Below are 51,488 nucleotides of genomic sequence, written 5' to 3'. Positions count from 1 at the left end.
GTATCTCATGTATTCAAATTTACAGAAACAGAGAAGATTGGCCATTGTATGGTACTTGGGTGAGGATGAAACGGGGTGTTGTTTTTCAGTGAGGATCAATTTTCCTTTTTACTGATGAAAAAGTACTAGAGGTTTGTTTTACAACAATGAGAATATATATACCACTACTGAATGGTACATGGGCTATTAATTCATGATGGTAAATTTAATATTATGTGTTTTTTAAATAAAAAAAATAAGAGAAAATTTTGGGGTTAAGTACCCTGAGGCTTTTGAGAACTTACTGCCTCCACGGGGGATATTCTGGACATGATAAGCATAAAGTGTGTGTGGATTGTGGGTTCATTTCCTGATTTCAACCATCTTTTTATGCTTTAGGCAGTTGGTCTTGGGGTCTCTGAGCCCCTCAAGAGCCCACAATGGCTGAGGAGACTCAAAGTTTCAATGACTCTCAGTAGGTGAGGGGCCCAGGTAAGAAGGGAAAGGTCTGGCAGGTACAGGAAGACCCGCCGAAGGGATAAAGGAGGTACGAGTGTGGAGGGGCGTACAGATCAAAGACTCAGAAAGGATGAAGGCTCTAAGGTGTAAAGTACAAGACAAATGAGAAGAGGGGTGATGAGGAGGGAGACACCATAGATGAGCAGTGGTGGGGACTTCCCAAGCCAGCTTCCCCGTGCAGCCATTGAAGCTCTCCTTGTGTTTAAGAAACTTTTGCCTTTTCTAAAGATGTTAAACTGAGTGAGGGCCCTAATGTTGAAACATGTAGCCTGTGGCAGAAGAGGAGGAAGGAGGAGAGTTACCCATGGCTTTAATAGGTGGTTGAGACAAAGAGATCAATTTTAAGGGGCACAAGCAATGTGTCACTTGCACAACTCTCTCCCATGAACAAGCTTCTGGTTAGAGCTGCAATAAGCCCTCTCAGAGCCTCTGAGAGCTCTAAGTCACAGAAAGGAAACCAGGCAACCGTTGTTGGAAAATCAACCACCCTTACCTCTAGGAGAGCCAGGTGGTGCACTTAGGACTGTCTGCATTCTGTATTGAAGTGTACCATTGGGATTCACATAAAGAGACAGAATTTTTTAAAAAAATTATTCTGTTAAAATACACATAATGTATATTTACTGTCTTAACCAATATAAAATACAGTTCAATGATATTAAATGCATTCACATTGTTGTGCAACCATCACTACCATCCATCCCCATAACTCTCTCATCTTATAAAACTGAAACACTACCTATTAAACAAACAAAAAAATCCCCATTTCCCCTCCTCCAGACCCTGACATCCACTATCACACCTTGTATCTTTAGGATTTTGAGTAACTTAAGTACCTCACATAATTGGAATTATAAAGTGTTTGTCCTTTTGTGCCTGTTTTCCCCCCCCTTAGTGTAACATCATTAAGGTTTGTCCATGTTGTAGCACATTACACAGTTTCCTTTTTTAAAGGCTGAGTAGGACCCTTTGTATGGATAGACCACACTTTGCTTATCCACTTATCCATTGATTGACACAAGTGTTGCATTCATGTTTTAGCTATTGTGAATAAACGTTCTATGAACATGGGTATACAAATACTTATTTGAGACCATGCCATCAGTTACTTTGAGAATCTGTCCAGAAGTGGAATTGCTTGACTGTGCAGTGATGCTGTGTTTGACTCTTTGAGGAACTGCCACCCTGTTCTCCAGAGCAACTGTTCCATTTTGCTTTCCCACCAACCGTGCACGAGCATCCGACCTCTCCTCGTTGATGCCGACACTTGCTGTTCTCTGGGTTTGGGTAGTGGCCATCCTAGTGGATGTGAGATTGAATCTCATTGTATTTTAAATCTCCTTAACTGAAGTATAACCAACTTACAATATTAGTTTCAGGTGGGCAACATAGTGACTTGATATTTATATATATTACAAAGTGATCTCCACAACAGGACTAGTTACCCTCTGTCTCCATACAAAGTTATTGCAATATTAATGACTACCTTCTCTATGCTGTTTGCTACATCCTAGTGACTTATTTATTTTATAACTGAAAGTTTTCATCCTTTAATCTTCTTTACCTATTTTTACCATCCTCCCACACACATCATTCTGGTAACAACCAGTTTATTTGTCTGTTTGTTTGTTTATGGCAGGGGTAGGGAAGGAGAGAGAGAGGGAGAGAAAGAGGCATTGGGTGCCTTTTGTACACATCTTGCCCTGAGGAGGGAGGACCAAACCCGTGGCCCAGGCATGTTCTCTGACTGGAAATCTAATGGGTGACCTTTTGTTTTGTGGGGCTCTGCCCAACTCAGCCCCACTGGACAGGGCACCAGTTTCTTTTTTTAAATCTGTAAACCTATTTTCGTTTGTTTTGTTTGTTCATTTGTCTTGCTCTTTGGATTCCACATATAGTAACATCATATAGTATTTATCTTTCTGTCAGACTTATTTCACCTAATATAATACCCTCCAGGACCATCTATTTTGTCACAAATGTCAATATTTCATTCACTTTTATGGCTGAGTAAACTTTTAGGGTTTGTTTATATATATACATATGTATTTCATTTACTTTTATGGTCGAATAAACTTTTATGGTTTTTTTATATATACATATGTATTTACATTGTATAGACATGTGTATTTACATTCTATACCACAAGTACTTCATTCATTCATCTATTGATGAACACCTAGGTTGCTCCCATATTTTGGCTATTGTTAACAATGGTGCAATGTACAGAGAAGTGCGTATTTCCTTTTGATTTAGTGTTTACATGGTCTTTGAATAAATAACCACAAGTGGAATTAATGGGTCATATGTTAGTTGTGCTTTTAATTTTTTGAGGAATCTCATTGTCATCTTGACTAGCATTTTCCTAAGAGACATGACTTCTTGTCACAGTTCCTGAACCTGACACATGGCCCTGGTCCTGGACTCCCACGCTGGACTCACCCGCCCTGGGCGTGTGGAACGGACCCTCCCTTCTCTTGGGAACCTCTGCAGCCCGTGTCTCAGTGAGCTCCAGCATCACCACCTGCCAGTGGTCTGAGTGCCCCACTCCAGCAGTGCTGTCCTTGTAGGTACATGTGTGCATGGGCAAAGGGTGGTCACAATTGTCAGAAGTTACAGAGGAAGGCACACATGCATGGGTCAAGGGGGACTGAGGAAAGGAAAAGGGTGTGAGGGGAACAAATACTCCCTGGGAAACCTCTGGGGCTGGCCAGGAAATCTGCTTCCTCATTCAAAACCAAGCATATAAATATCAAACTCTACCCCAACAATAAAAGCCCTGTCACTTTAAAACAAGACAGGAAGACCCTGTCCTTGTGTCCTTTTGTCCTCTTGGAGCCTCTGCACCTTGCAGCTGTAAGAGGAGAGCACTACATGCCCCTGAGGGTGAAAAGTCTTTAAGACTGGATGAATTAGGGCATGATGACTCATACGCAATTACTGAATCTTACCACATTTAACATCAAACCTATTTGGTGCAAAAAGGAGGTTCTAAATGGCAAGTTTGGATTAGTGTTTGGAACACCACACTACACTGTAGAGAGATCCTTTAATGTCTGAAGAAGGAAAACCATGGAAGCATCTCTGAGGCCTGGAAACATAAGCTGTTTTTCATTTTGACCCCAGTCCTTGGGGATGTTCCCCTTTTGTCAGTTTATGGGGCTGCTCACGCTCTAAGAATGTTGGTCCCTGGACCTTCCTCCATCCCTCTCCCCCTCCCAGCACCCAGGTTTCTTTTCAGCGGCTCAGGGGCCACAGTCAGTTTGCAAACTTGAAATCACAGCCACAGGCTGAGCTGGTGATGAGGGTGGAGAGTTTGCTGCTCTAACACTGCAGGCCACGCTTCAGTACCCCAACTCCAGCCCCTGCTTTGAGAGCCACCTTCCTGGCTCACCAGGTCTGAGCTGGGCACCAGAATTTTGCCCTCACTTGCACCTGTGGTCCCTACAACCCAGTCCTGCCCTGACACCCTTAGTCATAGTCTATCCGGGGTAGGCGTGCTGTCCTGGAACCTCCCTAGGTCTGACACCCCCACCCCCTAGTCTGTTCTTAGCGGAAGCGGAGTCTGTGAAGCCCTCGGCTCCACCCTTTGCCTCCACCTTTCCAGACACCCTGAAGCTGTCTTCCCTCTACTCCTAGTTTCCACTGGATTCTATCCCCTCTCGCCCTGTCCCTTGTCCTGCATAGGTCTGCTCTTCTGACGTCACCCCCTCACCCGTGGGACTCTGTGCCTTTGGAGGGTGTCGTTTGCTTCTCCTTTGTGCTCCTCCCCTGGGAACGAACCCTCCATCCCCTACAGGCAACCCCACCACCTGTGCCCACTTTCACCCCATCCAAGGGACTGCCCTCCCAGGTACTCAAGGGACTTCTGTTCGTGCCCGAGGCCTTGAGTGCTCCTCCAGGGGCACTGAGGGTTCCTCAGAGGACCCACTTGCTCTGGGTGGGTTCTGAGACCCCCGCCCCTGTCCTTGAACTAAGCCAGATACTCTCTTTGCCTCAGAATCTTTATTTTACCTACAGCTAGCAGCTCAGGCCATATCTATTACAAACAAAAATACTGTTGTGCATCTACCATAAAAAGAAGCTTTGATAAGCAGTTTATGCCTCGATGCGGAAACATTTAGGAACATATACCTTTTCTTTAATTGCGGACACCATTCCAGATGCGTCCCACTTTCCCACCTCCGCCCCCCTCCACTCAGTCCTCACCCTCACTGGCCTTCGCCACGTTGTTGTCCGTGCCTCCGGGCCTCGCATGCATGTGCATGTTCTTTGGCTCTTCTCTTTCAATCTTGCTGAAGTTTGTTCTATGTATCCATGCTTCTAGTTTTATTTTGTTCTTCAGTTTATTTTGTTCATTTGATTCCACATATGAGTGAGATCTTATGGTATTTGTCTTTTTCTGAATGGCTTATTTCACTTGGCATTATATTCTCCAGGTTTATTCATGTTGTCACCAAGGGTAAGAGTTCCTTCTTTTTTATAGCCATGTAGTATTTAATTGTGTAAATGTAAAACAACTTTTTTATTCACTCCTCTACTTAGGAGGACACTTAGGCTGTTTCCAGTACTTGGCTATTGTAAATAATGCTGCTATATATATAGGGCGGCATATATTCTTTCTAATTGGTGTTTTGGAATCCTTAAGATTATTCCCAGAAGTGGGATCACTGGGTCAAAGAGCATTTCCATTTTTAGTGTTTTTGAGGAAACTCCATGCTGTTTTCCGCAGCGGCTGCCCTGGCCTGCACTCCCACCAGCAGTGCACAAGGGATCCCTTTTCTCCACACCCTCGCCAGCACTTGTTGGTTAATTTATTGATGGGAGCCATTCTGTTAGGTGAGAGGTGTGAAATCACCCCACACCTTTATGATCAATTAATATTTGACAAAGGAGGTGAGAGCATACGATGGAGTAAAAACAGTCTCTTTAATAAATGGTGTTGGGGAAATTGGACATATACGTGCAAGAAAATGAAACCACCAACTTACACCGTATACAAGAACAAACTTAAAATGGGTTAAAGACTGAAGTGTAAGCCACAAACCCATAAAAATCCTAGAGCAAAACATAGGCAGTAAAATCTCAGACATCTTGTGTTGCAATATTTTTGCTGATTTATATCCTAGGACAAGGGAAACAAAGGAAAAAGTAAACAAATGGGACTACATCAAACTAAAATGCTTCTCCACAGCTAGAGAAACCATCAACAAAATGAAAAGGGAAGCCACTTTATGGGAGAACGTATTTTCCAGTGCTCCATCTGATAAGAGGTCATTTCTGAAATATAAAAAGAGCTTACAGCCCTGACTGGTGTGGCTCACTTGGTTAGGCTTGGTCTCCGGTTTCATCCCTGTCAGGGAGCATGCCTGGGTTGGGTGCTCACAAGAGGCAATTGATCAATGTTTCTCACATAGATGTTTCTCTCCCTCTCTTCCCTTCTCTCTAAAAATGAATAAATAACAATTTGCGACAGCATGGATAGAGAGCATTATGCTAAGCAAAATAAGCCAGGGTGCGAAAGACAAATATCATACGATCTCATTTCCGCTATAAGCGGAACCTAACCAACAAAACAAAGATGCAAGGAAAATAAGACCAGCAACACTGAAAGGAAAAGAAACCAACAGAGACAAGAGGGAAGGAGGGAGATGTGGGCAGGGGAAAAGGAAGGGAAGGGGCAAGTCAAGGAACATATAGCAAGGACTCATGGACAAAACCAAAGTGGGGAAGGATTGAGGGAGGGAGAGGGGGCAGGGGGCAGGGAAAAGTCATGGGGGGAAGGCAGAAACAAATGCATTTGGAAAAATTAATTAATTAATTAATTAATTAATTAATTAAAGGACCCAACCTAACAATGAAAAAAAATTTTTTTAAAGAACTTACAGAACTCAACACCAAAAAGACAGACAATCCAATTCAAAAAGTGGACAAAGGACCTATAAGTAGACACTTATCTAAAGAGGGCATACAGATGGCCAATAGACATGAAAAATGAACGAATACTTTTTGATGTGTTATTGGCATTTGTATGTTTCCCCTGTGTGCACGGCCTTCACTGGATGAAAATCAAGGCGTCTGCAGGTCGTGCGCCCTCCTGAGGCTGCGGAGAGAAGCGTCTCCTTGACTCCAGCGTAGGAGGCAGTTTTCCTTTTCTGCGCCTTGGGCAGCATCATTCAGCCTTTTTCCCCCCTGCTTTCGTGCTCATGTCTCTTCTTGCTCTGGCCTCTCCCAGTGTTCTTATAAGAACTCTGTGATTTTATTCAGAATAATTCAGGACATCCTCCAGACTTCAAGAGGCTTCACTTTACCACATCTGCAAAGTCCCTTTTGTCATGTAAAGGACCAATCACAGATTCCAGGATAAGACTCCAGCTACCTTCAGTAGCCATTACTCAGCCTACCAAGTACAAAAAGAACTTCAAAATGTTCAGATTCATACTTAAAAGATTTTCCAAACAACATTCTCTCCAAAGCCTGTGTACTTGATCAGTCAAGCGTTGTCTGCTTATCTGCATCTCTTTGTGCAGCCCCCACACTATGAGAGGGTCCCCTTACCTCTCACCTTCTGGACATTTGTCACATCTGCCAGTCTGGCTGGAGGGTGGTGCTGCGGATGGTTCTTGGTGCTGCGTGACGTGACACAGACACACTGGCCAGGAGCACCACTGTCCTGTACGAGTCTCCTGACTTCCTGACTTCTTCCGGGGCTGCCCCTCAGGGATGGAGTCATAGCAGGGACTAGGGGAAGAAGACACACAGGTTGTATTTCACAAGCATTCGATTGTTTCACATCCAAATACAATCCATGGAAGTTTATAATAAATATCAAGGTTTTATTTCTCACACATGAGAGGAGGATACTTAACAGACTACTGACATGGTCAAATGAACAGTCAATGAGTCAATGCTTTTCTTTTTTTCTTTTTTTAATGAAATAGGTTTTTAAGAAGATTTTATTTATTTATTTTTAGACAGAGGGAAAAGGAGGGAGAAAGAGGGAGAGAAACATCAATGTGTGGTTGCCTCTCATGTGCCCCTTGTTGGGGACCTGGCCCTTAACCAAGGCATGTGCCCTGACTGGGAATCAAACCAGCAACCCTTTGGTTCACAGGCCAGTGCTCAATCCACTGAGCCACACCAGCCAGGGCAAGTCAATGCTTTTCTAACCAGATGTCTACTTGCTAATTGAGAGGTTGCCTGCATTAGTAGTGAGCAAGAGAGCTCCCGTTCTATAAAACCAGTTGATCATAAAATATTTTAAAATAATATCATCTCTCTTTTTATTTTTAGGTGATATGTTGCAAACCATTAGCAATGACCAGTAGCAGTGGTTTAATTACTGCTTATAAACTGAGCAAAATGTATGCACAACCAGATCATCCTGAAATGTTTAAAAGACAAAATCACATTGGAAATAAATAGGGCTAATTGTCATATAACATTATGAATGTACTTAATGCCCATGAACTATGCACTTAAAAGTGGTTATAATGGCATATTTTATTTATGTGTATTTTACAATTAAAAAAATTTAAAAAATAGAGTTAATAAAAGGAAAATGACACCCCCCCCCCCACTGCAGTGGTCTGAAAACTGCAACTTAATAGAGAGTAAAAGATTCAAAATAAGTTGGCACTGGTAGTATTGTATGCATTTTGGTGAGTTGAGAAGACAACCTCTAAACCCCAATCTGTAAATTTAGTGTAGTTAGGAAAACTGAAGTACATAAATAATGGAAATAACCATGAATTCAGGGAAATTTCACTTCTGGCTTCAAAGGAAGAGTTTGTGGCCAGGACTGTCCATGAAGGGGCTTCTGAGTGCTGGCCATGGACTACTTCACATCTTAGATTGTTACCCAGATGTTAGCTTGGTTATGTCTTGTTAATTTCATGTGTACGTGGTATGAATTTTCTTATGCTTTCAGAATAAACTATCCTGTAGAGTAACATTCATGGTTTTATTTCATAATCATCTTGGCTTTAACCATAATAGCTTTATCTTTAATATGAACAATATTTTTACAAAAATATACCGATCCATTTCTGATAAGACATTATTTCCATTTTTAATTAATAAAGTTACTATTAAAATAAGATTATATGACTTTGTTCAAACAATAAAATAATCATGTCTATTTAAAAAATTCAATATCCAGATTTTTAGGAGTAATGAGCTCTCTTTATAGAAAATAAAATGATCATGTCTCATTAACTGTACAGACATTGCCCTTTGAAAATTGTAGTATGCTTTTAAATGTGTAATGATCTTTGCCTTTCAAAATATACAGATCACATCTTATAAACAGTCAGTGATCCTGCCTTTAATAGATGTGCCTTTTCATGAGGAAGTGGAAAATCTTGTAGCAATGGCAACGAGAGGAAGAAGACCACACGTGCCCCCTTGCGTGTATCACAGAGTCACGGTGTTCAGTAAAAGAAGCAACACTGATCCATCGCCTAATCCACGGAGCGTGTGTAGGTAAGTACAGAGATGACAGAATAGCCCCACCGAGGTCTGTGCCTTGTGAAGTGACAGCCCCAGTCAGAGCCTGTTCTCACTCTGAGAACAGAGTGGGTCTCCCAGGGTCATTCCAGAGACGCAGTGAAGAGAAGGCATAAAAGGTCAGAAGGGCAGACCCTCCTTAGTGTCTGCCGTGTCCCTTCTCCAGAGAACTTCACCCAAAATTTTGAGTCTTTGGCACCTTGTGCAAAAATTGACCACTTATCATCACGATTGGAGTTTGTTGTTTTGGGTCCCTGATCATGTCAGACATGCAGCAATTTTAAGTTTGGGGACTTCTGTTACAGAGCAATACATATCAGGAAGGAGGCCCACCCTTATATGATTCCTACGTGTTGAAAGGGCTGGAATTATGCACATTATACAGACAGTGAAACTGAAGGGAATGCACTTACTTCTAACATGCAATTATTCACAAGTACCTTAATTTCGATTTTTGAACAATGATCACACATTCTGCACAGGCTGACAGTGGTGGTAGGGGACATAGAAGTGAACCTGGCAGTCATTGGCCTCATGGATCTAATGTTCTAGTGAAGAGACACAACCACGAAATAAACAAGCAGTATTTCAGATTGTGATAAGTCCTCTAAAGGGCAATAAAGTGGAATGAAAAAGATAGAGAGTGGGTGGATTGGAAGGGTCTTTCTATTTCATATAAGATGGTCAAAACGCCTCCATGCCAATGTGACTTTTGAGTGAGAAGAGGGAGGAAAGGGTCACCTAGGTCTCTGCAGAAATATTACTCCAGGAAGAGGAAACAGCCAGTGCAAGGCCCTGGGGCAGGAGGGTGTTTGCCATGTTTAAGGGTGATGTTGAGCATCTTTTCATATGTCTATTGGCTATCTGTAAGTCCTCTTTGGAGAAGTGTCTATTCAGGACCTTTGCCCATTTTTTAATTGGGATGGGTTTTTTTTTGTTTTTTTTTTTTTTGGTGTTGAGCTTTGGGGATGAAAGTGATGGTCCCAGGAGGACACAAGGAGAGTAAGAAAAACCAAGCTCCTACCTGACTGAGGCCATGGCCCTCCTGGTTACCCTGTGTGGTGCCGCCCTCTGGTGGCTGCATTACATATTGCAGCTCCAGATGGCATCCGACCTTATTCCAGAAAGCCCAGCAACCCAAGGTCAATCCTAAGGCCAGAACCAGCTACACAAATTTCAGGCAAGACCAAATGAAAGCGAATGGCTCCACGTTGAAAACTATGTAAGAATTTAAAGGTGGCCTCAGCAGAGCATTCACCCTAACACAGGCTCTTCCAAGTGACTGCAACTGCACAGATTGCTAGCCTGTGAAGCCAGCCCTGACTCACAGGACCAATGGATGAGTTCATCCTCCATGTGAATTGCACGTCAACTCAAGCCATGAAGAACCCACAGAAACGGCAATCCCTGAGTGTCTTAAATCCCCCATTGGAGGGTTCTTTTTCTTTAAAAATTTCACAGTTGGGGCTCTGACAATTATTGGGTAGGTATTTTGCTCTGATCAAATCCCTGACAAAATCTAAGATGATTTTAGCATCAAAAAGAATAAATGAAAATGCACTGATTATATTTTTAAAAACATAAGTACCTTATAAAAAAGACACCAGAAGCCACAGCCTACACGTTCACCATTAGAGGTGACGGTACCAACTCCCTACCCGGAAAGTCATGGCTTCCAGAAGTGTCCAGCCTGGTCCTGTTTTCCCAACAGGGACCAGAGTCCTTGGGTGAGGGAAGCACCTCTGCACAGGAGGCGCCTGCACCTGAATGCAGGACAGAGCAGAGAGTCAGGGACAGTCCCTGTGCACAGACAGACTCAAAGAGCCCAGGTCGGGCAGAGGGTGAGTGAGGCAGCCGTGGAGCTGGGGACGTGACACCCACAGGCGCTTAGCTGTCCCGTCAGGTTCCCACGGGAACGGAGGGGCTAGGAAGTTACTCCTGGGAGACCGAGTTGTCTGTTCGTACTAGGAGATGGTCTCCTTTTTCTTGGGGAAGACAGTGCATTAGATTCTAATGGCTGCTCTAATAAATTTCCACAAATGGAAAGGCTTAAAATAACAGAAATTTATTCTCTGGCATCTGGGAAATCAGAAATCCAGATCAAAGTACGGGCAAGACCTCATTTTCTCCTCAGCCTCTAGGAGAGATTCCGTTCCTTTCTCTCCATCCTGGGTGGCTGCCGGCCCTGTTTAGTGTGTGGCTGCATCAGTCGCCCCTCTGTCCCCATCTTCACGTGGCCTTCTCTTCTCTGTGTGTCGTCTCGTCTTCTGTTTTGTCAAAGGAACATAGCATTGGATTCAGGACTCATGCAGGTAGCCCAGTATAATCTCATCGCAAAATCTTTAACTTACATTGCAAAGAACCTATTCCAAAATTAGGTCACATTCACAAGTTCCAGGGGTTCGTATGTGAACATATATTGAGGGAACACCCACTCAGCCCTCTACAGGCAGCCTGATTCTGTGGTCCAGTCCATGCTGGGATTTGAGTGATTCTAGGGCTTCACTTGTCAGGTTCCACTAAAATCTGCAATGAGTCACTAATTTGGGCTTTGTCTGCAGTTTACAGAAGTGGGAGACATGGAGGGAAAAGAAAGAGATGCCAGGAGGAAACTTCCAGACAGTCCCAGACAGGATCCCCACAGACCACCAGCCCAGGCCCTACAGAGAGTCAGGGCTGTAGAAAAAAGAGGGCTTTCTAGATTAATATCACATGCACTGATGCACTGTGGGACCCTTGCTTAGAACATGGCTACAAATATGTCAAAAATATATTTGGGGACAAGCAAAAAATTGAAAATAGATAAATCAGACCTCATCAAAATGTTGTGCCTCAAAGGAACTCCTTAAAGAAGTGAAAGAACAACACACAGAATGGTCAAAAAATCTATTGACCACATTTGTGATAAGGGACTTGTATCAAGAATATATGGTAAATAACATGCAAAACTAGTAATAAAAATATCTCAATTTAAATACCTAAGAAGAATGTGTATAGATAGATGTCCAAAGAAGACATACTCATGATAAATAAGCACATGAAAAACATTCTAGATCATTAGTCATAACTGAAATGCAAGTAAAAATAACAAGATCCCATCTCAAACCCTGTGAATTGGCCAGGATGACAGACAGATGGAGGAAATCCTCACTCACTTCTTGTAGGAGCAGCTTGGATAGTGTTCTGGCCGCTCCTCGGACTGCTCAGCAGGTTGCCATGCGATCCAGCAACTCCCCCTGCAGGGCATATGCCCAAGAGAAAAGGAAACACATTTCCCACCAAAATGTGTACATAGCAGCCAAAACTATGTTATTCATAACAGCCAAAAAGTGAAGAAAACCCAAATATCTATCAACTATTTTTTTTTTTAAAAAAACCACTGTGGTATGGTGTATGTTATTTGATCATGTAAAGGAATGGAAAACTGCCCTGGTTGGGTTGCTCAGTTGGTTGGAGTATCATCCTGTATGTCTAAAGTCGGGTTTGATTTCCAATCAGGGCACATACCTAGGTTGTGGTTTCGATCCCCAGTCTAGGTGTGTACAGGAACCAACAGACAGATGATTCTCTCTCACATTGACATTTCTCTCTCTCTCTCTCGCTCTCTCCCCCCTAAAATCATGGATATATCTTTGGGTAAAATTTTAAAAGAGGAATTAAAACATGGATGTTACAACATGGATGAACCTTGAAAACATTATGCTTAATGTCAGAGGCCAGATACAAAATACCACATTTTGTGTGATTCCATTTATATGAAATGTCCTGGAGCAGGAAACCCATAGAGACAGGAATCAGATTGGCTTTTCAGGGGTTCAGTTAGAGGGACATTGGAGTCTGGCTGCTTTGTGATTTTACAGGTGGAAGGGTACAAAAATTTCTTGAAACTAGATAGAAGTTGTGGTTTAGACATTGTGTATTTAGTACATTCCAGTGAATTTTATACTTTAAAAAACTCCATTTTATGTTATGTGAATTTTACATCAATAGGAAGAAATGCAAGCAAAACAGACAGGGTTCCCTATAAATCCCTTATACCTCAGGAGTTGTACCACACCCCTGTGCAGTTTCATGAGAGGCAGGACTCCCGCCTTGTCAGAGATGCACTCAGGGCCTTAGTGCTGAGGGACCAGCCCACTGATGGCATTTCCACCTTCACCCTTGACTTTGGCCGAGCATAAGATCCAGGGTGAGAACTGTCACTCCTGTAGCCTTTAAGTCTCTGCTCACCTGCCATTCAACCAAGGGTGTACTACAGCTTCTGATTTACCTTGGAAGCTGGGCATACGCATGTGGCTTCCAAGTAGCCCTTTGTACCATCAGCCTCTCAGACCCATGTCTTAATTGGCCCAGGAATGACACCGGGTTGAGATGCTTCAAGTCTCAGGCACTGCTGATCCTCATAACCACCTTGAGAGCTGAGGTGTCACACTCTCCTACATACAAAAAAGGGAGAGGAGAAGTTACTGTCTCAAAATAGACAGTCGATAACTGTTTCTTCAAGACTTAAATTAAAGCGTAAGAATTGCCTCCAACTAGTTCTTCTGCCCAAAGCAAGAAGATGGAAAAAAACAGCATTAGACAAAGAGCTACCATCGGGGGGACAAGAGGCAGTGAGGAGGCAGAAGTGACTCAGAAGTCTTGATGGAGAGGGACGGAGAGAAGGTGCTGGTGCTTCAGAAACTGGGAAGCCAGAGAGAAGTGTTAGGGAGGAACAAAACCACATACCCAGGCCGGGAGGGAGGTGCTGGTTCCCTCTGCGAGTCAACTGGAAGTTGCAAACAGCTCCCCAAACCTCCTCTTCCTCTTGGGGTCATCAGACTTGTGTCAGGGCCTTGGCTTCTCCAGTCGCCCAAGGCAGAGGGCAGGAGAACCCCCAATTCTTCACTCTCTTCCCCCTCAGACACAGTGCACAAACCGCACAGTTCTGACCCTGAGCCCTTCTTCCTGTGACCCAGTTCATCTCCTCAGTCAAGCTCAGCTGAAGACTCATGACCCCTTGTGGACGTGACCCCATAAGCCTCCTTTCTGGCCAGCCTCCTCCAGTCCCTCATCCCCGTTGAGGCTTTTCATTCTCATAGACCTGAACTTACCTCTCTCTGACCGTCCCCTGCACAAAGCCCTTCCACAGGTCTCTACCTCACTCCAGCAACATCCAAGCATCTTCGCCTGATCCTCCATGTTGTTGAACGTCAGGCTGAGCTGAAGTCTCCATCCCAGGCAGAGCCAACTCCTGCCCACAAACCAGTCACATCCCAGTGACCCACCTGCCCGCCCAGACTCTCACGGCCTGAGCTATGACCACATGGTGCCCACACACGGGCGCCCCCGAGCCCGCCTGCTCAGGGCCGACTCCTCCGCATACCTCCTAGACCGTGGCAACAACAGAGCTGTCCTGCTGCTTCTCACACAGCTGAGCACGTAGCTTTGTCGTAGGGATCATGTGACAGTTCATAAGAATTCCCACAAACTACTGAGGATACAGTTCAGCTCACCACCTGGTGGCCTGTGATGCTGGAGTTGTATCACTGCTTATCATCCATAAAGTCTTTCTACAGTGTATTATCTACAGAGCAGTATCCTCTCAAAACAGTAACCTGTTCACACATTCCTTCACAGAAAAGTTTTCCATTACCTTAAAGATAAAGCCCACAAGCACCTGCAGGGAGCAAAGGCCCTGTGTGGCCAGGGCACAGCGCAGCCTGGTGCCTGACAGTTCTTGGTACAATTGCCCTCTTCCTGGGCGAGGGTGCTGCCCTCTCACCCTCCTCGTGCTGACCCCTAGCATGTCCTGGTCCCTCCCTCACCAGCAGGTCTCCACACTCCATGATGAAGGTTGCTAGATGTCCACCTCTGCCCTGTTTTTCTCCTTCTCTTCAGCTTAACAAAACTACAGCCTAATGTCACCAACCAGAACTGCAGGTGTCCCGGGAAGGAATCGTTCACCTCCCCAGTGAATCTCTCCCTTGGGCAGGGTAACAGCTCAGGAAACATCAGTTGGTTGCTGGGATGCTGAGAGGATGGAAGAAATTTTGCATTTGCAGAGTCTCAGGAAAAGGAAGTGTGAACTGCCCGCGGTCACCCAAGTTCCACAAGAGGCAGAGTCAGAACTGGCATGGAAACTGGGCTGCTCCTAAGTCCTGCCCTGCGTCCTCTACCCTCACATACTGGGACCAGGGTCACCCTCTGGACTTGGATTTCACATGAGGTGGGGTCTGCTGAGACTCAGGTGTGGTCTGAAAGGTCTCAGAACCTGCTGTCCTTTCCGCCATCCTTCAGGGATGGAACATTACACCTGATGAGGAAACTGCAACTTGTCACACGGAGCCTGGACCTTGTCGCACCCTGTGTGTCTGTTTTTGCCACTGGGCTCTGTGGTCTTCATACGTCATCGGCACCACTGGGAACCATGGGAGGCAGCAGCACCACACCGACTCCCACTGCTCTTCTCCTCCTTTGCAAGTTTTGGGGAAAAGGAAAGGGTGGCGCCCCCTCATGTCCCAGGTCCAAGACCCAGGAGGCTCAGTGGGGGCAGAAATTCTAGGGAGAGGAGATTTTTGCTCAGTCCCAGATCTGACCCCAGCACTCAGGGCCCCAGACCAGGCGTGGAGCACTTGTGGGCAGGTGGGGGGATAGCTCGCACAGAGAACTCTCAGCTAAGGCCTCTCAGGGCCCATGGCACAGGGCACAAGCAAGCAGCTCCTTCCCTAGACCTTCTGCTTCAGCCAGAAAACATCCCTGGGCAGCTGGGAGGCCCACAGTGGGTCTGGGCTGTGGTAACAAGCCTGGGAGGAGCCTTGGAGTGACAGCTGGGGAAACTGAGGGGACAGAACACCCCTGACACTTCAGGTCTTACTCCTTTCCAGGGGTCCTCCTCAAACCTTCCCTCTGGGCTGAACACGATGGAGGCCTTATGACAATCTGGTGTCAGGGGTCTCTGCCAGCAGATGCCTGCAGGCTGCGGAAAGAGACAGCCTATGCTCCCTGGGCCACAGGGACACACAGGACTCCAGAAACAGGACCAGGTTCCCCACTGAATCCATGAGCTCCCACACTGTGGGGAGATGGCCTTGCAGCTGGTCAGAGCGGAGTGATGCCCTGCTGCTGGCGGTGACAGGGAAGGGGGTAAAACCGAGTCCTCTTCTTATAGGCAGAAGGAGCAGAGTGTGACTTGAGGGGGACCTCTTCCTTCACAGTCCACACCTGGGGAATGTGGGGTGATTGTCCCCTTTAACACAGGTCCTCTTTCTTCCTCAGGAATGTGCAGAGCATTCTCCCTCAGTCCACCCAAGTCCTGTGGTGGCCTCAGGAGAGAACGTGTCCCTCTGTGTAGCCCAGTGGTCACAATAGGCACTTCTCATCTGCTGAAGGAGGGAGGAGCTGACGCGCCCAGCACGTGGACCCAGGACCTGTGACAGGAGGTGGTTGGCCCAGGCCATCCTCCTTGTGGGCCCTGTGAGCATCGCTGATGGGGGCCTATAGATGCTCCTGTTCTTCCAGCTCCTTCTCCTGTGTGGTCACATCCCAGTGACCCTCTGCATCTCAAGGTCTCATGTGAGCCGACTCATCTCCAGCTCAGCCCCAGCTCTTTCCTGGGCCTAAATGACTGACTGAGGCAGTGTGCCCAGTAGAGCCTGGGGTGATCAGTGACACTGGCCTCCTGGGACCTGGATCACAAGTAGGGGATTTTGGGAGGGACCAGTGAGAACACTCACTGCAGCTCAGTGGGCAATGTGGGGTCCAGGCAAGGCTGGGTGTGTGTGAAGGTACAGAAGATGGTGAAAAACCAACCTTTGAGGAAAAGAGATTGTAGGTGACATGAAAAGCCAGACCAGCTGTGTTTCATTGGCCCTGGAGGTTGGAGGCAGCCACACTGTCCTCCCCTGGAAGTGCAGGCAGCTCTCCAGGGGTGTAGGGTAGTGAATGTGGGCTGGAGGATGGCCTCTCCTCCTCTGGGCCATGAGCACACCTGGGCTGAGGGATGTTTCATGCTCCTCCATTAAGAAGATCATCCCTGAAGACTTTTAATCTGCTAAGAGAATTACCACTTCACATCCGTAAGCAGAGTGCAGGCCCAACTCTGCAGCTTAAGCAAGGGTCAGACATCTGAAGCAATCTGCTGAAATCTTGATACTCAAGAACAAGCCCTATCCATGACCCCATCCAACTGCACCTGTTCCAGCCTCAAGGTTCTTTGGTTCTGGGAGACAGAAAAATCAGCTATAGCACAACCTGACTGCACCTGCACAAAAACACATGAGATGTGGTTGGCAGAGTGACCCTCAGTCAACCAGCTGGAGGGAAGGACCCACCGAATAACAACCAAAAAACAATTAAAACCCAATTACTTCCAGAGGGCAAACATAAACATCATAAAAGGCATCCAAAAGGCACCAAGTTCAGGAGAGCAAGGGGACTGCACCACTGAATCTCACAGGTGTCCTACCATAGACGTTCACACCACAAAGTCAGGAAGTCAAGACAGACCAATATAAGAAGCAGAAGCAAAAAAGAAGAGCCTCACAAATAATAGGAAGACAAAGGAACACCCTGTAAACAAAGAGAAAGGAGGAATCCCCACAAAGAGAACTAAATTAAATAGAGGCAAGTAAACTATCAGATATTGAGTTTAAAACAATAGTTCTAAGGAAGCTCAATGAGCTCAGTGAGCTCAGAGAGAATTACCAAAAACTACAGGGAAGCTACGAGGAACTTACTGCAAACTATATCAGCATGAAAAATAACATAGAAACTATCAATAAGGGGCAAGAAGAAATGAAGAATACAATTTCTGAATTGAAGAATACAGTAGAAGGAATCAATAGGAGGCTAGATGAAGCAGAGGATCAAATCAGTGCGCTGGAGGACAAGGTAGAAAAAAGCTCCCAGAAAGAGCAAGAACATGAAAAAAGACTCAAAAAAAAAAAAAAAAGAAGAGGTATTTAGGGAAATCCAGAAAGAGAACAGGAGCAAGGGATAGAGAACTTGGTAGAAAACCCAGGGCTTTGAAAAAGTAATTGTGGGAAACTTCCCTAGCTGGAGGATAGAAAAAGTGACACAGGTCCCGGAAGCACAGAGGGTCTCATTCAAGAGGAACCCAATGAGGTCCATTCCAAGACACATCATAGTTAAAATGGCAAATATCAAAGACAAACAGAGAATCCTAAAGGCAGCAGGAAAGAAAGAGGTAGTAACATACAAGGGAGGTGTGATACAGCTAGCAGCTGACTTTTCAACAGAAACACTACAAGCCAGAAGGGAGTGGCAAAAAATATTCCAAGTTATGAAAAGCAAAGGCCTGCGACCAAGACTGCTCTACCCAGCAAGGCTCTCAATTAAAATGGAAGGTGAAATAAGGAGTTTCCCAGAGAAAAGAAGGCTAAAAGAATCCACCTCCACCAAACCAGTAATGCAAAATATGCTAATGGGGCTGCTTTAAGAAGATGAAGAAAAAGAGTGAGAACAGGGGATCACAGGTACAAAGGAAAAAAATGAATAAGTACCTATCAATAATAACTCTAAATGTAAATGGATTAAATGCCCCAATCAAAAGACACAGGATAGCTGAACACATAAGAAAACATGACCCACATATATGTTACCTACAATAGACCAACCTCCAAACGAAGGACCTACTTACAAGGACTGAAAATAAAGGGATAGAAAAAAATATTCCAAGCAAATGGACATGGGGAGAAAAATCCAAGTAACAATACTTATATCAGACAAAATACATTTCAAAATAAAGGCCATAAAAAGAGACCCATCAAGTAAGATTCCATCAAGAGGACCTAAACATTGTAAACCTATATGCACCCAACATAGGAGCACCCAAATATATAAGGAAAATCTTGGAGGACTTCAAGAAAGATATGGACAGCAACACACTGATAGTAGGGGATTTTAACACCCCACTGTCAAAAATGGATAGATCTTCCAAACAAAACATCAACAAGGATATTGTGGAACTGAATGATGCATTAGATCAAATGAACTTAACTGACATATATAGAATGTTTCATCCCAAAGAAGCCAAATACACACTCTTTTTAAATGCACATGGAACATTTTCAAAGATAGACCACATGATAGGACACAAAACAAGCCTCAACAAATTCAGGAATATTGAAATCATAACAAGCATTCTCTCAGACCACAAGGGCTTGAAACTAGAAACCAACTTCAAGGAAAAAAACTCAAAAACATTCAAACTCATGGAGACTGAATAGCATGCTATTAAACAATGAATGGGTCAATAATGAGATCAAAGAAGAAATAAAAAAATTTCTGGAAACAAATGAAAATGAACACACAACAGTCCAAAACCTATGAGGCACAGCAAAGGCAGTCCTGAGAGGGAAGTTCATAGCAACACAGGCCTACCTAAAAAAGACAGAAACATTTCAAATAAACAACCTAACCCTCCAGCTTCAAGAACTGGAGAAACAACAACAAACAAAGTCCAGAATGAGTAGAAGGAAGGAAATAATCAAGATCAGAACAGAATTGAATGACATAGAGACTAAAAGAAAAATTCAAAGGATCAACAAATCCAGGATCTGGTTCCTTGAAAAGATAAACAAAGTCAACAAGCCTTTAAGCAGACTCATCAATAAAAAAGGGAGAGAATCCAAATAAATAATATCAGAAATGAAAGAGGAGAAATAACAACGGATACCACAGAAATACAAAGGACTGCAAGAAATTACTATTAACTATTATAAGCCAAGAAATATGAAAACCTCGATGAAATGGGACAAATTTCTAGAAAAATATAACCTTCCAACAGTGAATGAAGAAGAAGCAGAAAGCCTGAACAGGCTCATAACAGCTGGTGAAATCGAAGCAATAAAGACAAAACTCCCGGCACACAAAAGCCCTGAACTGGACAGTTTCACAGGAGAATTTTACAAAACATTTAAGGAAGAGCTAACCCCTTTCCTTCTCAGACTATTCCAAAAAATTCAAGAAGAAGGAATACACCCAAACTCTTTTTAGGCCAGCATCATCCTAATCTCCAAACCAGAAAAAGACACAAGAAAGAACGAAAACCACAGGCCAATATTGCTGATGAACATAGACGCCAAAATCCTCAACAAAGTATTGGCAAAATGCATCCAGCAACACATTTAAAAGATCATCCACCACGATCAGGTGGGATTCATCCCAGGGATGCAGAGATGGTTCAATATTTGCAAATCAATAAACGTAATACATCACATAAATAAAAGGAACAACAAAACCCACATGATCCTATCAATAGATGCAGAAAAAGGATTTGATAAGGTACAGCACCCATTTATGATAAATAAAAACCCACTCAGCAAAGTGGGAATAAAGGGGGCATATCTCAATGTAATAAAGGCCATATGTGAAAAACCTGCATCCAATATCATACTCAATGGGCAAAAACTAAAAGCTTTCCCACTAAGATCAGGAAAAAGACAAGGATGTCTGCTTTCACCACTTCTATTCAACATAGTTCTAGTACTATGTAGAAGTCCTAGCCAGAATGATCAGATAAGAAAAAGAAATAAAAGGCATCCAAATTGGAAAGGAGGATGTAAAACTATCATTGTTTGTAGATGACATGGTAATGTACATAGAAAATCCCATAACCTCTACCAAAAAACTATTTGACCTAATAAATGAACTTAGCAAAACAGCAGGATACCCAATCAATATTCAGAAATCAAAGGAATTTTTGCACACCAACAATGAAATAGCAGAATCAGAAATCAGGGGAAAAAATCCCATTTGCTATAGCAACAAGAAAAATAAAGTACTTAGGAATAAACTTAACCAAAGAGGTAAAAGACCTTTATGCAGAAAACTATACAACACTGAAGAAAGAAATTAAGGAAGGCTCAAATAAATGGAAGCACATACCATGTTCATGGATTGGAAGAATTAACATCATCAAAATGTCCATACTACCCAAAGCAATTTATAAATCCAATGCAATCCCTATTAAAATACCAATGATGGATTTCACAGAAATAGAACAGACATTTCAAAAATTTATATGGAACCATAAACAACCCAAAATAGCTGCAGTAATTTTGAGAAAGAAGAACAAAGTAGGAGGGATCACAATACCTGACATCACACTATATTACAAGTCCACTGTAATCAAAACAGTCTGGTACTGGCGTAGGAACAGGCACACAAATCAGTTGAACAGAATAGATAACCCAGAGATAAACCCATGACTCTATGGTCAATTAATATTTGACAAAGGGAGCAGAAGCATAAAATGGAGTCAAAATAGCCTCTTCAACAAATGGTGTTGGGAGAGCTGGACAGCTACATGCAAAATAATGAAATTTGATCACCAGCTGACACCATACACAAAAATAAACTCAAGATGGATGAAAGACTTAAATATAAGTCGCAACACCATAAAAGTCCTAGACGAGAACATAGGCAGGAAATTCTCAGGTATTCCACAGAGCAATATTTTCACCAATATGTCCCCTAGAGCGAGGGACATAAAGGAAATAATAAACAAATTGGACCTCATCAAAAAAAGAAGCTTCTGCATGGCTAAAGAAAACATCAGCAAAATGAAAAGGGAACCAACTGTATGGGAAAATATATTTGCCAATGATACTTTGGGCAGGGGTTTGATCTCCAAAATACATAAAGAACTCACACAACTCCACTCCAGGAAGACAAAAAATCCAATTAAAAAATGGGCAAAGGACCTGAACAGACACTTCTCCAAGGAGGACACACACAGGACCCAGAGATATATGAAAGGATGCTCAGCATCCCTAGCCATCAGAGAAATGCAAATTAAAACCACAATGAGATACCACTTCACACCAGTCAGAATGGCCATCATAAACCAATCAACTGACAACGGGTGCTGGTGAGGTTAAGGAGAAAAGGGAACCCTAGTGCACTGTTGGTGGGAATGCAGACTGGTGCAGCCGCTGTGGAAAACAGCTTGGAATTTCCTCGAAAAGCTAAAAATGGAACTGCCTTTTGACCCAGTGATTCCACTGCTGGGATTATACCCTAAGAATCCCAAAACACCAATTAAAAAGAACCTGTGCACCTCAATGTTCATAGCAGCACAATTCACAATAGCCAAGTGCTGGAAGCAACCTAAGTGTCCATCAGTAAATGAGTGGATCAAAAAGCTATGGTACATTTACACAATGGAATACTACACAGCAGAAAGAAAGAGAAAGAAGGAAAGAAAGAAGGAAAGAAAAAAAGAAAGAAAGAAAGAAAGAAAGAAAGGAAGGAAGGAAGGAAGGAAGGAAGGAAGGAAGGAAGGAAGGAAGGAAGGAAGGAAGAGCTACTACCCTTCATGACAGCATGGATGGAACTGAGAGCATTATGCTAAGTGAAATAAGCCAGGTGGTGAAAGACAAATACCATATGTTCTCACCTGTAAGTGGAACCTAATCAACAAAAAAAACAAGCAAGAAAAATATAACCAACAACATTAAAAGAAAAAACAAACCAACAGTAAAGAGGAGGTAATGAGGAAAAGAAAGGGAAGGGTCAAGTCAAGGAACATGTATAAAGGACCCATGAACAAAGACAAAGTTGATAAGGATTGAGGGTGGGAGGTGGGGGTGGTTGGGTAGGGGAATGTGGTGGCAGGAAAATGGAGACAAATATTTTTGAACAATAAAAAAATACAAATAAAAAAATATTCTCTCCCTTTAGATAGTTTTTCAATTGATCCCTCTGATGTACTGATAAAATTATAATAGCTATGAGTCAAAGGTAATTTCACTTATTTCTATTTGTATACCTGTTTTTCTCACTCCAAATTCCACATGATAAAATGATGGAGTAAAATATTCCAGAGCTTCATCTCTGGAAAACAGTTTAATTTATACCCAAAATTATTTCAAGGTAAATCCATTAAGATATCTATATTTTATATCAAAAACTCTATCAACCTTTTTGTTTCAATACATTTTTCTGTTTCATTAAAGTTTTATTAAGAAGCCTTTCTGCCCTGGCTGGTGTGCTTCAGTGGATTCTACAAACCAAAGGGTCGCCAATTCCATTCCCAGTCAGGGCACAATCCTGGGTTGTGGGCCAGTTCCCCAGTAGGAGGCGCGTGAGAGGCAACCACACATTGATGTTTCTTTCTTTCTCCTTCCCTTCCCCTCTGTCTAAAAATAAAATAAATAAAATCTTTTTTTAAGAAATGCTTTCTTTTTCTGACAGATACACATCTCCTAAAAATTACATTTTTCTCAGATTTATAACCACATGAGACACATTACAAAGACTTCTTGGTTTCAACCACTTGGATATTAACCCAACAGAATAATATTTATTGTACATGTGCACTTGTCCAAATTGTGTGAGCTAATAGTTAGAATCTTTGAATATATCTTTGTAATTAGGATAGGTCAAGAATTTTTGTTCATATATTGGTTTTTATATCAAAATGGGGTCACAGATTGACATAATATTCTATTTTGGTGCTCACTAAATATTAAAATTTGGGTCAATTTCTTTGTTCAAGTTTGAGAACCACAACTGTGACTTCCTTGTTGATAAAGAATGCATGGAGGTTGTCTTTTAAGATAACAATCACATGATTAGCCATCCATCCATGAAATCTTACCAGACTTTCTAGAGTTTGTCCAAAAGAAGAGAGAAGATGACAGTGCCTCCCCTTCTGGGCACCTGACCTGGCCTGACCTGATCCCATTTACTAAGGCCCCAATTCTAAGCTCCCCGTTCCCTTCTGCCCCCTCCCTACGTCCCACAGATGAGAACTTATTCCCTACTGAAGACCAGAAACCACCAGCCCATCACAAAACAAGTTAGACTCCAAGACCGGTGAGTAAGATAAGTCCTCAGATGTAGAGCTGGGCTCAGAGTCAACTCTTGTCAAGGGGAGGCAGATGTCCTAGGTTGACACCCAAGATCCTTGAGATACTGATCTTCCCTGATCTCTGTGACCTTTTTGTCCACAGTTTTTAGTCTCCCACTCCCAAGACTACACAGTAAATAATCTCACCCAAATGGGCATGGCTGACTTGATCCAGAAGGTGCTTAGGGCGCTGCTATTTCAGGTTCGAAACAGCCAGACCCAAAGAAAGGGTCTCATGTCTCAAGTAGCACTGAGGTCCTTGGTGCCTGCTGTGGTGAGTGTGAGAGGAAATGCATGAAGGAGAAAATGCCCAGCTCAGGTGCAGAGAAAAGAGAAGATGCCACAGCTGCCTCTGTCCGTGATGCTAATTCAAGGGCCCCCGAGAGTCACCCTGATACCTATGGAATCAGGACCACATCTGAAGACAGAATAGGGCCCTCTCACTTTGGGCTTAGAGTGATTGGGGATCCACTGGGAGTCTGAGCTGAAGTGAGCTGTATCAGCTCCACCTAAGATCCTGACAAAATCTTATTTGTACCTGAGACTTGTTCCCTCGTCTATCAAAACAGAATCTTATCATGGACTTCAAAAGATTCGATCAGCTGAAAACTTTGGAGCCAGTGAATTCCTGTGGGAGATGGTACATATGTTACCCTGAGTAGGAATGTCAGTCCACACTGGGCATGTCCTGTTTCCAGCAGGAACCACCATCACTATATGGGAAGACAGAGAAAGGGAGGATTTGTACTCAATTTCCATGAGCACCAGGTTGTCAGCTGAATCAGAACATCCTCCAAAAAAACTCCCATAAGAACTCATGTCAGTGTTCCCTTCCTCTCCCCATGTCCCCAGGTATTTCCAGAATTTCATTTTTCAGTTTACCAAAGACTATCTTATATCAATATACCTTTGTTGTTTTGTCAAGGTGTCCATCTAAAACTTTTCTTAATTTTTAATTTTTAAATCATGTTTATTCTAGTACAGTTGTCTCAATTTTTCGCCTTTTCCCTCCTCCACCTATCCTACCCTACCCCTCTCCCACAGTCAATTCCCACCCTGTTGTCCATGTCCATGGGTCATTCATACATGTTCTTTGTCTAGTCCCTTCTCCTTCTTTCCACCACTGTCCTCCTTCCCCATCCCCTCTGGTTACTTTCAGTCTGCTCCATGTTTCCAAGCGTGTGGTTCATTTGGTTCATTAGTTGATTTTGCTAAACAGATTCCACTTATGGTGAGATTATATGGTATTTGTCTTTCACTGACTGGCTTATTTCACTTAGCATAATGCTCTCCAGTTCCATTCATGTTATTGCAAAAGGTAGGAGTTCCTTCTTTCTTTCTTTTTGTGAATGCACATGATTTTATTTATTTTTTAATGTCAAAATCCATTATAAAATATTAAAAAATTTAAATCCGTTATAAGGTCTCAGCAATTAAAATAACTTGACACCAGCACAGAAATAATCAAGCAGATCAATGAAATATAATGAGCATTCTAGAAACAAATGTATATATCTGCCTAACAATGTAATATATTATTAAATTGATATTTCAAATCAATGGGTAAAAGAAGGCTTATTCAACAAGTAAGGTGCATAGACCACTATTACTTGAAATAAAACAAATAGAGAGCTCTACTTCACACATTATACAAAAAATATTCAGGTGAGTTAAAAATCAATATGTAGAACCTAAGGAGTTTTAGGAGAAAATACAAAATAATATTTTTCTTACCCTGAAGTAACGTATTCAAACCCAGAATCTATAAAGTAAAATATTGGTAACATGACTATATTAAACATTTAAGACTATATAGTAATATGCATATTAAAAAGTTAAAGTACAAGTAATAGAGTAGGAAAGTATTTGCAACACATCAAAAAAAGGTTAATAGTTTGTTTTCTTTTTAAGGAAAAAAATTTTACAAACATTAAATCAAAAAATGGATAAAGAATGCCAAAAAGTCATTTAAAGGTTTTTAAAAATAATAGGAATAGGCAAGAAATGTTCAAAAACAGGTTTAGTTTCAACAAATAATAAAGTAACAGTTAAAGTAACACATCATTGTCACTATCAGATTAATATGTATTAAAATATTGGTAATATCAAGTATTGGTGACTGTAAAAGGAACTGGGTATTCATAGACTCTTTTTCTTCATCTTCTTAAAGCAGTCCCTTTAACATATCTTGCCATGCTGGTTTGGTGGAGGTGGATTCTTTTAGCCTTCTTTTCTCTGGGAAACTCCTTATTTCACCTTCCATTTTAATTGAGAGCCTTGCTGGGTAGAGCAGCCTTGGTTGCAGGCCTTTGCTTTTCATGACTTGGAATATTTTTTGCCACTCCCTTCTGGTTTGTAGTGTTTCTGTTCAGAAGTCAGCTGCTAGCCATAGCGGGGCTCCCTTATATGTGACTACCTCGTTCTCCCTTACTGCCTTTAGAATTCTCTGTTTGTCTTTGATATTTGCCATTTTAACTATGATGTGTCTTGGAATGGGCCTCATCAGATTCCTCTTGAATGGGACCCTCTGTGCTTCCTGGACTTGTGTGACTTCTTCTCTCCTCAAATGAGGGTAGTTTTCCATCATTTCTTTTTCAAACAGGTTCTCTATCCCTTGTTCCTCTTCTCCTTCTGGTATCTCTATTATACAGATATTATGTTTCAGGTTGTCCTGCATTTCACTAAACGCCTCTTCATTCTTTTTGAGTCTTTTTTCATTTTCTTGCTCTTTCTGTGAGCTTTTTTCTACATTGTCCTCCAGCACACTGATTTGATCCTCTGCTTCATCTAGCCTTTTTTGATTCTTTTGAACATTGTAATTCCAGATTGGACCTGTGAGAAGATCAGTGTGACTTCCACTCACTCCTCTGCCATCTTGATTCTCTCCAGAGTTAAGATTTCTAACGAATGTTTTCTTTTTATTTATTTATTGACTTGATCTGGATCTGCCCTGAGGTATACACTTTGCGGATCAGTTTCTGGGGCCCCTCTGGCTCTCGTTCGCTGTAAGACAAATCCTCTCCAGGCCCCACTGAGGCAGTGGTGGGGGTGACCATGACACCAGCCCAGTGGTCGCTCCTCCCACGGCCTATGGAGGGTGGTGCGGGCGGCCAGTCCTGGCTGTCCTCTCTGACTCCTCCACCTCTTCCTTGGTCCAGCTCTGCGCGATCTACTCCCTGTCGCAGCCACAACTGCTGCCACCACTGCCTCCCACAGCCGTAGCATCCGCCACTTGCTCCTTCCTCCACCTCTGGCTCCCTCCTCTTTTCTGTCCATCTAAAACTTTTATTGTCATTTATCTTTTTTCTTGTTTCCTATCAATCTTCCTATCTAAGCTACCATGTCAATAAATAATTAGGTCTGGTAATTGTAGTAATCCTTTATCCTAGAAATACTGCATGGTGTATTTTACATATTCTGTCACTTATTTTCTAAACCAACAGATTGATAGAAGAAAGGAAAGTAATGTAAAAATAAATATAACCCCAAGTCTGAGACACAAGGAGATAGCTGAGGTGGAGGAACTAAAAGACTCAACACTCCATTCCTTCATGTGCATGACCTTGAGACAAAATGAAGCTCCAAAAGTTGATCTTTGTATTCTAACTACATGCAAGGCAAGACATAAAAGATGCTCATCTCAAGGGATTTAGATGGGCGTTACTAGATTTAGAGACTTTTTAAAGATCAGAGGAGGGATCACTTAAGCATTCCCACTTCTCCTCACCTGCAACCTATGTGTGTTTGTTTCTCAGGAGCAGCATATACCCTGGGACCATCGGAGAACAAGTCAGATTCCAAGAGTGGCGAGTAAGGCACAATTCTCAGTTATGGGGCTGAGTGTAGAGAAACAAGTCCAGTCAAAAGAAGTCGGGATAATTGGCCCAACATCCAGGGATCTTGGGGAGATTTCAGTTTGCTCTGACCTCTGCCACCTCTTGTTTACAATCTCCAGCCTCACAAGCCTGAGACTACAGAGTGGGGAATCTCTTCCAGATGGGTGTGGCTATCCTGATCCTCATGGTCCTTGGGGTGCTGCTGTTTCAATATTGGCATGGCCAGAGAAGACCCCACGATGCAGCCAGGAGATGAACATAACCCACCATTCAGTGAGGCAGAACCTCAGAAATGAATCTGATGATACCAAGAAGTTTCAGAAGAAAATGTGGGTGGTAGTGGGGAACTGTGTGCTAAGAAGGTCAAGGATGTAAGTGTGGTTCATGTGCAGGGAAGGCTCAGGGCTGATGCTGTAGAGGCTTTTCCATGATTAAACGGTAACATTTCGCTTCACTCCGGTAATGTTTTTCCGTGACTGGTCTCTTCTTTCCTCAACCCCATGACATGACTCCACAACCAACATCACAGATTTAGATCCACGTTTGTGCTCACTTTCAATCTCTGTTCCACTTTCATGTAATACACTTTTTTTGCCACATTTGCTGATGGTGCTTCTCTTTGGCTCAAAACACCAAATCTGTTTTAAATAACCAAATAACTGGATGCACATCAAGAAAAATTTGGAACAGATAAAACAAAAAATTATCCTGAAAAATTCTGTCTGAACCCATCAAGTGCTTTTCTCTTTATTAGATGGTGCCTGACATAGTTTCTCAGGAAATTCCATCAGATTCTATGAGCACACTGGTGTTCACAGTGACAGGTGATGTGCTCCTAAACAAGCTCTAGAAGATACACTTTTAAAAAGGTCTGATTTGGGGCATTTGTCTAATTCCTGGGTGAATGCTTCCCTTATGGTCAACTTGAGGGTGGCAGTGTGGGTGCACTGTGTGCACAGAAGGGATGGAATGAATAGAATCATCTGTACATGTGAATACAGCTAATGACAGCACCTCATTGATGACCTGATGTGCGTATGATTCCTCCTATTGTGAAGGGCGTGGTAATTTCCCCCTCAGTCTTATGCTACCATTTCAATGAAACTATGATGTCAAAATCCTGGTACATCCACATTAAACAAACAATGACACAACCAATTGTGGGAGAAATACTGAGTGCCTTGAATCCCATTACATTTCTAGGAGGAGTGCAAATCTCTGCCATCCACCTCTACTGTGGAGTCTGATATCACAATGCTCTCAAATACATGTTTCCTTATGCCTTATCGTGGTTGTAAGTTAAAAGTAGTTGAGCTTTATTCATGAACTGGGCAACACTGATCCCCACCCTCATTCTGAGCAGTTGCAGTGATGACAAATTGCTCCAACTGTAGAAACTGGGACTCAGAGTCTGTTGCTACCCCAGACAACACAGCCAGTGGAAGATCGATGAACATCTATAAAGGTCAGTTTTTCCTTCAAATTCAAATCACTAACCCAACTCACTGACCCCTAAAGCTCAAGGTAAGCACCACTGGGTGAGGAGGAGAGTTCCGTTCTGAGAAAGGAAACAAGGGGGCACTGCGAGCAGAAGTGACTCAGAGCTTTGCTTCAAGGCCGATGTGCTAGGTGCTGTTGCAAGAAAGAGAGAAAAGTCCATGAAGTGGAGAGTTTGGTAGGAAAATCCCCCAGTCTGGAACCAAAAGAATAGGCACATTTTCTCCCCATATTGTGCTGTTTTTATCCTTTGTGCTAATTGCCACAGAGAAGAGGAACTTCACCTGTACAGTTAGATGTTAGAGGTGTGTCTGCTGACCTGAGCTCTACACTGCACACAACCCTGCACGGGTGTCACTGTACTTTTGGCTGTTTGAAGGAAGAAGGTGAGACACTGACATACACAACTTAACACCAAACTTTCTTTTCTTAAATAAATTTTAGTAGAAGATAATTTATAAGTTAAAATAATTACTCTTATGCAAATATAAAATAAACACAGGTTAACATTTTAACTTAAATCATTGTTGATGAGGGAACTGGAAAGATGTTTCGGTCAATTTACAGAGAAATCCAGAGAGCAGACAATTATAGCTGAAGAACATTGAATGGGATTCCCAGGTGGAGTCTGAAGTCTTCTTCTACACTCCATTTTCTCTTTCAGGAATTCCCTAACACTCTCCTGGACACCATAAGTAAGAATTTCCTGTCACCTTCAGCTCTGTCCTCAAGGTCACCTCATAAAACCAAGGTCTTCCATCCTTTCTCAGACTAGTTTTGATCCCCTGTCATCTCCTCTCCTAGCTCCATGTGTTGTTCCTCCTAACACATATCCTGATACATCTCATACTTCTTAATGATTTGATTACCATCTGGGTCTTCCCCCAATTTACTCATTCCTAGAGGGCAAGAGCCATACAATTTCATCACAGATATCTGCTTTTTTCATTAAATGTTATTTTATTGCAATAAGAACATGAGATTTAGAGTTCTGGCCAAGATGGAGGTGTAGGTAGATACGCTTTGCCTCCTGGTACAACCAAAAGAAGGAAACAGCCAATTGAAAAACAAAAAACAACCAGAACTGCCAAAAAACCAAACTGTATGAAAGTTCAACAACCAAGAAGTTAAAGAATAAACATTCATTTAGACTTGTAGGAGGGGTGGAGATGTGGAGATGGGCATCCAAGGTGGAGATGATGCATGGCAAAGCAGTGGCTGGTGGAGAGGGTGGGCAAGGCAGCAGCTGGTAGACTGGGCAGTCCCACACTCACATGCAGATAAAACAAGAGTAACAACTGGAGAGCAAAACAGACCAAGCAACCCAGGGCTCCAGCTCAGGCAAAATAAAGCCTCAGAACCTCTGGCTGTAAAAACCTGTGGGGGTTGTGGCAATGGGAGAAATTGTGAGTCTCTTGAAAGAGGGGTGAAAGCTGAGCAAACAGCATTGTTCTCTCTCTGACCCCTCCCCAACATACAATGACACAAAGTGGTAAAGTGGATTGCCCCACCCTGGCGAATACCTAAGGCTCTGCCCCTTACAATGTAACTAGTGCGCCAAGACAATATGGCCCAAATGAAAGGACAGCTCAAACTTCCAGAAAAAGGACTAAGTGACGAGAAGATAGCCCACCTATCAGATGCAGAGTTCAAAACACTAGTAATTTATTACAATCCTTTGTATTTCTGTGGTATTAGTTGTAATTTCTCCTCTTTCATTTATGACTTTATTTATTTAGGTCCTCTCTCTTTTTATCTAAGTGAGTCTTGTTAAAGCCTTATTGATTTTGTTTATCTTTTCAAAGAACCAGCTCCTGGATTCACTGATTTTTTAAATTTTTTAAAGTCTTTATGTCATTTAATTCTGCTCTGTTCTTCTTTTTAAAGATATTATGTACTTATTTTTTAGAGAGAGGGGAAAGGAGGGAGAAAGAAAAGGACAGAAACATAAATGTGTGGTTGACTCCAGTGCACCCCACACTGGGAACCTGGCCCACAACCCAGGCATGTGCCCTGACTGGGAATCAAACCAATGATCCTTTGGTTCGCAGGCCAGAGCTCAATCCACTCAGCTACACCAGCCAGAGTGTAATTCTGCTCTGATCATGATTATTTCCTTCCTTCTTCTCACTCTGGATTTGTTTGTTGTTGTTCTTCCAGTTCTTGTAGATGTAGTTAGGTCATTTATTTGAGATTTTCTATCTTATTTGGTAGGCCTCTATTGCTATGAACTTCCTGCTCAGGACTACCTTCGTTGTGTCCCATAGGTTTCAGGCTGTTGTGTGTTCATTTTCATTTGTTTGCAGAAACTTTTTGATTTCTTCCTTGTTCTCATTGTTAACCCATTAATTATTCAATAGCATATTATTCAGTCTCCATGAATTTGAATGTTTTTGAGTTTTTCCTTGAAGTTCATGTTCAGTTTCAAGCCATTGTGATCCGAGAAGATACTTGATATGATTTCAATTTTCTTGAATTTTTTAAGGCTTGTTTTGTGACCTATCATGTAGTCTGTTTGTTCCATGTGCATTTGAAAAGAATGTACTTTTTGCTCTTTTGGGTGAAAGGTTCTGTATATATCAATTAACTTCTTTTGATCTAGTGTTGTTCAATGCCCCAATATCCTTGATTCCTTGCTTGGAAGATCTATCCATTGTTGACAGTGGGGTGTTAAAATTCTCCAAGACGAATGTGTTGTGATCAATATCTTTCTTGAAGTCATCCAAGATTTTACTTATATACTGGGTGGTCCTATGTTAAGTTCATATATGTTTACAAGGGTTATATCTTCTTGATGGATTATTCCCATATTATGAAGTGTCCTTCTGTGTCTCTTTTTTATGGCTTTTGTTTTGAAATATATTTTGTCTGATATAAGTATTGCTACCCCAGCTTTTCTTTTCATGTCCATTTGCTTAGAATATTATTTTCCATCCTTTCCATTTCAGTCTGTGTAGATCTTTTGTTCTGAGGTGCAACTCTTATACACAGCATATATGTGGGGCATGTTTTCTTATCCATTCAGGTACCCTATGCCTTTTTTAAAGATATTTAATTTTGGAGAGAAGTGAAGGAGAAAGGGAGGGAGAGAAATATCAATGTGTGGCATCCTATGCCTTTTCACTGAAGTACTTAAATTATTTACCTTTAAGGTTATTATTGATAGGTACTTATTCATTGATATTTTTCCCTTTGTCCCTGTGTTCCTTTCTCTTTTTTTCTTCATCTTTTAAAAATAGTCTCTTTAGCATCTCTTGCAATGCTGGTTTGGTGGAGATGTATTCTTTTAGCATTTTTTGTCTGGGAAATCCTTATTCCACCGTCCATTTTAAATGAGAGCCTTATTTGGTATAGTAGTCTTGTTTGCAGGTCTTTGCTTTACATTACTTGCAAAATTTTGTGCCAGTCGCTTTTGGCTTGAGGTGTTTCTGTTGAGAAATCTGCTGATAGCCTTATCAGACCTCCCTTGTATGTTACTATCTGTTTCTCCCCTGCTGCCTTTAAGATTCTCCCTTTGTCTTTAAATTTTGCCACTTTAATTATGATGTGTCCTGGAGTGGGCCTCTTTGGGTTCATCTTGATTGGAACCCTCTGTGCTTCCTGGACTTGCATGTGTTTTTCTCTCATCAAGTTAGGGAAGTTTTCTGTCATTACTTTTCAGATAGGTTTTCTATCCCTTGCTCCTCTTCTTCTCCTTAAGATATTATTATGTTTCATGTTGTTACAGCTCTCTTAAACCCTTTCTGGGGTGTTTTTTTTTTCTTTTCTTTCTTTCTTTCTTTCTTTCTTTTTTTTTTTTTTTTGAGTCTTTTTTTCTTTTTTTTTGCTCTGTCTGGGAATTTTATTCCACTTTGTCCCCAACTTGCTGATTCAATCCTCTGCTTCATCTAGCCTACTTTTACTTCCTTCTACTGTGTTCTTAATTTCAGATATTGTACTCTTCCTTTCTCCTGGCTCTTGTTGATAGTTTCTATGTCCTTTTTCATGTGGTATAGTTTGCAGCAATTTCCTTGCAGCTTCCCTGGAGTTCTTTGTAGTTCTCACTGAGCTCCTTGAGCATCCCTATAGCCATTATTTTGAACTCCATGCCTGATAGTTTGCTTCCTCTATTTCATTTAGCACTGTTTCTGGAGAGTCCTCCTTTCTTTCAATTGGGGGTTGTTTCTTTGTCTCCCCATTTTAGGTGAGTCTTCTTGTTTGTTTCTGTTTCTTAAGTTGATCTTATAGTGCTCTCTGTCTTCACAGGGTAACCTTCTGTGGTAGGAAATCTGTAGGACTCAGTGGTGCAGTCTCCTTGACTTCCTGAGCTTGTTGCTCTTAGGATATCCTTTATGCCACTTATTTGAGCTCTCTGGCTATAATTGGGTTTTGTTTGTTATTGGGCCATCCTTTGGTGAGTCCTTCCCTCCGGCTGGCTGACTGAGAGTCACTCCACTCACCACGTCTTGTATGCTGTTGTACAGGTGCTGACAGAACAAAACCAAACAGCCCAGGAAACAAACCCACACCCACAAAGAAAACCCACCAACAGCCACACTATCAACACCAAACAGGCCAATATTAATAAAGGTATAAAGATATTAAGACTATTATAAGAAAGAAAAATGAATATGAGATGACTAACTGAAATAAAAATGATTTTGAGAGGACAGCAGAATGAGTAATAATAGAAGTAGGGAGTAGAGACAAGGCAAAGAGAGAAAGAAAATAAATTTACATCATAAATTAAAAAGGAAGGGAAGAAGGCAGAATGAAGTAAAAAAAGGGAAGTGCAAAGTATTAGGTTTAAATAGAATTTTTTTAAAATTAGGTAGTGAGGAAGAGAAAAAAATACGAACCAAACTGAAGAAAAAGATCCACCACAGCAATATCAACAACAAATGAGCAAATGCTAATACAGGTGGGATGGGAATAAGAGGGAAAAAGGAAAGAAAGGAAAGCTTAAGAGACGTCTAGAGGAAAGAGAAGTGATTTTGAGAGGAAAGAAGGAGAAGGAATACTAAGAGTGGCAACAAAATGCAAACCAGGCTAAGACAGAGAAAAATTAAAATTTAAAATGAAAAAAGGAAAGGGCAGGAGGAAGTAAAATGGAGTAGGAGAGGGGAATGGTAAAATTTGAGATTTGAAATACAAAAATAGTGAAGGTCTAGAAATAAAATTGAGAAATGCAACAACCACCACCATATCCACAACCTACAAGCAAAAATTGATAAAGGTGGAGAGAGAATAATGGTACTTTGGGAATGGAAAAAAGAATGTAAGATGACTAATGACAATCACAAATGGTTTTGAGAGGCTGGAGGAGGGAGAGATAGTAAAACTGCAGAATAAAAACAAGTTTTAGCAAGAGAGAAAATAAAATTTAAAACAAAAATAAGAAGAGGAAAGAAGGCGAAATGGAGTAAGATAAGGAAGGAGCAAAATATGAGATTTGAAATAAACTATAATATAAACACTAGTGACATAATAGACACAAAACTGAAGGATAAGAAATTAATGTTAACAAGCTATGCAGGAGAGAAATATTACACAAATCATGAAGGACACTGAGGTGGAATTCATCTCAATAGAATCTAGCATTTACCACTGTCTTTTCTTTCCAGATCCACCACTGCTGATGCCAAATGGGGTCACAGTCTGGCCATAAGCAGCCTGTTCAAGGCTACAAGCAATCCATAGTCTGTGGCTGTCTCCTTCAGTTGTTAATCTATTCAGACTGTAATCAGCAGTCAGATTTAATCACCACAGGGTGGGGCAGAGTAATTCCTATGGGTGGGGCTATTGCTTCCCTTCAGAGAGGAGTGCTCTGCCTGAGAGAAATGGCTCCTGCAGTTTGGGGAATGACTCAGCACATGGATCCTGGCAGTTGTTCCCTCAGTTCTCGCTCCAGAGCCACCAACCCCAGAATCTCCTTAAGAGTCTCTAGTCTGCTCTGCCCTCCTTTTGTCAGAGCCCAGGATAGGTGACTGCGAATAAAATTTTGTGCATTGGCCCTTTAAGAGGCTCTCTGTGTCTCCAGCCATCTCTCCCTGGCTAAGAGAAACCTTGCTGCTTTTCACAGCTGGATGTTATCTGAGTTCCTTCTCCAGCTCTGTGCTGTGAGTTGGGGAGCCCAGCTTGGGGTTTGGACCTCACATTTCTCAGGGGGAACTCCCTCCGGCCACTAAACTATTCCTCCAGGACTTCTGCTGCTGCGCATGGGAGCCCATCAAGCCCTCTGCAGTTCCTCCGCATTGTGTACCAGTCATGTTGTGGTGAAGCTGTTTCTTCCCTCTGTCCATGGTTATAAGGCTTCTCTCTCACTGTTGTTCCATTGTTTATTCTGGATGATTTCTCTGCAATTTAGTTGTAACTCCAGATTGGTGCTGTGAGGAGGTTAGTGTAGCTTCCCCTTACTTCTCACCATCTTGGATCTCTTGAGAGTAGATTTTTAATATTCTCACCATTCCAACAATAACTAAATGGTAATTGTGTGAGAAAAAAGGATGTATTCACTAACTTCACTGTGGTAAACATGAATGAATTCCTGGGTTTTGGGATCAAAGCTTTCTATATAGAATGCTATAAGTGAATATTTGTTTATGGATGAGGCAAAGACAGAAAGTAAATTCCATTTGTGGAGGAAAGGGAAAATTAGTGGTTGTACTATTTAGAGGCAGTCTGTCAGGGTCTATGTCAGGATGAGAACCTGGGTCCCACCCTCTCTGAGGCAGGAGTCTTGGGAATCAAGTGAGACCTCACATCAGGACGGATATGTCACCAGGACCTCTGGAGTCCTGCCCCAAACCAGACGAAATCACAAGGTAGAGATTGGCTTCCATGGGGAAGAGGGACAGAAACACTGAGAGAGTGACGTAAGCATCACTGTGGCCAAAGATGTTTTTCCTCTTTGTCTCTTCATTAACATCATAAATTCAGCCTTTATTTATGAACGAAATTGCCTCTGTGGGAGCTGTGGGATCCAGCACCATACACCAAGGAACCTGGGAATTCTCTGCCCACCTGTGCACTGGGAAGTGGACAGAGAGATCCTGGTACAGGCTGTGGAACCAGCAGGAGACTGTGAACCGACTCCAACCTGTCGTGGCCAAGGTCTGGGAGGACCTGAAAACCGCGGGTGCAGGCAGATGCCCAGGAACTAGAGAGCCTTTGTAGACGACCAAGCACAGAGAGAGAGACAGAGAGAGAGAGAGAGAGAGAGAGAGAGAGAGCGCACTGGTGAGTAGATGGGAGTGTGTGCAGAAAACAAGCAGGGTCTACAGCGAAGGAAGCAACCGCAAACCTGAGCTCCTGTACCAACTTAGAGAAAACAAAAGCGAATTTCCCAGAACTCAGGCCGGGGCACAAGCCGGCCATCCCCTCCCTCTCTTCTGTTGCCCCCCTCCCCCTGCCTGCACCTGCGCTCCCTGGGCACTGCAAGCCCTTTTCCAGCCTGTTGGGGGCGAAAGCATGTGTGCATTACTTCACAGCCGATGTGCTCAAGGCCACCTCCTTGGGTGCCCTGGTACACCATGGCAGACAGCCCGGAGCTCAAGGCTCCGCAGCCATCCTGGTGTGCGCCTGGTGTGTTGAGAGGCAACCATGCCTACGGCCGGGATCCTGGCCCCACCTGCTGGCTGCCAACTCCTGATCGACCTGAAAGCCACTGCCCTCTCTCTCCTTCCCCCTCCTACCCCCTACCCCTACCCCTTCGTGGCTGGTCCCCATCTTCTGGCTGTGCTGCTGGCGACAAAAGCCACTGCCCACTCTTCCCAGGCTGCGCCAGAACTACTACAAGTTATTGCATCTCATATCGCACACAGTATGGCACACAAGTGAGTGCCTGTTTGCCTGTGACTGGCGTGGCTGCGACAAGAAGTTTGAGTGCTCTGACCTGGTTCACTGCCACTCACCACACTCAGACCGGGAAGAACCACTTCCCCTGTCTTCTGCACTCCAAGCACTTCTTCACCCTGAGCAACCACCTGACCAAACACACAAGCCACCAGGGCTTCCACAGCACTTCTCCCACAAACTCGCTGTCCTGCAGCCCAGCCTGCAGCCAGGCGCACAGCCCAGCAGTTAGCCCAGCCCCTGCCATCCTGTAGGGCCTGGTGCAGCCCACCTGGAGTTTGCCCCACCCAGAGCGCCTGTAACACACTTGGTGTCCAGGACCCCTTCCAGCATTCTCCTGAGGGCCCTAAGGTGCCTCTGATCCCATTAAGAAAGCAACGAGGAGACCTGAGATGAGACTTGGGTCAGCTGCACCTTGGAGATAGCCCACCATCCCCCAGAATGGGTGGCTGGGGCTCATGTCTGTAAAGAGCCATGACATATTAAAAAATTATAAAATAATAAAACAAAATGTTACCAAAAACTGGCCAAATATTGATACACTGAAAAAAAATAAAAACAAGACATACAACTTAAGTATCCCGCCACAAGAGAGAGCAAGAAGCATGAAGCACGTGTATCCATCCAAAGTCAGAAGCCCCAGAAGCACCACCAGTAACAAGGATCTCTCACCGAAGAGCAGCTGGTCAAGCTTAGAGAGGGTGACTGCTACTTCAAGTATAAAATGCAACTGGAGGGTATTATGCTATGTGAAATAAACCAAGCAGTGAAAGACAAATGCCATATGATCTCACCTGCAAGTGGGACCTAATGAACAAAACAAGTGAGAAAAATAGAACCAGAGACATGAAAATTAGGAACAAACTGACAGTGACCAGAGGTGAGAGGGAAAAGGGATAACAGGGGGAAGGAAGGGAAGGATTTATAGTCACAAAACATGTATAAAGGAGCCATGGACATGGACAGCAGGGTGTGGATTGACTGTGGGAGTGAAGGGCAGTGGGGGAAAGGGAGAGCAACGGGGAAAAATCGGAACAACTGTCATTGAACAATAAAATACATTTTTGGAAAAAAAAGAACAAAACACCAAAGACAATGAAGAATCAAAACACATGACATCCACAAAGATTAAAATAACAACCCCCACCCTCAGCACCCCCAGCAACTGAACCCAAAGACGTGGAGATCTGCAATTTACCCAATAGATAATTCAAAAGATACTCAGTGAGCCCTTACTGGTGTGGCTCAGTGAACTGAGCGCCTGCCTGCAAACCAAAAGGTAACAGGTTCAATTCCCAGTCAGGGCATGTGCCTGTGTAGCCACCCAGGTTCCCCAGTTGGCAACCAATTGATATATCTCTTGCACATTGCTGTTTCTCTCCCTCTCTTTGTCCCTCCTTCCCTCTCTATCTAAAAAGTAAATGAATAAAATCTTTTTATTAAAAAAAGATACTCAATGAGTTACAAGAAAAAAACAGAAAGACAATGCAATAAAGTCAGAAAAATGTTGCATGGACCAAATGAGAAATTTAACAAAGAAACAGGAATCATAAAATAAAACCCATAACTTCTTGGTCTGAAGAATTCAGTGAATGAAATGAACAATGTAATACAAGGCATCAGCCAAAGAATAAATCAAGAAGGAAACAAGAGGCCAATATCCTCGCTGAATATAGATGCAAAATTTCTCAACAAAATATTAGCTAGATGAATTCAACAGCACATTAAGAGTTATATACAACATAATCAAATGGGTTTCACTGTATGCCAGAGGAAAAAACATTTGGAAAAACCAAAAAAAAAAACTCTCAGCACAGCAGAAATTGAGGGGAACTTCCTCAGTCTCATAAAGGGACAAGTAGAAACCTATATTGACTTGGGGGACTTTAAGAAAGAGATAAACAGCAATACAGTCATTGTAGGGGATTTTAACACCCCACTGTTAACAATGGATAGATCCTCCAAACAAAAAATCAATAAGGACTCATACCTTTTGCAACAGCATGAATAGAACTGGAGAGTATTAGCTAAGTAAAACAAGCAAGGCAGGAAAAAATAAATACCATATGATCTCACCTAAAAAGGAACTTAATGAACAAAACAAACAAATAAGCAAAATAGAACCAGGGGCATGGAAACAAGGAACAAAATGACAATGACCAGGGAGGAGGGAGACGGGAATAAGAGGGGAAAGAGCAGAAGGTTTAGTCTAAGGAACAGGCATGAATGACCCATGGACATGGACGAGAGGGTGGGGATGGGCTGTGGGAGTGGCGGGCAGGGACGGAGCAGGGGAGAACAATGGAAGGAAATTGGGACAACTGTACTATAACAGTAAAAAAATAAAATTTAATTTTAAAAATATAAATAAATAAATAAAATCAACAAGGCTATCGTGGCATTGAATGACACTCCAAATCAAATGGACTTAATTGATATTTACAGAACATTTTACACTAAAGAAGCAAAATACACATTCTTCTCAAATGCACATGGATTGTTCTGAAAGATAGACTATATGTAGGAAACAAAACAAGCCTCAACAAATTAAAGAAAATTGAAATCATATCAAGCATCTCCTTGGATCACAATGACTTAAAACTAGAAATCAACCTCAAGAAAAAAACTCAAAAACATTCAAATACATGGAGACGGAGTAACATGTTATTAAATAATGAATGGGTTAACAATGAGATCAAGGAAGAAATAAAAAAGTATCAAAGTACCTGGAAACAAATGAAAATGCACACACAACAACCCCAAACCTATTGGACACAGCAAAGGCAGTTCTGAGAGGGAAGTTCATAGGCATACAGGCCTACCTAAAGAAGATAGAAAAATCTCAAATAAACAACCTAATCCTACACCTACAAGAACTAGAGAAACAAGAATAAACAAAGGCCAGAGTGAGTAGAAGGAAGGAAATAATCAAAATTACAACAAAATAGAACTACAGTACCAACAATTTTAGCAACTGACACCCAGTTTTTATTAAAACTTATCAAAACATTCATGTCTGTAAAACTTCAAATATTTTTATACTGTTCTAAACTCTACTATAACAATTAGCCTCACTGTAATATTAATTTCGATTTATTAGGTGGTATGTTCTTCTGACTGCTGACAACTGCATTGTGGCGCTGACAATAATACAATGAAGATTTTTAGATAAATGCCAAAAAAAATCACAACAAAATAAAATAGTGTAGAGACTTTAAAAAAACAATTCAAAAAAATCAATGAACCCAGGAGCTGGTTCTTTGAAAAGATAAACAAAATCCACAAGCCTTTAACCAGACTCATCAAGAAAAAAAGAATGGACCCAAATAAATAAAATTAGAAATGAAAGAGGAGAAGTAACAACTGATACCACAGAAATACAAAGGATTGTAAAAAATTCCAATGAACAAGAGATTGCACAATCTGGGTAATATGGATAAATTTCTAGAAACAGACAATATTCCAAAACTGAATCAGGGAGAAGCAGAAAACTTGAATAGAATTATAACAACTAGCAAAACTGAAGCAGTAATCAAAAAACTCCTGGCACACAAAAGCCCTAAGCCAGATGGCTTCACAGATGAATTTTACTAAACATTCAAAGAAAAACTAACACCTATCTTTCTCAAACTGTTCCAAAAAATTTCAGAAGAGGAAAGATTCCCAAAATCTTTTTACAAGGCCAGTCTTATACTACTTCTAAAACCAAGTAAAGACACAACAAAGAAAGAAAAGTACAGGCTAATATCACTGATGAACATAGATGCTGAAATTCTCAACAAAATATTAGCAAGCTGGATCCAGCAATACATTAAAAAGATCATACGCCATGATCAAGTGGGATTTATTCCATGTGTTGCATAAATAGTAAAATATTCACAAATCAATAAATATAATACATCAATTAAAAAATGGAAGACAAAAATCACATGATCATATCAATAGATACTAAAAAGGCATTTGACAAAACCCAGCACCCATTTATGATAAAAAAAAAAACAAAACAACTCAGCAGTATGGGAGCATACCTCAACATACTGAAGACCATATACAAGAAATCGACTGCCAACATCAATGGGCAAAAACTAAAAGCATTTCCCTTAAGATCAGAAACAAGATAAAGGTGTCTGCTTTTACCACTCTTATTCAACATAATACTGAAAGTCCTAGTCACAACAATCAAACAAGAGGAAGAAATAAAGGACATCTAAATTGGAAAGGAGAAAGTAAAACTGTCACTGTTTGCAGATGACATGATAGTGTACATAGAAAACCCAATAGACTCTGCCAAAAAACCACTCAACATAATAAGTGAATTTAGCTAAACAGCAGGCCACAAAGTAAATATTCAGAAATCTATGTCATTTTTGTACACCAACAATGAACTGTCAGAAAGAGAAACTTTTAAAAAACCCCATTTACTATAGAAACAAAAAAAAAGGTACCTAGGAATAAACTTAACCAAAGAGGTAAAAGACTTGTACTCAGAAAACTATAGAACATTGAAGAAAGAAATTGAGGAAGATACAAATAAATGGAAGCATATATTGTGTTCATGGATCAGAAGAATTAACATCATTAAAATGTCCATACTACCCAAAACAATCTATAGACTTAACAAAATTCCTACTGAAATACCAATGGTATATTTCACAAATCTAGAACAAATAGTCCAAAAATTTATGTGGAACCAAAAAAGACCCCAAATAGCCTCACCAATCTCAAGAAAAAGGAACGAAGTTGAAGGGATCACAATACCTGACACCAAACTATACCACAAGGCCACTATAACCAAAACAATCTGGTATTGACATTAGAACAGACACATAGATCAATGGAACAGATAGAGAGCCCAGAAATTAACCCATGTCTTTATGGTCAACTATTATTTCACAAAGGGGGCATGAGCATACAATAGAGTAAAGATAGTCTCTTCAATAAATGATGTTGTGAGAACTGACTGGTACATGCAAAAAAAAAAAAATGAAACTAGACCACCAACTTATACCATACACTAGAATAAACTCAGAATGGATAAAATACTTAAATATAAGCCAAGATACCATAAAAATCCTAGTAGAAAATGTAGGCAGAAAAATTTCAGATATCTCATGTAGTAATATTTTTGCCAAAATATCTCCCAAGACAAGGGAAATAAAGGAAAAAATAAAAAAATGAGACTACATCACATTAAAAAGCTTCTGCATGGCTAAAGAAACCATAATCAAAATGAAAAGGATACCGACAGTATGGGAGAATGTATTTGCCAATGATACATCAGATAAGAGTTTAATCTCCAAATACATAAAAAATTCATGACTCAACACCAAGAAGACAAACAATCCAATTAAAAAGTGGGCAACAACCTGAATAAATGTTTCTCCAAGGAGGATATACAGGTGGCCCACTGACATACGAAAGGATGCACAATATCACTTGCCATCAGACAGATGCAAATTAAAACCACAGTGAGATACCACTTCACACCTGCCAAAATGCCTATCATTAATAAGTCAACAAACAACAAGTGCTGGCGAGGATGTAGAGAAAAGGGAACTCTAGTGCTTGTTGGTGGGAATGCTGACTGGTGCAGCCATTGTGGAAAACAGTATGGAATTTCCTCAAAAAGTTAAAAATGGCACTACCTTCTGACCCAGAGATTCCACTGCTGGGAATATACACTAAGAATCCGGAAACACCGATTCAAAAGAACTTATGCACCCTTATGTTCTCACGCCCTCAGTCCCGCCCCCACTCCGGGTCTGTCCGTGGGTCCTTTACACATGTTCCTTGAACAACCCTCCCCCTTTTTCCCCTCATTATCCTCCTCCCCGCCCCCCCGTTACTATCAATTTGTTCTTCATTTCAATGTCACTGGTTATATTTTGCTCGCTTGTTTGTTTTATTAATTAGATTCCCCTTATAGATGAGATCACATGGTATTTGTCTTTCACCCCCTGGCTTATTTCACTTAGCATAATGCTCTCCAGTTCCATCCATGCTGTTGTGAAAAGGAGTTCCTTTTTCTGATCTTTTAGTATGTACAATTTAATGAAGGATATAATTTTTTCTTTTTAATTTACCCTTTATTTGCTTCATTTACTACAAAAGGTCAGGATACATATTTTATTTTTAAATACATGCACCCTATCACTTAGTTGGTCTTCCTCATATCTGTGGAGTGTTCAATTATTTATCTCTTTAGCTGTTACTACTCATCATTCTCACTTCTTTCCTTCTGACACCATAGATATGAGTTGTCCCTTCTCATTCTAGTCCCCAAGTACCTTAAATCCCCACTTCTGTTGTTCCTACACTGCATCCTGAAATTTCCTCAATATTGTACTCCATTTTCATAATTGGTCCTTCAGCTGTGTCTCGTTCATGATAGGATGAATTCTTTTAATGTGTTCATTCTTATTGGGATTTTTATCTCTTAAGATTTGTAACTCATTATATTCTTCTAAAAATAATATATATTCTAGGCTCAAAAATTGAATTCTCCCTTTATTTTTCAGGGTCGTCCACAGTTTCTTGGGAGCTGTCCTAGCAGTGCAGCTGATGAGGGGCTTGTGGCAGCTGCCCCTGCCCCTTGGCATCCACTCACTCAATATCAGCATCTACTCAGTGCTCTGTCCATCAGGCTGGTCCAGTTGGAGCCTCACGTGCACACACGGGACACACACCTGGCTGACAACACTGGACTTAAACTGCTTCGGGCCACATAGAGGAGACTGCTCAGTGTTGACCCTGGATTCAGGTCAGTGGGCAGAGCTACACCAGTGCCCACACAGAAACGTGAGGCAGGGGACCACAGCTCCCAGCCTTCACCTGGACCCTGACCTCTGCCTTCCTTGAGGACCCAGGGTCTTTCTCAGTGTCCACACAGGTGGAAACTTCCTCCCTATGACCTGTTTATGGTCCTCACCACTGGTGGCCGTGCAGCTTTGGTCTCTGGTTTTTGCTGTGGCTCTCTGTCCATTTGTCGAACTTTCTTTTCTCCTTCTCTGCACTTGTCTGTGCCTACATATTTTAAAACTATTGTAAGTAGCTTGGCTTGGTATTCAGAGCATACAGGGTTTTGAGAGGGTGTAAGAATCCTGCTCTTGACAGTGGACACCTTGATCCTCCCGTGTCCCGACCCGCTCACATCTTTATCTGGTCTGGAAATTGATGTCTTCCTCCCATTAGCCCAGTATCACTGACCCAGAACCCACACTGAGGAGTGGGGTTTGTAACAATAGGATCCAAATGAGGAAACTGAAACTCAGAGATAGGACATTACTACTCAGGTTTACATAGACACTGGGTGGTGGATATTTAAATAAATACCTGTTTTAAGTAAAAATCAGAACTCTAACTTAAACCAATATCTTCCCAAATCTTGACAGCAAGACTACAGGATGAGATGGAGACTTTAGTGCCCCAAGAAACAAGGGACACTGAGGTGGCAGGAAAGACTCAGAGGCTTGTTCCCAGGAAGGTTTGCTGGATACTGTCGCTAAGAAAAAAAGAAGTCCAAGAGGGAAGCTGTGATAGAAAGAAAACCACACTCTGAGGCCAGGAACAAGGATGCTTTATGTATGTGTGTATGTATGTATGTATGCATTTCTCCTTTGTGCTTATTGTCACAGTGACACTCAACCTGAACTGCAGTTACATGGTGAACATGTTTCTGCTGATCTGAGCTCTGCAAGACACAGGAACCCACATCTCATCTTCCTGAAGCACCTGCAAGGCCTGGGTGACAAGTGTCCTTGGTGAGGACCCACAGTGAGGTGCCGATGGATGGGCTGAAGGTGAAAGAGACCCCATGTAGGAGGCTGTTATGGGGAAGGACAAGCTGTAGGTCACCTCAACTGCAATGAGCATTTCAGGAAACCTGGTGATCTATTTATTGCTCATCATGGAAAAGAGAGCCAGGCTCCTGGGGAAGTGCTGTTCCTCTTTGTGAGGGGCTACTGACATGACAACCCGTGACAGGGTGAGCCAGCCTCTGAGTATCCACACCCTGTGTGGCTGAGGACACCGTGATCGCCTCCTTCTCCTGCACTGCGGGTCCAGAGAAGGAGATACCATGACCTCCACACACGGCCCTGCTCTGCCTAGGTGAGGTGTAAGGAGGGGAAGGGAAGCCCTGGTCTGGGAAGGACTCTGCCCCACAGCCAGGCCCTGGTGTGTCAACAGACCCCAGGACTCAGGGGCTCACTGGAAAGATGGTTCTGCTCAGGATTCAAGGCCAAATCTCTCACAAGGACTCTCTTCCAGGGCTGAGCGTGGGTGCGAGGACCCAAGTACAGGCAGGTTAGTCTGTCTCCAGGTGTCTCATGTGTCATTCCTCACTGGGCACAAGGGGCCTCATGAGAGTCAACTGGGGATGCAAAGTAGCAGATCTGGGCTGACAGATGAGGACACCGGAAGGGGCCTGGGGCTGAGAGCCTGGAACCGAGGTTGGTAAGTGTCTTATAACCAAGTTTCTGATTTTTTTCCAGGAGCCCTCCCCAAACCCACCATCTGGGCTGAGCCAGGCTCCGTGATTCCCTGAGGGAGTCTGTGATCATCTGGTGTCAGGAGGCCCTGGGGGCCAGAAAGTTCTATCTCGATAGAGACAGAAGTCTAATGCCCTGGGACAGAGAGTTCCCACTGGATCCCAGGAAGAAACCAAGTTCTCCATCACACGCATGACAGAGACTGGTGTGGGGAGACAGCACTGTGACCATCTCAGCCACCGTGGCTGGTCAGAGCACAGTGATCCCTGGAGCTGGTTGTGACAGGTGAAAGGACACTCAGGAGCCTCGGCCTCAGGCTCCGTCCTCAGGAAGGGGATGCTCCCCAGCTGTCCTCCCTCTCACAGCCCAGCCCTGGGGATGTGAAGGAAATGTGAGCCCCATTTGACATCCGCCTTTTTTTCTCATAGGGCCCTACAGCAAATCCAGCCTCTCAGTCTTACTGAGGCCTGATGTGACCTCGGGAGGGAACATGGCCTTCCACTGTGACTCAGGGCAGGGATTTGATGGGTTTGTTCTGACTATGGAAGAAGATCACAGGCTTCTTCCTGGAAGCTGGACCCTGGACTCACAACCACATCCCAATGGGCACTTTCAGACCCTGTTCTCTCTGGGCCCTGTCGCCCCCAGCCACAGGTGGACATTCAGATGCCATGGCTATTACAGGAACAGAACCCAGGTGTGCTCACACCTGAGTGGGACCCTGGAGCTCCTGGTCTCATGTAAGTCCCATTATTGTCCCATCCATGGATTGAGGCACCAGACACATTATTGGCACCTTTGCTGTGAAGGGAGCTTCATGTTAGAGGGTGGGATGAGGGGAGCACAGGGGGTCCTGGGCCAGAGACACAGAGAATAAGAGGCATTGAGACCTGGACCCTGGGCAAGAAATAGGTGTTTATGGGAGCAGCGGAGCAGCCCCTGTAATTTATGACTGATCTCCCCAGGTATGTCTAGGAGGCTCTCACTTCTGACCCAGCAGGACCCCATCATAGCCTCTGGACAGAGCCTGACCATCCAGTGCCACTCTGATGTCAGTAGGACTTATTCTCTATCCAAGGAGAGGGGACAGGACCTCCCCCAGGGCCCTGCCCTGTAGCCCTCTCAGGTCGACTTCTCCCTGAAAACCCTGAGCTGCTCCCATGGGGGCCAGTACAGAAGTTATGGTGGACGGTGGACATAACCACTCCTCCAAAGGGTTGGTCCTCAGAGGCCCACTGGACATCCTAGTGGCAGGTGAGGGGCCGGTGGGTTCAGTGTGGGACCCAGAGTCTGCACAGGCCCTGCTGGAGGGTCTCAGGTAGTGGTGGCCAGAGTGAAAGTGCAGGGCCCCAGGAAGAGCGTGAGGCAGAAAGACAGGGGATAGGAGTAGGGGGAGACTCAGAGGAAACAGACGCACAAGAAGGAGAGGCCTCAGAGAGTCCCGGTGACTCTCAGGTCAGAACAAGGGGGGCGGCAACCCCCCAACGCTTCCCGCTCTCCGAGGCAGCCGCTTGACTGACCCTCTGCCTCAGTGCAGCCAGGCCCCGAGGAGGATATGCTGGCCTTAGGAGAGAATATGACCCTGCTATGTCAGTCACAGAGCCCAAAACACCCTTTCTTTCTGTCCAAGGATGGGACATCCCTCCCTGCTTCTTCAATCCCAGCACCAAGTGCAGAAGTACCAGGCGGAGTTCTCCATGAGTCCTGTGACCTCAGCCCACTGGGGGACCTACAGGTGCTACGGCTCAAACAACAGCACCCCCTACGTGCTCTCACACCCCAATCTCCAAGTGTCAAAGGAGTGAATCATGGCCCAGGGCTTAGATTTCGGTACCAGCTCTGACCTCTTGGGAGAGGGGTCTCACAGGGAAACCCCACGGGACGTGCTGTTATGGGGGCTCTGTCCCCTCTGTAGCAGTGACAGTGATAGTGAACAGGGAGGGACAGGCTGGACAGAGTCCCAGGTTTCAGGCCCTTTCCCTCAGCTCGGGCTCAGCTCAGAAGAGGATACAAGGTTTGGGGTCAAACCTGGATCGGTTCCCAGTTCTCCTGCTCTTCATATGGGGCAGAGGATGCTTCTGCCAGGTCCAGGTTTGTGAGGCTCCCTGGTCCCATCCTGCTCACAGGTCTGTTGTGAGATTAAGTGAAATAAGGGGCCTCAGGAAGCTCAGGAAAGCAAAGCCTGAAACACACACTGCCCCGCATAAAAAGCACCAGGGCCCTGCAGGGTGGAGACAATCCCAGGAAAGACGCAGAGTCCACCACGCACACCCACGCCTCCCGTGTTCCTGCCGTGTTGGATGGCAGGTAATAAGCAGCCCTCAGCTCCAGATGAGACACGGGCAGGCCCCCCTGCAGATGAGGAGCCCAGAGCACAAGGCTGGTGTCTGCCTAATGGGCAGCATGAGGACAGCACAGGGAACCCACAGTCTCAGAGTCCAGTCCAGACATTCTGGAGCCCCTGACAACAATCCCTCATCCATGGACCCTGGGGCCCCAGCTGTTGAGTGAGTGGGATCCCTTGGATGTGGGTGAATAAGCTTATGAGTTCTGTGCCTCCAGCTAAATGCAGTCCCTGGATGTCCCTGTCCCATCCAGGCTGAATGACCTGGGGCACGTGGGTAACATCTCGGATCCTCAGTGAAATGGGTAGGGTGCGGCCAGGAATCCCTGGTGCATGACTGTTGTGAGGCTGAGGCAGGTAAAAGACAGACATCCCTGACAGAGCAGTGCAGCATCTTTAATGGGAATCCCTGGAGACAGAGAAAGTCGGGCTGTGGTTAATCCCCCTCCAGCAGCTAGTACTAGGGGCTCTCAGCCCAGAGTCCTGTCCCTGGAGAGTCTGAGACAGTAATAAGAGTTGGGGTCCACAGAGGTTCCATTGGCAGGACATTCAGGAGCCCCTGACAACAATCCCTCATCCATGGACCCTGGGTCCCCAGCTGTTGAGTGAGTGGGATCCCTTGGATGTGGGCGAATGAGCTTATGAGTTCTGTGCCTCCAGCTAAATGCAGAACACACAGCTCTTAAGAATTTCTCCATTGAGGCCACTTTCATCTCTAATCCTGAACTCCTGAGTACAGCTCTTATGAAAGTGACTCAGAACAAGTTCTGAATCAGAGATCCAGGCAGGGTAATAATCATCCAATGAGGAGACAGAGGGAACTTGGCAGATGGGAGACGGGGCACCTTAGCGACTGAATAAAAGTTACGATCTGAGAAGTGGGGCATCTGAGAGCACAGAACCCAGGACAAAGGCTTGTGTCTTTCTAAGTTTCCACTCCCTCCTTCATTTCATGATTCTCAGGAGCATCGCACACCATCATCCAATCACAAAACAAGTCAGACCCCATAGCAGTGGGTAAGAGAAATTCTCAGTCTTGGGGCTGGGTGCAGAGGGTCATGCCCTGCCGGGTGACAGGTGCCCTGGGTGGATGTCAGGGATCCTGGGGTGGCTTTGGTCTGCCCTGGCCTCTTTGACTACTTTGCTCATGACTCCTAGGCTCCCACGCCCAAGACTACACAGTGAACAATGTCATCCATATGGGCATGTCTGGATTGATCCCTGTGGGGCTTGGGGTGCTACTATTTCAGGCTCAAAACATCCAGAAAAGGACCCACAATGCTGCCAGGAGGTAAACACAAGAGGAGACAATGCACTGTTTAGAGTGGTGGAGACTGTGAGCATAGCTGATGATCCCAGGAGGTGTTGAAAGAAAATCTGGATTTTGAGTTGGGGAAACTATCTTCCACAGTGGAATGAATATGGTTTGGGTGCAGGAAATGTCTGTGTGTTCCCTGTATAGGACTCTTCCTCCATTAAATGTGTACTTTCTCTCCCTATCATGGTTGACTTTCTGTAACGACGCCCCTTCCTTTTTTCACCCCATGACATGAGGGTCCATCCACATGGCTGTTGCGTCCGCACATCTAAAACATCCTGCTCTCCTCCACTGGTATGTAATACCGTGCTCTTTATTTCTAATCATTGCATTATCAGATGAACATTACTGAGTCTTCGCCAGTTTAGGTCAGAGATGTTAAACATTCTTCAATAATTGATTAAATAAACTAAGTCAGATACAAGCCTGGGAAATAATATCCAAATGGATGCCTACCATGCTGGCTGGCATGGCTGAGTTCGTTGGGTGCCGTCCTGCAAACCAAAAGGTCACCAGTTCAATTCCCAGTTGGGGAACATGCTTAGGTTGTGGGTTCGGTCCCCAGTTGGGGCTCATACAAGAAGTTACTAATCACTGCTTCTCTTTCGCATCAATGTTTCTCTCCCTCTCCTTCTCTCTCCTTTTTCCTCTTTCTAAAAAAGTTTAAAAAAAAAACACTGATGCCTACCATGCTCTCTTTCCCCACAATCCTTCCCATCTTCATCAGATGCCACCTGTGCTATGTCCCCAGAAATGTCATCATTTGGCATCAACAAATTGGTGTTTGAAGAGATAGCTTGGTGATGTGCTACCTCGGAAACGTGTTTTAGAATGCTCTGATTTCTGACTTTTGCCAGTTTCTGTGGTGTAAATTCTCCCTTCAAGTCCAATCCAAAATGCCAATGTGACTTTACTGAATGCAAAGTTGGGAGATTACAGAATCATTGTCACCACTGAGTAAGAGCCATCTGCCCCACACCTCCCTATAAGCTCTGTGTTGACCTGCATTTCATTACCTTTTTAGAGCTAATGACCATTTCTACTGCAGCACAGTGTCAGTGAAATTAAGACAACATAATCCTAGTACATTCACACAAGAAGCAAAAGAAAAAATATCAAATCTGGAGATAAAAAGCCTCACCTAGAATTTAAATATACTTGTGGTGGGGGTAAAGATTACTTCAGCCAATTTGGGGAGTACATTGGAATCATCTAGTTAAAAGAAAGATGCATGGAATTATGACCATAAAATATATACGCTGGAGGAAAACATGTATGAGAGCATGAGTTACACTCACAAGAACATTGATTAATGTGACTCACACATTATAAAACAAACACACATCACAAAATCTCATGAATAAAAAAGATGCGTGGTATTTGTTCACTGTGGACTACCACATGGCAGTGCAAATGCACAAATTAAATCACCGAGAACACAGCATGTCAATCTTCATACGTGGTGGTAAGTTAATGAAGGAAGATTCTGAAAGAAGGCATGCAGTGCCATTCTTTCACATAACATTCCAAAAGAGACATTATTTGTCACTTAAATAGGCATATCTAAGATAAACCCTATAAATAAAAGTAAGAAAAGAGCCCCATGCAATTCACTTAGGGGTTAAATAAAATGCACTGTTGAAAGGTTTGTTCAAGATGGAAGCCACTGTGACTGCTGGAACACTGATGTCCCTCATGACTTTCATTTGGTGACTTCTCAGTCCAGTTGACATTATAGGAAAGCACTGCATTTCTCTTTTGTAACTTATTTATATTTTTCATAAAATTTAGTGAGCTGCCATGAAGTAGAGTAATAAAATTTACAGGCTATACCAGGCAGTGAACTTCCAACAAAGTGGTTGCTGACATGTTATAACAAATGCATCACACATTGGTAATGTGGTTGCTTCAAAACATGATCACCACCTGCCTCACCAGCCTCACCAATTCCCTGCCTGAAGGAGATGTTGGATCTAAGAGGAGACACCCTGTGCAATACCATCTGACACGCAAATGAAAATGTTAAATGTCCACAGCAGTTTCTGACCCCATATTGTTCCAACAGTCTAGATGAGTGTGGAGGTCACCGATATGGACTTCGGGTTTATTTCACGGAATGGAGTTCGACTCCATTAGGTAGTGGTTTTGGGATCACACAGGTTTTGGTTGCAGACTTAAAAATACTCAGGATGCCTGGTCTCCTCTTGGGCCCCACTGAGGAGGACTCAGAGGAAGAGCTGTGTGCAGGGTGCGCCAGATGTTGAGATCAGGCTTGTCTTAGTCTCATTCCCCGATGGAAACTCACTAG

The 51,488-nt window shown here is 43.1% G+C and overlaps 1 pseudogene; it reads left to right on the top strand.

The window, feature by feature from the left end:
• The first annotated feature begins 45,116 nt into the window (after positions 1–45,116).
• On the top strand, positions 45,117–47,323 carry LOC129077641 (leukocyte immunoglobulin-like receptor subfamily A member 6; annotated as a pseudogene).
• The last annotated feature ends 4,165 nt before the right edge of the window (positions 47,324–51,488 follow it).

Source organism: Pteronotus mesoamericanus, unplaced genomic scaffold (assembly GCF_021234165.1).
Source record: "Pteronotus mesoamericanus isolate MK-2021 breed Mesoamerican mustached bat unplaced genomic scaffold, CSHL_Meso_final contig_1176, whole genome shotgun sequence".
In the NCBI taxonomy this organism is placed as follows: domain Eukaryota; kingdom Metazoa; phylum Chordata; class Mammalia; order Chiroptera; family Mormoopidae; genus Pteronotus; species Pteronotus mesoamericanus.
This window is presented reverse-complemented; position numbering and strand designations above follow the sequence as displayed.